The sequence below is a fragment of the Oncorhynchus gorbuscha genome, linkage group LG02 (genome assembly GCF_021184085.1).
Source record: "Oncorhynchus gorbuscha isolate QuinsamMale2020 ecotype Even-year linkage group LG02, OgorEven_v1.0, whole genome shotgun sequence".
In the NCBI taxonomy this organism is placed as follows: domain Eukaryota; kingdom Metazoa; phylum Chordata; class Actinopteri; order Salmoniformes; family Salmonidae; genus Oncorhynchus; species Oncorhynchus gorbuscha.
The window spans coordinates 25183236-25255324 of NC_060174.1; the positions used below are offsets into that span (position 1 = coordinate 25183236).

At 43.7% G+C, this 72089-nt stretch overlaps 3 protein-coding genes across 6 annotated transcripts in view; 1 reads left to right on the top strand and 2 right to left on the bottom strand.

Moving 5' to 3' along the window:
• Positions 1–1145: 1145 nt before the first annotated feature.
• LOC123999597 (carbonic anhydrase 5B, mitochondrial-like) lies at positions 1146–15265 on the bottom strand. Of its 4 annotated transcripts, XM_046305524.1 has the most exons (8): positions 15141–15265; positions 14693–15056; positions 10468–10665; positions 9883–10001; positions 8826–8921; positions 7057–7119; positions 4032–4190; positions 1146–3886 (listed from the first exon to the last, which is right to left on the bottom strand). In XM_046305524.1, the coding sequence occupies exons 2-8, from the start codon at positions 14832–14834 to the stop codon at positions 3716–3718; spliced, it is 948 nt and encodes a 315-aa protein (XP_046161480.1). In that variant the 5' UTR covers positions 14835–15056; positions 15141–15265; the 3' UTR covers positions 1146–3715. The 4 variants fall into 4 exon arrangements, with proteins under 4 accessions (XP_046161480.1, XP_046161471.1, XP_046161498.1 ...); XM_046305515.1 differs by having other exon boundaries at positions 14693–15248; XM_046305542.1 differs by lacking the exon at positions 14693–15056 and having other exon boundaries at positions 15123–15152.
• Positions 15266–16133: 868 nt separating this feature from the next.
• Positions 16134–46957, bottom strand: LOC123999589 (SUMO-activating enzyme subunit 2). The gene is made up of 17 exons (XM_046305503.1): positions 46717–46957; positions 46083–46166; positions 45378–45448; positions 45227–45291; positions 44995–45095; positions 44772–44893; positions 36101–36168; positions 35828–35949; positions 34566–34665; positions 32296–32444; positions 32073–32166; positions 31387–31499; positions 30975–31130; positions 30600–30696; positions 19984–20089; positions 19738–19877; positions 16134–16892 (listed from the first exon to the last, which is right to left on the bottom strand). The coding sequence occupies exons 1-17, from the start codon at positions 46855–46857 to the stop codon at positions 16690–16692; spliced, it is 1932 nt and encodes a 643-aa protein (XP_046161459.1). The 5' UTR covers positions 46858–46957; the 3' UTR covers positions 16134–16689.
• A 24381-nt stretch (positions 46958–71338) lies between these two features.
• Positions 71339–72089, top strand: part of LOC123999641 (phospholipase A2 group XV-like) — a 6489-nt gene continuing 5738 nt past the window's right edge. The window contains exon 1 of the mRNA XM_046305604.1: positions 71339–71640. Within this exon, the coding sequence (XP_046161560.1) occupies positions 71493–71640 (148 nt within the window). The 5' untranslated portion in view covers positions 71339–71492. The remainder of the gene's footprint in view (positions 71641–72089) is intronic.

The following is a 72089-nucleotide window of genomic DNA, read 5'->3' on the forward strand; positions in this document are numbered from 1 at the left end:
ATAAACATTCTGTCAGCAAAGGATGTAAGGTCCATCCCTGTGGTGTTTTAGGCCTGTGGGACATGATAGTAGCACCACTTCCTGGTTGCCCAGCTGGACTGGGCCAATCCGGCACCTGGTGCAATAACAGGCCTGTTGGAAGAGGGGCCCCAACTTATCCCTTGAACCACAGCTCCTCAAGGCCCATGGGGCAGGAATGTGGCTGCCCGACGATCAAACAAATACAACAGGTACTACAGCATACTCCTCTAGCCTCAGGAAAACACCTGCCAAGTAGCAAACAAAGAAAGGGGAAGTACTGCAAGTCGTATTTATGTAAAACATGTACACAGTGTACAAAACATTAAGAACACATGCTCTTTCCATGACAGAATGACCAGGTGAATGATAGGATCCCTAATTGATGTCACTTGACAAATCCACTTCAAATCAGTGTAGATGCAGGGGAGGAGACAGGTTAAAAAAATATTTTTAAGCCTTGACACATGGATTGTGTGTGTGTCAGAGGGTGAATGGGCTAGACAAAAGATTGAAGTGTCTTTGAACAGGGTATGGTAGTATGTGCCAGGCGCACCGGTTTGCATCAAGAACTGCAACGCTGCTGGGTTTTTCACAGTTTCCCTTGTATCAAGAATGGTCCACTACCCAAAGGACGTCCAGCCAACTTCGCACAACTGTGGGAAGCATTGGCGTCAACATCGGCCAGCAATATTAGGAAGGTGTTAATGTTTTGTACACATTGTATATCGATCGAGATCATTGTGCATACTAACTTTTACACGTTTAAAATAGGCATTGATGGCAGACACATTAAAATACAGCAGTTCACCAGAGGACATATTAACCAAGACTAATCATCCATTTTTAAAGTACATAGTCATTATAGTACAAGAACATTTGTGTCCGTTTAGTATTTATCATTTGAAAACTATAAAAATACAGTTAAACGAATGGAAACCTCCCACTGGAGAGTATCATTTCAAATATTTAAAAAGGCAGATAACTAAACAGACCAAGACAAATGGAAGCTTGAAAAATAGGCCCCGTACCAGTTACAACAGAAAATAAAATCTCTCTACTTACCATCAAACCAATCAGCACCCATAAAAATGCCCACATGAAATGTATAACCATTCAGAACTGTGTTCAAATCTTCCCTGTACCCCAACATTGTTCCCCTAAACTCTGGTGTAACAAAATGCCATCTTTAATTTCATAGGGAACGCAGTGAAACAGGCAAGTGTCATTTGGGTATAGAGGGCAAGAGTCTTACGGTTCCTGTGTTTGGACAGTGCTGTACAGTTTTCAAAACAGGTTAGTGTCAAGCTACTTCTTCTCTGCAATTGACCTAGTGGGGAGAGGGCCAGGTGGCTCTTTCAAGGGAGAGGCCCCAAAAGGGACAGTTTATACAGGAACATTGTTATCGAATGATCACAAAGACAACCATTCACTCACGTAATGCTTTATAGAACAAACAATACCAATGTTGCCTCAATGTCTGCTCCCTTTTCATTCCCTGTTTATAGAACAAACCAATCAATCCCTTTCTCCTCCAATCTTTTTAGCACCCATTTCACATTCTCTGAACACTGCAAACTTAAGACCCCCCCCCTCTCTTTATTCAATCACTCCCTTTCTTTGATGAAAATAGTGAAGCACTGGAAGGCACACCCAGAATACTGCAACTAGAAGTAGGCTAATGGAAAATAGGCAGCAAGGTATTACAATTGCTGTATCACGTTTCATGGTTTTGTGTCAACATGGGGAATAGCAGTGCTTATATTACAGTTAACCTTTTGGAACGCTATTAAAGCATAACATTAAGTGTAGTTATGTTTTAAAGTTGATGCATGTAGTTGGTTCTACTGTAATCCCTGTCCAGTTCTGCTGGGAACTTTAACATCTCAAATGTTATATATATAGAGAGAGATATAAAGTACAGAAAAAGCTTAAGTCTCAAGAAATGAAATACAAATATCAGGAGAATGATTCCTGTCTGTGTGCTTCTAAAAAGGCAAGTAAAAACCTACCGACCTCCACCAATAAATACAGAACCAACAAGATAAACAGGTTAATGATGCATGATGTGATACCCTCTCTTAACTCTCCCAGCGCCTAAACCAGAAACTGGCAAACATACAAATTGACCGACTGTTAAGCTTGGTAGGGGCAGAATATTATCGATATGCGTTAGACCAGCAAGCCCCAACAGAATAGACACACTGCCATGAGCAATTGATCTATGAGAACAGAGGTGACCGCCATGTGTCAGTATGATGCATGAAATAGAAGGCACTATGGTAGATTCCTGCTTAGTAGAACAGAACAATTTGATTACAAGAGGAAATATGCTTAGACACCCATGCTAAAATACAGATGTTTGCTATATCAACAAAATAGTTCAGCATATTAGTTGTAACAAATGTCCCTGTGCTTATAAGGCCTTATAAAAGATGTCGATCCTACACATATGATTTTTACCTCTAAGTTACAGATAGTGAGATGTACATTCTAGTCCACTCAATAGACTATGTAATAAAATCAATCACAAATGCATCTAAAACATCTTTCAAAGCAATGAGCAACACTCATTTGTGCAGTTTGGAGCCTTAGCTAGGCCCAAATACAATGAACCAAATCTCTTCGGCTGTGTGCAGTAAACAAGTTCAGAGCTTAAAACCTTCAAACTAAACCCCACATCCATATATGGAGCCCCTTCACCTCAAATACTTTGTCAAGGAAGGAGAACAATTACTGCAAGAGTACTACTCATACAAAAGGGTGATATTCTTATGCTTGAGATTATTAAATCGGTGATAGTATAAAAGTGCAGGTAACTGACAAAATAATGGAAACACTTGAGTAAATGAGGGAAACAAAGTATATTGAAAGCAGATGCTTCCACGGGTGCACTTCCTGAGATAATTAAGCAGGTAACAGCCCATCATGCTTACTTAGGGTGATGTATTATTTTGGCTACGCCCCCATAGGATGACAATAACCCCATCCACAGGGCACGAGTGGTCACTGAATGTTTTGAGCATAAAAACGATGTAAGCCATATGCCATAGCCATCTCAGTAACCAGATCTCAACTCAATTAAACACTTATGGGAGATCCTGGAGGAAAAGAAAAAAATTCTGGAATTTCTCATGGAAGAATGGTGTCGCATCCCCCCAAGACTTCCAGACACTTGTACATTAAAGCTGTGGTGGCCCAACACCCTCTTAAAGACAATACATGTTGGTGTTTTCCTTTATTTTGACAGTTACCTGTATTTCAGCATAATCCCTCATTGGTTTCTGGAAGCATTTCAAGTGGGACTGTTAAGGACTGAATAAAAAAACTTAAACATTCAGAGCATCTAGAAAAAAAATATTCACCTAAGAGACAGGGGTTTAAAAAAATCTGTTAGCATAGACTACAGCAATACACCAGCCCTGTGTTGATGATGCCTTTCACTTATTGACAGGACAGCAGACAGTGAGACAGCGGTCTAGTGCCAAGGATGGTCAACAAAACAGCTTTTAGATGGTGACATTGGAATGATAAAATCCCTGGCACTTAAGTGCTTTCTGAATGCATAAGCGTTTGGAAAGACGCCAGCAGTATGACTTCTGTAGAGTCAAATGTAAGACTTGTTAGCCAAAAATGTGCTTCCCATGGTATTGCATTATTTTAGTTTGAAGGGTCCATGTTAGTCTCTGAGTAAAGGTCAGTGGCCTGTGTGTGGACCCTTTGCCGGTTGCTCCTCCTTCAGGAAGGGGGTAAACGAAGAACGCACAGTACGGCCCTGCAGCGACTGCTGCACACGGAAGTTGTTGACCATGCTCTTCTGCACCTCCTCCTCTGCCGAGGTGAAGAGGAGGCTCCGAAACACAGCCAGCTGAGGAAGAGACCGGACAGGGAGAGAATGTGTTAGGCAGACATGGAACAGCCGAGTGAAGTGACTAACGTGTAGTCCACCAGTAGTTCTAACATTCCTTCCCTTTTTACCACACACATGCACACGCTCTCACTCACATACTAACCTGGTCATGGCTGACTTCGATGTGCTGCTTCATGATAATCCAGGTCACTGCTTCGGTCAGAGGAGGCGTGGTCAGTGACCCTGCATACGTCCAGTAATCATCAATGTTAGTGGGCAGTAGGCAAGCTGGGTCGAACCTAGTGAACTCAACAACACTGTCCTAAGGTGTAAAAAGGGAAAGAGGAAAGGGTTACACCGTGTCATAAGTCATATAATAATAATTGCCATTTCCCAACCTTAAATGTGTGATGTATTGTTGTTTACCTTCTTGACCATTGTGCTGTTGACTGTGCCCTGTTTTGTGCTGCTACAATGCTGTGTTGTCATGTGTTGCTGCCTTGCTATGTTGTCTTAGGTCTCTCTTTATGTAGTGTCGCTTGTGATCTGTGTTTTGTCCTAGATTTATATTGTATTTATTTATTTTAATCCCAGGCCCCCGTCCCTGCAGGAGGCCTTTTGGTAGGTCATTGTAAATAAGAATTTGTTCTTAACTGACTTGCCTAGTTAACTAAAGGTACAAACATTTTTTTTTGTAGAGGCATGTAATTTGACTCATGGTCACTAGACAGCAGTTAAAGTTGACAGTCTCCCCATCTCAGATCATACAGTAAGTTCCTTTGCAGTAATACTTCTGGAAGGTAACAAAGGGTGGGGGTGGGGCTCTAAATAATGCTAATTTAACCATTCTCCTATGTGTTTAAAATGCAGTGGTAAATATGAAACGTACACCCCCAACTCTGTCATGGTTAAAACCATTTATTTCTGTGGCGTGGTTGTCCATCCAGTAGGCTAGTGCTGAATTTCAGCTTCAGCCGAGGTCCTTTCAGCATAGATACTTTGTCATTTCTCGCCATTTGTTTGCCATGCAGCCTTGATAAAAATAGCCTGTCTTTATTCCAATGCATTAGATTTATCCATTGATTCATCATTGTTTGCTTTTGTCAGTCAGCTGCTTAAAGCACTCATTGCTGTTTTTTAGGTGTACGCAGGTACTGGTGTTCTCCCTGCCAACCGTGGCCAGAAGTACCAGACCATTTATTATTTTCTATCAATATTGGTTTTCTTTACTGGATCACCTGATGGTCGACAATATCACTAGACAACTAGCCTACAGCTGGACACCAATGCGCATCCAATCCAGCCAACAAGTTTACCTTAATAACAGTAGTTGACTCTTTCGGTTAAAAGCATTCGGTTTTGCAATAGCATAGGCCTACATTACTTTGGATTTGTGTGCCCATGAGAACTGTTTTCACTGCGAAACATCACATAATGAAATGTTAGACTTAGTGGACTTTCCCAGATCTCCAAGATCCATTATTTGTACAGGGTTTGAGTTCAATATTCTAATTCAATTGTTAAATACTTAATTAATAACAACACTGTCAAATGTCATTAACATAAGGAAAGAAAGGTACTGTTATGTCCCATTATCTGTGAAGACTCCAATCATTAACTCATGACAATTCATGACCTAGGGTGCAAAACATGTTTTGATTCAACTGTATTATATTGAATGTAAGCTGCCTATTCTGCGTGTGTTTGAAATGGCCTTGGCTGAGGGGGTAGGCTACCGGTAGGGGTGTAGGCCTAGTGAAGGATAAACGCAAGTCATTTTTTTTTTATGCATTGAAAGTGTTACTTTTTCCATTTTAAAACACTACATCACTGACTACTGGTAGGCCTATTTGAAAATCATGCTAATACACGTTACATTGTAGGCTAGTCTAGTAAGTTGACCATGTGTGTTAGGGTGACCATCCCGTTTTTTTCCCGGGACAGTTTCAGCCCCATTTCAAGTGTCCCAACTTTTCAGGCTACAAAAAAATATAAATTTGTCAGCAAGACGCATCAATTAATGTAAGAATAATCAATGGAAATCGCAGAATGACACTAGGAACAATTTTGGTGCTTTGTAACAAATATATTAACAGTCAAACAGCACAAGTATACATGCAGTTTGGATTAGAGGTCGACCGATTAAATCGGAACGGACGATTAATTTGGGCCGATTTCAAGTTATAACAATCGGAAATCGCTATTTTTGGACACCGATTATTATTATTATTATTTTTTACACCTTTAATCTTTATTTAACTAGGCAAGACAGTTAAGAACACTATTTTCAATGACGGCCTAGGCCATATGTTCTCATGTTCTGAGCAAGGAACTTAAACGTTAGCTTTCTTACATGGCACATATTGCACTTTTACTTTCTTCTCCAACACTTTGTTTTTGCATTATTTAAACCAAATTGAACATGTTTCATTATTTATTTGAGGCTAAATTTATGTATTAAGTTAAAATAAGTGTTTATTCAGTATTGTAGTAATTGTCATTATTACAAATACATAAAAAATAAAAATAATAATGTAAATTGTTTTTCTATTTAAAAAAAAAAATATATATAAAAAACAATATATATATTTTTAAATCAGCCGATTAATCGGTATCGGCTTTTTTTGGGGGGGGGGGGGGGGGGGTCCTCCAATAATCGGCACCGGAGTTGAAAAAAAATCATAATCGGTCGACCTCTAGTTTGGATGCTGGAATTATTTTGGAGTGGACCAACATTTACATTTACATTTAAGTTATTTAGCAGACGCTCTTATCCAGAGCGACTTACAAATTGGTGCATTCACCTTATGACATCCAGTGGATGCCTACTTTTTGAAGTGATTTGTGATTTGTTTGACAATCAGATGAAAATATGACTGGTTGGGTTCATGCCACATTAAAAGGTCATTAAAAGGTAATTTATTAGGCCGATAAATTTGAGAGAATCCCCCAAATAGCATTGTGTAATTCGCAGTCCAATAGTCACACAAATGTCATGTGTGCGCCACCGGAGAGAGGCTCGTCTAGAATACCAACCTGAGACGTACAGCACTGACTACTTATGTTCTTAAGCTTTGGGCGGCCTTCTCAGAAACTCAGTGACATATAACCCCTGCTTGAAACGTTCTCTCTGAAACCTTGGCAACAAAATCACCTGCATGGTTTAAGTGGTCAATCATTGAACTCACCTTGTGTCTGACAGCAGGTAGGACATCTACTAGTTTCTGCAGTCCCTCGTGTCTCTTCCCTATCTGAGGAGGAAAATAATCTGTGTCTGAGCACTGAGTCCTTCTGTCAGGCATGTGCTGTGTGTTTACATTCACTGCATGGGGTGTTTACATTTCAATGTCAGTAAATATTGAAATGGTGTGTATATGACGTGTACAGCTGAAGTCTGAAGTTTACATAAACCTTAGTCAAATACATTTAAACTCAGTTTTTCACAATTCCTGACATTTAATCATAGTAAAAATTCCCTGTCTTAGGTCAGTTATGATCACCACTTTATTTTAAGAATGTGAAATGTCAGAATAATAGTAGTGATTTATTTCAGCTTTTATTTCATTCCTCACATTTCCAGTGGGTCAGAAGATTACATACACTCAATTAGTATTTGGTAGCACAAACTTCTTCAGTTCTGCACACATATTTTCATTAGGATTGAGGTCAGGGCTTTGTGATTGACACTCCAATACCTTGACTTTGTTGTCCTTAAGCCATTTTGCCACAACTTTGGAAGTATGCTTGGGGTCATTGTCCATTTGGAAGACCTATTTGCAACCAAGCGTTAACTTCCTGTCTTGAAATGTTGCTTCAATATATAAACATAATTTTCCTACCTCATGAAGCCATCTATTTTGTGAAGTGCACCAGTCCCTCCTGCAGCAAAGCACCCCCACAAAATGATGCAACCACCCCGTGCTTCACGGTTGGGATGGTGTTCTTCGGCTTGCAAGCCTTCCCCTTTTTCCTCCAAACATAATGATGGTCATTATGGCCAAACAGTTCTATTTTTGTTACATCAGACCAGAGGACATTTCTCCAAAAAGTACAATCTTTGTCCCCATGTGCAGTTGCAAACCGTAGTCTGGCTTTTTAAATGCCGTTTTTTGAGCAGTGGCTTCTTCCTTGCTGAGCGGCCTTTCAGGTTATGTCGATATAGGACTCGTTTTACTGTGGATATAGATACTTTTTGTACCGGTTTCCTCCAGCATCTTAACAAGGTCCTTTGCAGTTTTTCTGGGATTGATTTGCACTTTTCGCACCAAAGTACGTTCATTACTAGGAGACAGAACATGTCCCCTTCCTGAGCGGTATGACGGCTGCGTGGTCCCATTGTGTTTATACTTGCGTACGATTGTTTGTACAGATGAACATGGTACCTTCAGGCATTTGGAAATTCCTACCAAGGATTAACCAGATTTGTGGAGGTCTACAATTTATTTTCCTGAGGTCTTGGCTGATGTCTTTTGATTTTCCCATGGTGTCAAGCAAAGAGGCATTGAGGTTGAAGGTAGGCCTTGAAATACATCCACAGGTACACCTCCAATTGACTCAAATTATGTCAATCAGCCTATCAGAAGCTTCTAAAGCCATTACATAATTTTCTAGAATTTTCCAAACTGTTTAAAGGCATAGTCAACTTTGTGTATGTAAACTTCTGACCCACTGGAATTGTGATACAGTGAATTATAAGTGAAATAATCTGTCTGTAAACAATTGTTGGAAAAATGACTTGTGTCGTCATGCACAAAGTAGATGTCCTAACCGACTTGCCAAAACTATAGTTTGTTGACAATAAATTTGTGGAGTGGTTGGAAAATGAGTTTTAATGACTCCAAACTAAGTGTGTGTAAACCTCCGACTTCAACTGTATATGGTCAAGTATGTATGACAGTGGTGGTGGGTTGCATGTGGTAGGGATGCTTCGCTATGTTAACAAGAAGCAATAAGTTACCTTGAGGAAAACCCCGATAACAGCCAGTCCATTCTCCTCCATCACCGCCTCCTCAAACCGGCTGTACTTATCAGAGTTCCAGTGGACCATGTGGAGCTATCAACACAAAAGGCAACGCCATACATTAATTAGAACCTATTTACCACACACCCAGAGAATTCAAATGCAATGTGTCACAGATTATATCTGCTGCTGGATAATTATGAATCTTTAATATCATTCTCAAGATAAACGGTTACCTTCGTGGTAGAACAATCAATTATCAAAACTGTAACAACAAAAAATTTGCAAATTCTGAATGAAAATCCACCCCAAAATCCTCTATCCTGAACAGACGGTTATCAGTAGCTATTAAATGCAGCTGCTCTTTGTTTTACTCCATCGGAGTGTCCAACCCAACCCTACCCATACTCACACCACAGATCCCTATTCACCCTGGGATCTGGGGAGATTTCTATAAAGAATGGTACAACCCAATAAGTAAACTGAGAAGGATCCATTATCTCGGTTACCCACTGTGGTGTGCTCCTATTAGGCACACAGAGCGAGTTGTGTGCTGTAATCGTAACTTGAGCCTCTGTACACACACTGCACCTGGGGAGTGTTGAGAACCCTGACATGGTCAGATTCTCACAGCCACTAACGCCAGCTTGGCCTGGCACCCTCCCCCAGACATACAGTAGTACTCCCTCTATTGCATAAGTATGCTTTAGGTGAGTGGAAAAATATAAAAATAGATCACACATTAAAAGGTGGGCCTTAAGGATAGAACAGAATGCATTCTGTTTCTATACATAGAGGTTTCCAACAGCACAATCCCCCTATCACAGAAATTGCATGCCAATGTCGTCATGGATTGGCTAGGGCATCAGCATTGACTTGATGACTAAGCAGTCCCTACTATCTACCGTTCCATACCACAGTCTCCTGTAGACAATGACTCTATTAGACTTGACAAGTTAGGAGGTTCTTCCTATAGCATAACTAGAGTCATTCAACAAAGTTAACATTTAAATACAGACACTCTCTGTTAAGTAAGAGGACGTGCAGTAGCTACCTCAGCAGGGAAGAGGCGGCGGTCCACTGTGTGCTCAGAGCCCCATGCGTTGCTCTCCCCCCAATGGAAGTGGAACTGACACAGCCGGAAGTTGTCCTCCAGAGGACCCCCTTTAAGTGCTGAGAGGGAGAGAGCGACGAGAAGAAATCGACCACTCATCAATGTTGTGTTAGAGACGCATACAATAATGAGAAGAAACCGTAATTAATAAACACAACAGCTGTGGCGAGTTAAACATTATTATATAAACATACTTGTTAAAACATATGTATCCTCTTCTTACACAAACACACATGAAAAGCAGAACTAAGAATTAAATTACAGAATAATTAGCCTACTGTTAAAAAAAATGTGCCTCTTGGTATAAATATTTATGTAAAGTCTAGCGGTTAATAAAAAATACATTTCTGAAATAATATTGGATTGAAAATTAAAATAATTAGACTGTCTAAACAATAAGTTAAGACATTGATGTTGAGAAATAAGCCAAGAGCAGGGATACCTAAATGTAAATCAAAATCATGTTCCACGTGGCAGGCATTGCAGTTTTAAATCAGGTCACGCAGCAGAACAGAAACTGCTTACTGGATTTGTCGGTGGTGTCATCGTACTCAACCAGGAATGAGTACCCGTTGTTCCATATCTGTGAACATGTCCTGGGGTCGTAATCCGGGGTCAGCGGCTTGAGATGCGGATCAAACACACTCTTGCGCACCCGAATATCGATCGGAGATTGTCTGTTGCCCCCAGGAGCAACAAGTGGTCCCTGCCACATCGGATGCACTGGAGTCAAAGCATGAGAGGGGATTTAAATCGAGTCTGATAGTAAAATGTAAAACAGCAGCTTGTCTTTAGTAAATCACATTAGGTCCTATTGCTTAGCCTACTGTAAGAAATGCTGACACTTACTTTTCATAGTGTACTCTCCAGCTTCCTGCATTCTAAAATAGGCAATAAGTCAAATTCCCAAATAACATAAGATCAAATGTCTCAAAGTAGACAAGCAATTCTGAAAACTTTGTGAGACCAGTAGTCAAAGCCTCCTCCGTTGATTCCGTTTAAGAAATTTAAAAAGCAGAAGGAAAAAGAGACACTTCCTTCAGTAACTCCTATTGAAAGGAAATTACAGGATAAGCAAAATGTGGGTAGGCTACAGAAACAGACTGGCGGAATGTATTGGCAGCCCACCAGGTCTACTCCGCAGCAGGAATGGGAGACACTAGTTCAGCTCTGAATGGAACGTTTCATAGATGTACATCTTCTGGCGTTAAAATAAATCTACTACGACTTCCTGGTTTTGCCATTGGGCTATAACTGCCTATGACGCAATTTACATCAGTCACTGACCGCTCTGCCAATGGGACTGTGAATGCTTAACCTATGTGAATACTTAACCTACAACAAAGGTTGTTTGGAAAAGGTATTTAATGGAAAAATGTATTAACAATTATCCATTTTGCTACTGTACCTGAAAGAAAAGGGCCTATTCTTACTAGCATTTTCTAAATTCGAACGAACCACCTGCAACTGAACACAGACCTATTAGAAGATATGTTTGACCGAATCGAGGACGAAGATAGTGTCGCCAAGTTAAAGTTGATCGAAAATTCTCTGTGATACGCCAAACCGTAGCTATCCTGCAATGACTAATAGATCACATTACTCGTTACAATCTGCTAGATATTCATGAAGTAAGTACAGTGCCTTGCGAAAGTATTCGGCCCCCTTGAACTTTGCCACCTTTTGCCACATTTCAGGCTTCACACATAAAACTGTATTTTTTTGTGAAGAATCAACAACAAGCGGGACACAATCATGAAGTGGAACGACATTTATTGGATATTTCAAAAAATTTGAACAAATCAAAAACTGAAAAATTGGGCGTGCAAAATTATTCAGCCCTTTTACTTTCAGTGCAGCAAACTCTCTCCAGAAGTTCAGTGAGGATCTCTGAATGATCCAATGTTGACCTAAATGACTAATGATGATAAATACAATCCACCTGTGTGTAATCAAGTCTCCGTATAAATGCACCTGCACTGTGATAGTCTCAAAGGTCCGTTAAAAGCGCAGAGAGCATCATGAAGAACAAGGAACACACCAGGCAGGTCCGAGATATTGTTGTGAAGATGTTTAAAGCCGGATTTGGATACAAAAATATTTCCCAAGCTTTAAACATCCCAAGGAGCACTGTGCAAGCGATAATATTGAAATGGAAGGAGTATCAGACCACTGCAAATCTACCAAGACCTGGCCGTCCCTCTAAACTTTCAGCTCATACAAGGAGAAGACTGATCAGAGATGCAGCCAAGAGGCCCATGATCACTCTGGATGAACTGCAGAGATCTACAGCTGAGGTGGGAGACTCTGTCCATAGGACAACAATCAGTTGTATATTGCACAAATCTGGCCTTTATGGAAGAGTGGCAAGAAAAAAGTAATTTCTTAAAGATATCCATAAAAAGTGTCATTTAAAGTTTGCCACAAGCCACCTGAGACACACCAAACATGTGGAAGAAGGTGCTCTGGTCAGATGAAACCAAAATTGAACTTTTTGGCAACAATGCAAAACGTTATGTTTGGCGTAAAAGCAACACAGCTCATCATCCTCCCCACTGTCAAACATGGTGGTGGCAGCATCATGGTTTGGGCCTGCTTTTCTTCAGCATGGACAGGGAAGATGGTTAAAATTGATGGGAAGATAGATGAAGCCAAATACAGGACCATTCTGGAAGAAAACCTGATGGAGTCTGCAAAAGACCTGAGACTGGGACGGAGATTTGTCTTCCAACAAGACAATGATCCAAAACATAAAGCAAAATCTACAATGGAATGTTTCAAAAATAAACATATCCAGGTGTTAGAATGGCCAAGTCAAAGTCCAGACCTGAATCCAATCGAGAATCTGTGGAAAGAACTGAAAACTGCTGTTCACAAATGCTCTCCATCCAACCTCACTGAGCTCGAGCTGTTTTGCAAGGAGGAATGGGAAAAAATGTCAGTCTCTCGATGTGCAAAACTGATAGAGACATACCCCAAGCGACTTACAGCTGTAATCACAGCAAAAGGTGGCGCTACAAAGTATTAACTTAAGGGGGCTGAATAATTTTGCACACCCAATTTTTCAGTTTTTGATTTGTTAAAAAAGTTTGAAATATCCAATAAATGTCGTTCCACTTCATGATTGTGTCCCACTTGTTGTTGATTTTTCACAAAAAAATAGTTATCTTTATGTTTGAAGCCTGAAATGTGGCAAAAGGTCGCAAAGTTCAAGGGGGCCGAATACTTTCGCAAGGCACTGTATGTAGACGGGTGTGGCTATTTCAGCCACACCCGTTGCTGACAGGTGTATAAAATTGAGCACACACCCATGCAATCTCCATAGACAAACATTGTGTAAAACTTGCCGCCATTGGATTCTGGAGCAGTGGAAACACTTTCTCGGGGGTAATGAGTCACGCTTCAGTGTTCACTCGGATTTCCTCTTAAAAAGCTAATTGTGCTGAAGTTGATCAAACTTTTAATTTTTCAGGATGAAAAAGGGGAGTAAATGTGAATATTTGTGTGTTTGATAAAAGTCAATAATCTGGCAGTTTGACAGACGAATCTGGGTTTGGTGAATGCCAAGAGAATATTACCTGTTCCAATGCATAGTGCCAACTGTAAAGTTTGGTGGAGGAGGAATAATGGTCTGGTGCTGTTTTTCATGGTTCGGGCTAGGCCCTTTTGTTCCAGTTGTGAAATCTTAACGCTACAGTATGCAATGACATTCTAGGCAATTCTGTGCATCCAACTTTGTGGCAATAGTTTAGGGAAGGCCTTTTCCTGTTTCAGCATGACAATGCCCCACTGCACAAAGCGAGGTTCATAAAGAAATGGTTTGTCAGGATCGTTGTGGAAGAAGCCCAGCGAACACCTTTGTTAATGCTTGTTTACGGAAGACAGAGGCGACCACCTGTGCTAAGCGTAACTGGGAAGAAGGTGTAGCGGAAGTGTAGTTTGTCAGCTGGATGCACACAGCCATATGGATCTGTGCAAATCTGCTACATTAAGTGAACATTTTTTAATATTATTTCTCACTTATACAGTATGAAATAAATTCCATATGTTTCAAAAACCGTAATGCAAGCAATGATTGATGGTTCTAAACATTAAAACAGAGCGCTGGGATTTTAGTTCACATGTTCCCACCGGTATGCAGTGTTTATATCTGAGAACCATTGGAATAATGCATAATCCCTTGGGTTCTGGAGTGAAAAGTCAGGCCTTCTGAATGTCTTGAGTAAAGACAAGACCATAAACCAAACATGCAGTGTAAAATAGGCCAAGTTAGAAAATAAAATACAAAAGATAAACAAATTGTGATCACAGTTATGATCAAATTGACATGTGTATATACACACCATAGTTACAATCAAAACCAGTACCCGGCCAGAAGTTTAGAATGAACTATTTCCCCCTGAAAATGTGACGCCAATTCACTCATGCAGAAATCCAGTCCTTGATTTCCATGTATTCTTTGTGCATCCGTTGCGATCAAAACAAGGCCATTAATGAACCCTTCAGTAATGTAGACATTGTGGATTTCGATTACAACTTTACAGCGTAGCCATTTATGTTACTATTGCTTGAGCGATTGAAACGGTTTTATTTCTCATGTAATCTCAGCGGCCAGCTGGACTGAACATTAATGTCATTGTTCTAGTCTTATGAAATGAAGAGCAAACAGCTAGCGAATTCAACTGCAGCTAATGATAATTCAGCTGTAATATGATGAAAGCTACCGTACTTTTAAAGTTTCGACACTTACACGCTGAAAGCACATATTTGCTTGAACATGCAGTGAGGTTGCATCTTCTCACAGGTATCAACCGTTGACCTTTAGTTTGCTTGATGACATGTCTCTGCAGATGCCGGGCAAGTGGGTTTACGATCGATGAGAGAGCCACCATGACCACGGTTCTTCGAATAGGCTACTCGAAGTTTGCGAGAGTCAATTGTGTTATCTTTTCAGGTAAGGCAAAACGTCGAATTAAAACTGCTCCCGTCTCGTTCGGTTTCATAAGTTTTCAGTCAGAAACAACAACGGGAGTTGCGCTATGGCCCCTCTTCTTCCACACTGACAGTTTCGGATGGCTGCCGGCTGGCTCTCTCCACACTATCGCTTGATTGATCTGGAAAATAGACAAGCTTTCACACGATTGAAACATTCACGTAAATTCCAAAGGTTTACACTTGACCTGTTGATGCGTGCTTACTTTAACACCGCGGCGATTTATATTGGCTACCTAGTGCTAACGCACGCTCCGAATCAATGAAGGTGAAAAAGTGTTTGCGATAATGTGGTTCCAAAAGGAAGAGATCGTTGAGTGGGGCTCGTGTAAGACTTTCGACCAATCGGCTTTATCCTCTGAGAGGCGTTTCAGACAACATGCGCTAGATCTAGACCCGTGACATAGATATTTGGTGTACTTTTTGCTTAGTTTTGTTGAAATGTCTGTGTGGTTCTTGTCATGTCATAACAGCACAATTCATCTGAGCCTCATGATCTTCAATACATTGTCAAATGTGCAGTGCTTTCTCTATAACAAAAACTCACTCATTGACTGTGTCGTTTCCAATTGTGGATGAACACACATGCATCTTTACAAACAGCCCAAGTGTTCTATTCTGATTTAATGTAAATTATTGGATAAGGTTATTTTGAATAACATGGAAGTCTTGCAAACATTGTGCTACTATGGGACTGAGAATATGTTCAGCTAAGGAATGTCCTTAGGAATGTCATGTTTATTGTAAACATGCTTATGTTATGGCTTTTATTGTGTACTCCATTTACTGACAGGGCTGAGATTACTATTTTGGACTTTAATCCCTACACACACCTTCAGTTAGAAATTTGCTCTGAAAAATGTTTTTCCTTCAGTCCAAGGACGTTGGAAGACAAACTTTAAATGGATGTTATGAGACTCATTTGCTCTTGTAATTGCTATAATGAGGCCTTTTCTCAGTCTGAACCCTTTAGAAGACAACTGTGGCAAAAACAGATCATTTATTGTCAAACCAAAACCAAGCAATGAAAGGGCTTCATAGTCATTGCCCCCCCCCCAAAAAGCACCACAAATAAGTTTGCAAATTGAAATTTGGTGGTGTGTCCAGTAAAAACAAGCCAAAGTACTGATGTTTCAAACAAATACTGTATACCAGTAATGATGTGTATGCTAAAGCTTAAGAAAACAATTTTGGGGTCATTAGATGTTTAAGTGTTTATTGTGTCGTTATCTATTTGGTCCAAAGGGAGGTTGAGGCCTGGATATGATGGCTCCAACTATAAACCACATGAAAGATTTATAAATAAAGTAACAAACTCCAGAACAATTTCTTTTTTAACCAGCTATGACAAAGCAACTCACCCTGCAAGTGGTCAATGGTTAACAATTACAAAGAAAAATTCAGTCAACGCTTGACTCAAAGAAATGATTGGGTTTGATAACTTTTTTTTTTACATTCCTTCAATGGAGGTGTAAGTTTACTGGATGAAATACACTGAAAAAACATTTGCTATTAAATGTTTCTTTCAGTCTCCCTACAAACCACACCCTGACTTGTGACATGACAAATACATTATAAAAAATACAAAAAGCTAAAAGTATTTTATCCATCTGTGATGGACCAAAATAAAAAAAACTGGCACACAACAGTTTTTGTACATTTATATTTACACATGTTTGGTAAGAGGAACAGCGTATGAAAACACAAACACAGAGTTTCATCCTTCTGAAGAGGAGAGGGGCCAGGAGAGACATACTAGTCTAGTGCAATGATGTCATCTTCCTCATCGGCAGCCAAAGGCTGATCCAGGCGTTGGCGCTTGGCTGAAGCCTCTCCTGTCTCAGCATCATGGAGCTTCCTCTTGTGGCCTCCTGACTCCATGCGGACATCCATAGTGCTGGAGGACGGCTCCTCCTCGTCCGAATCAACTATCAGAACATCGTCCTGCTCAGCAGGGGCTAAGAGAAGAAAGGAAATCGAGAGAAAGTCAGACGAGAGACGATCGACATGTACCATTTTAGAGTTTACGTTCAGCTACAAAATAAACATAGCTGCACATGATTCTCAGTACCATAAACAAAATGATTTAAAGGACAGGACCGGTGACTTCTGACGAGGATTTTGATTATTAGACCGTTTAAAACAGTCCATCTCTGTAGTCTACAGTCATTTATCGCCCTCCAGGTTCCCTCGGAGAGTTCATCAATGAGCTTGATGCCTTAATAAGCTCCTTTCCTGAGGACGGCTCACCTCTCACAGTTCTGGGCGACATTAACCTCCCCACGTCTACCTTTGACTCATTCCTCTCTGCCTCCTTTTTTCCACTCCTCCTCTTTTGACCTCACCCTCTCACCTTCCCCCCCTACTCACAAGGCAGGCAATACGCTCGACCTCATCTTTACTAGATGCTGTTCTTCCACTAACCTCATTGCAACTCCCCTCCAAGTCTCCGACCACTACCTTGTATCCTTTTCCTTCTCGCTCTCATCCAACACTTCCCACACTGCCCCTACTCGGATGGTATCGCGCCGTCCCAACCTTCGCTCTCTCTCCCCCGCTACTCTCTCCTCTTCCATCCTATCATCTCTTCCCTCTGCTCAAACCTTCTCCAACCTATCTCCTGATTCTGCCTCCTCAACCCTCCTCTCCTCCCTCTCTGCATCCCTTGACTCTCTATGCCCCCTATCCTCCAGGTCGGCTCGGTCCTCCCCTCCCGCTCCGTGGCTCGACGACTCATTGCGAGCTCACAGAACAGGGCTCCGGGCAGCCGAGCGGAAATGGAGGAAAACTCGCCTCCCTGCGGACCTGGCATCCTTTCACTCCCACCTCTCTACATTTTCCTCTTCTGTCTCTGCTGCTAAAGCGACTTTCTACCACTCTAAATTCCAAGCATCTGCCTCTAACCCTAGGAAGCTCTTTGCCACCTTCTCCTCCCTCCTGAATCCTACCCCCCCTCCTCCCTCTCTGCAGATGACTTAGTCAACCATTTTGAAAAGAAGGTCGACGACATCCGATCCTCGTTTGCTAAGTCAAACGACACCGCTGGTTCTGCTCACACTGCCCTACCCTGTGCTCTGACCTCTTTCTCCCCTCTCTCTCCAGATGAAATCTCGCGTCTTGTGACGGCCGGCCGCCCAACAACCTGCCCGCTTGACCCCATCCCCTCCTCTCTTCTCCAGACCATTTCCGGAGACCTTCTCCCTTACCTCACCTCGCTCATCAACTCATCCCTGACCGCTGGCTACGTCCCTTCCGTCTTCAAGAGAGCGAGAGTTGCACCCCTTCTGAAAAAACCTACACTCGATCCCTCCGATGTCAACAACTACAGACCAGTATCCCTTCTTTCTTTTCTCTCCAAAACTCTTGAACGTGCCGTCCTTGGCCAGCTCTCCCGCTATCTCTCTCAGAATGACCTTCTTGATCCAAATCAGTCAGGTTTCAAGACTAGTCATTCAACTGAGACTGCTCTTCTCTGTATCACGGAGGCGCTCCGCACTGCTAAAGCTAACTCTCTCTCCTCTGCTCTCATCCTTCTAGACCTATCGGCTGCCTTCGATACTGTGAACCATCAGATCCTCCTCTCCACCCTTTCCGAGCTGGGCATCTCCGGCGCGGCCCCCGCTTGGATCGCGTCCTACCTGACAGGTCGCTCCTACCAGGTGGCGTGGCGAGAATCTATCTGTCTCACCACTGGTGTCCCCCAGGGCTCTGTTCTAGGCCCTCTCCTATTCTCGCTATACACCAAGTCACTTGGCTCTGTCATAACCTCACATGGTCTCTCCTATCATTGCTATGCAGACGACACACAATTAATCTTCTCCTTTCCCCCTTCTGATGACCAGGTGGCGAATCGCATCTCTGCATGTCTGGCAGACATAATGTGGATGACGGATCACCACCTCAAGCTGAACCTCGGCAAGACGGAGCTGCTCTTCCTCCCGGGGAAGGACTGCCCGTTCCATGATCTCGCCATCACGGTTGACAACTCCATTGTGTCCTCCTCCCAGAGCGCTAAGAACCTTGGCGTGATCCTGGACAACACCCTGTCGTTCTCAACTAACATCAAGGCGGTGGCCCGTTCCGGTAGGTTCATGCTCTACAACATCCGCAGAGTACGACCCTGCCTCACACAGGAAGCGGCGCAGGTCCTAATCCAGGCACTTGTCATCTCCCGTCTGGATTACTGCAACTCGCTGTTGGCTGGGCTCCCTGCCTGTGCCATTAAACCCCTACAACTCATCCAGAACGCCGCAGCCCGTCTGGTGTTCAACCTTCCCAAGTTCTCTCACGTCACCCCGCTCCTCCACTCTCTCCACTGGCTTCCAGTTGAAGCTCGCATCCGCTACAAGACCATGGTGCTTGCCTACGGAGCTGTGAGGGGAACGGCACCTCAGTACCTCCAGGCTCTGATCAGGCCCTACACCCAAACAAGGGCACTGCGTTCATCCACCTCTGGCCTGCTCGCCTCCCTACCACTGAGGAAGTACAGTTCCCGCTCAGCCCAGTCAAAACTGTTCGCTGCTCTGGCCCCCCAATGGTGGAACAAACTCCCTCACGACGCCAGGACAGCGGAGTCAATCACCACCTTCCGGAGACACCTGAAACCCCACCTCTTTAAGGAATACCTAGGATAGGATAAAGTAATCCTTCTACCCCCCCCCCTAAAAGATTTAGATGCACTATTGTAAAGTGGCTGTTCCACTGGATGTCATTGGGTGAATGCACCAATTTGTAAGTCGCTCTGGATAAGAGCGTCTGCTAAATGACTTAAATGTAAATGTAGTCAATGTCAGTTTTGCTCACCTTTGGAAGAGGTGGACGGTTCTGCAGAGTCTTTGTTGCCGTTGGCCACATTCTTGTCCTCTTGTGCGCTGGGTGGGGTTGGGGCTTTGTCAGGGGCGTCACCCACCACCTCAAACTCCACATCCTTCTCCAAATCCTCACTTTTACAGACAAGCGCAGAAATACATTTACGTTAAGGAAACAAATTTGCATTAGTCATGCAAATGCAAAGGCCTATACAGCACAGATAAATACATCCTCTCTTACCAGTGAATCACGTTAACCAGAAGTGTGTAATCCTGCAGAAAGTCATCCACTTGCAGACGGCTACCATGTCGTATCCCAAAGTCAGACAGAAACTTGCTGTTGTTTGCTATAAGAAGAGAATGGTGCATGATCATAAATATGTATACCTGATAAGAGTATACCGTTGAGTACAATACAGGATTTAGCGATATTATGATAGACGATACTATCGACGATGATCGACAGCCATTGCCAATGGTGACAACATTAATGTGACAAACAACGTTTTTGCCCAGGGGTCTCAACCCTGTTTCTGGAGAGTTACCATCCTGTAAGGTTTTTAAACCAACCCTAATACTTGGTTGATAACCTGTACCAGGTTAGTTACAACTGGGGTTGGAGAGAAAGGGACAGTGGCTCTCCAGGGACAGGGTTGGAGAACCCTGGTTTAGCGTATTTGAACTTGACTAGCGCCGCGCAATAAATAACGGAGTCGGGCAGGGCAAGCTCGGTGACATTGAGTAATTTGTCTACTCCGATTTGCTATAATCTTGTTTTATGAAAGGCTTCATATTAATAAAGGCTGGCCTGTTTCAATAAATATGCTATACAGAATGCAAGAGGAATGTAGGCTAAACAGAGCAGAGTAGTACACCAAAGCAGCGCGCGAATTGGCCATTCAGAAAATATTGTCTCTCCCCCCTCTCGCTGTCGGATGCTTGGGCCTGTCGGCCTAAACCAATTTTTATTTTTATACAGTGCCTTCAGAAAGTATTCATGCCGCATGACTTATTCCACATTTTGTTGTTTGTATTTGATTTATTTAACCTTTATTTAACCAGGTAGTTCTCATTTACAACGTCGACCTGGCCAAAATAAAGCAAAGCAGTACGACAAATAACAACAGAGTTACACATGGAGTAAACAAATACAGTCAGTAATACAATAAAGTCTATATACAGTGTGTGCAAATGAGGTAGGATAAGGGGGGGGGGGGGGGTGAGGCAATAAATAGGCCATAGTAGCGAAATTACACTGGGGTGATAGATGTGCAGAAGATCAGTGTGCAAGTAGCGGTACTGGGGTACAATGGAGCAAAATAAATAAAATAAATAACAATATGGTGATGAGGTAGTTGGATGGGCTATTTACAGATTGGCTATGTACAGGTGCAGTGATCTGTGAGCTGCTCTGACAGCTGGTGCTTAAAGCTAGCGAGGGAGATACGAGTCTCCAGCTTCAGTGATAATTTGCAGTTCGTTGCAGTCATTGGCAGCAGAGAACTGTAAGGAAAGGCGGCTGAAGGAGGAATTAGTTTTGCGGGTGACCAGTGAAATATACCTGTTGGAGCGCGTGATGTGGGTGCTGCTATGGTGACCAGCGAGCTGAGATAAGGCGGGGCTTTACCTAGTAACGACTTACAGATGACCTGGGGCCAGTGGGTTTGGCGAGGGATATAAAGTGAGGGTTAGCCAACGAGAGCATACAGGTCGCAGTGGTGGGTATGATATGGGGCTTTGGTGACAAAACGGATGGTACTGTGATAGACTGCATCCAATTTGCTGAGTAGAGTGTTGGAGGCCATTTTGTAAATGACATCGCCGAAGTCAAGGATCGGTAGGATAGTCAGTTTTACGTGGTTATGTTTAGCAATTTGAGTGAAGGATGCATTGTTGCGAAATAGGAAGCCGATTCTAGATTTAATTTTGGATTGGAGATGCTTAATGTGAGTCTGGAAGAAGAGTTTAGTCTAACCAGACACCTAGAATATGTGGACAACTACAAATACCTAAGTCAGAACCGTCCAGGGTAGTGATGCTGGACGGGTGGGTAGGTGTGGGCAGCGATCAGTTGAAGAGCATGCATTTAGTTTGCATTTAAGAGCAGTTGGAGGCCACGGAAGGAGAGTTGTATGGCATTGAAGCTCGTTTGGAGGTTAATTAACTCAGTGTCCAAAGAAGGGCCAGAAGTATACAGAATGGTGTCGTCTGCGTATAGATGGATCAGACTATCACCAGCAGCAAGAGCGACATCATTGATGAATACAGAGGAAAGAGTGGGCCCAAGGATGGAACCCTGTGGCACCCCCATAGACTGCCAGAGGTCCGGACAACAGGCTCTCCAATTTGACACACTGAACTCGGTCAGGGAAGTAGTTGGTGAACCAGGCGAGGCAGTCATTTGAGAAACCAAGGCTGTTGCGTCTGTCGATAAGAATGTGGCGATTGAGAGTCGAAAGCCTTGGACAGGTCGGTGAATACAGCAGCACAGTACTGTCTTTAATAGATGGCGGTTATGTCGTTTAGGACCTTGAGCGTTGCTGAGGTGCACCCATGACCATCTCGGAAACCAGATTGCATAGCGGAGAAGGTACGGTGGGATTCGAAATGGTCGGTGATCTGTTTGTTTAACTTGGTTTTCAAAGACATTAGAAAGACAGGGGAGGATAGATATGTCTGTAGCAATTCCGGCAGATAATTTTAGGAAGAGAGGGTCCAGATTGTCCAGCCTTGCTGATTTGTAGGGGTCTAGATTTTGCAGCTCTTTCAGAACCTCTGCTATCTCTATTTGGGTGAAGGAGAATTGGGGGGGGGCAGGGCAAGTTGCAGTGAGGGGTGCAGGGCTGTTGACTGGGGTAGCCAGGTGGAAAGCATAGCCAGCCGTAGAAAAATGCTTATTGAAATTCTCCATAGCGGATTTATCGGTGGTGACAGGGTTTCCTAGCCTCAGTGCAGTGGGCAGCTGGGAAGTGCTGCTCTTATTCTCCATGGACTTTAGTGTCCCAGAACTTTTTGGACTTAGTGCTACAAGATGCAAATTTCTGTTTGAAAAAGCTAGCCTTAACTTTCCTAACTGACTGTGTATGTTGGTTCCTGACTTACCTGAAAAGTTGCATATCGCAGGGGCTATTCAATGCAGTACGTATGACAGGCCGAATTCAAAATGGATTAAAAATATTTTTTCCCTCTCACCCATCTATACATATTAACCCATAATGACAAGGTGAGAACATGTTTTTACAAATGTTAGCAAATGTATTGAAAATTAATTATCTCTAGTACATAAGTAGTCACACCCCCGAGTCTATATTTTGCAGAAGCAACTTTGTCGGTGATTACAGCCTTGAGCCGTCTTGGGTGTCTGTATCAGCTATGCACATCTGAATTTGGGGATTTTCTCCCATTCTTCCGGTGAACAGCATTATTAAACTCTTTCCACAGAAGTCTGGGTTTTGGTTGGACCACAAGTAATTTCACATTCGTGTTCTGATGCCATTCCAGCATTGCTTTGGCTGTATGCTTGGGCTCATTCGCCCAACCGAAGGTTGTTTGCACTCTGAAGCAGGTTCTCATCTAGGATTTGCCTGTATTTGGCTCCATTCATGTTCCTTCTATCCTTACCAGTCTCACAGTTCCTACCGCTGAAAAGCATCCCCATAGCATGATGCTGCAACCACCATGCTTCACGGTAGGGATTATATTCGACGGGTGATGAGCTGTGGCCTAGTTCTCCCCAGACAGCGCGTTGCATTCAGGCCAAATATATTTAAAGCTTATTTCTCTACAATGTTGTGCATAAGTTTGTTTACATCCCTGTTAGTGAGCATTTCTCCTTTGCCAAGATTATCCATCCACCTGACATAAAGAAGTCGATTAAACAGCATCTTGTGCTGGGGACAATAAAAGGCAACTCAAGTTGAGGGAGCGTGCAATGGGCATGCTGACTGCAGGAATGTCAAACTGTGTGACCTTATATAGACAGGTGTTTTTCTAAATCATGTCCACGCAATTGAATTGGCCACAGGTGGACTCCAATTTAGTTGTATTGGCATCTCAATGATGATCAACGGAAATCGGATGCCCTTGACCTCATTTGGAGTGACACATAGCAAAGGGGTGTGAATACCAATGTAAATAAGATTTCTGTATTTCATTTTCAATGTGTAGAAATGTCTAAAGACATGTTTACACTTAGTCACTATGGGGTATTGTGTGTAAATGGGTTAGATTTAAAAAACATTTAATAAATGTTGTATTCAAGCTGTAACACAAATGTAGAATAAGTCAAGGTGTATGAATACTTTCTGAAGGCACTGTAAATACGGACGGTCCTTAACCATCTTGTGGCTAGGCATTTAAAAAAAACGTAGGCTATATTCCCTTCTCTCTCTCCATTCGATATGCTATGAATATGACTTTGGGTTAGGCTATGCTTTCATCGTTTTATGCATGCATGCCGTTCTCCTGATCAAACAATGAATGCTAGCTGAGTTACATCACCAAGTAGTTTGAATAGCCTAAAAATGTAAGGTAGCCAGGGGACTAATGAGAGAACAAACATCATCAATAGCCTGTAGAAACATTGAATGACCTGTTTAAGCTTATTATGAAATAAATCCCTCCATGTGAATCTGAATGGCCAATAAGCTAAACTCAGCAAAAAAAGAAACATCCTCTCACTGTCAACTGTGTTTATTTTCAGCAAACTTGTATGAACATAAGATTCAACAACTGAGACAAACTGAACAAGTTCCACAGACACGTGACTAACAGAAATTGAATAATGTGTCCCTAAACAAAGGGGGAGGAGGGTCAAAAGTAACAGTCGGTATCTCGTGTGGCCACCAGCTGCATTAAGTACTGCAGTGCATCTCCTCCTCATGGACTGCACCAGATTTGCCAGTTCTTCCTGTGAGATGTTACCCCACTCTTCCACCAAGGCACCTGCAAGTTCCCGGACATTTCTGGGGGGGGGGGGGGGGGGGGGTGGTCCTAGCCTTCGCACTCCAATCCAACAGGTCCCAGACGTGCTCAATCGGATAGAGATCCGGGCTCTTCACTGGCCATGGCAGAACACTGGCATTCCTGTCTTGCAGGAAATTACGCATAGAACGAACAGTATGGCTGGTGGCATTGTCATGCTGGAGGGTCATGTCAGGATGAGCCTGAGGGAGGGAGGAACTTGCAGGTGAGAAGGAGGATGTCTTCCCTATAACGCACAGCGTTGAGATTGCCTGCAATGACAACAAGCTCAGTCCAATGATGCTGTGACACACCGCCCCAGACCATGACAGACCCTCCACCTCCAAATCGATCCCGCTCCAGAGGACAGGCCTCTGTGTAACGCTCATTCCTTCGACGATAATCGCAAATCCAACCAGCACCCCCAGTGAGACAAAACCGTGACTCGTCAGTTAAGAGCACTTTTGCCAGTTCTGTCTGGTCCAGCGATGGTGAGTTTGTGCCCATAGGCAACGTTGTTGCCGGTGATATCTGGTGAGGACCTGCCTTACAACAGGCCTACAAGCCCTCAGTCCAGCCTCTCTCAGCCTATTGCGGACAGTCTGAGAACTGATGGAGGGATTGTGAGTTCCTGGTGTAACTCAGGCCGTTGTTGCCATCACACCTGCGGGACAGGTACAGGATGTTCGGATGTCCCGATCCGGTGCAGGTGTTGTTACGTGGTCTGGCACTGCGAGGACGATCAGCTGTCCGTTCAGTCTCCCTGTAGTGCTGTCTTCGGCGTCTCACAGTACAGACGTTGCAATTTATTGCCCTGGCCACATCTGTAGTCCTCATGCCCCCTTGCAGCATGCCTAAGGCACGTTCACACAGATGAGCAGGGACCCTGGGCATCTTTCTTTTGGTGTTTTTCAGAGTCAGTAGAAAGGCCTCTTCAGTGTCCTAAGTTTTCATAACTGTGAACTTAATTGCCTACCGTCTGTAAGCTGTTAGTGTTATATCAAGACCATTTCAAGGACAGCTTTTTTCCATCTACGTAACATTGCAAAAATCAAACTTTCTGTCCAAAAATGATGCAGAAAAATTAATCCATGCTTTTGTCACTTCTAGGTTAGACTACCGCAATGCTCTACTTTCCGGCTACCCGGATAAAGCACTAAATAAACTTCAGTTGGTGCTAAATACGGCTGCTAGAATCCTGACTAGAACCCCAAAATTTGATCATATTACTCCAGTGCTGGCCTCTACACTGGCTTCCTGTCAAAGCAAGGGCTGATTTCAAGGTTTTACTGCTAACCTACACAGCATTACATGGGCTTGCTCCTACCCATCTCTCTGATTTGGTCCTGCCGTACATACCTACACGTACGCTACGGTCACAAGACGCAGGCCTCCTAATTGTCCCTAGAATTTCTAAGCAAACAGCTGGAGGCAGGGCTTTCTCCTATAGAGCTCCATTTTTATGGAACGGTCTGCCTACCCATATCAGAGACGCAAACTCGGTCTCAACCTTTAAGTCCATACTGAAGACTCATCTCTTCAGTGGGTCATATGATTGAGTGTAGTCTGGCCCAGGAGTGGGAAGGTGAACGGAAAGGCTCTGGAGCAACGAACCGCCCTTGCTGTCTCTGCCTGGCCGGTTCCCCTCTTTCCACTTGGATTCTCTGCCTCTAACCCTATTACAGGGGCTGAGTCACTGGCTTACTGGGGCTCTCTCATGCCGTCCCTGGAAAGGGTGCGTCACCTGAGTGGGTTGATTCACTGATGTGGTCATCCTGTCTGGGTTGGCGCCCCCCCTTGGGTTGTGCCATGGCGGAGATCTTTGTGGGCTATTCTCAGCCTTGTCTCAGGATGGTAAGTTGGTGGTTGAAGATGTCCCTCTAGTGGTGTGGGGGCTGTGCTTTGGCAAAGTGGGTGGGGTTATATCCTTCCTGTTTGGCCCTGTCCGGGGGTGTCCTCGGATGGGGCCATAGTGTCTCCTGACCCCTCCTGTCTCAGCCTCCAGTATTTATGCTGCAGTAGTTTGTGTGTCGGGGGGCTAGGGTCAGTTTGTTATATCTGGAGTACTTCTCCTGTCCTATTTAGGTTTCTGTACAGCACTTTGAGATATCAGCTGATGTACGAAGGGCTATATAAATAAATTTGATTTGATTTAATGACCGTTCCACAAATGCATGTTCATGAATGGTTTATGGTTCATTGAACAAGCATGGGAACATTGTTTAAACCTTTTACAATTAAGATCTGTGAATTTACTTGGATTTTTACGAATTATCTTTGAAAGACAGGGTCCTGAAAAAGTCTAACATTATCACTTTTATACAAACAGGTTACCAACATATTCAAATAATGATTGCCATATTTTAATTTAAAATGTTTTGATTTATTTATTAATACCATTTCATCCTTCGAAAAGATAATAGTCCCGACACAAATCTAGGGTTGCTACCCAACCGGCTGGTCGTTCGTTCTATTGGTTCGGTTGCTAGAGACACGATGCAAGTCATTTTGTTCTGTATCTATGGACACGACTCAGTCGTTCGTTATAAATGTTCCATTGCCATACTGGCTGGCAATCTTCTTATCCGCATTTGCATTCGTTTAAGCTGATTTCCAGTGACATTTATTTGGATACATTCATAACAATGAGCTAATGAGGCACGATTTCGTCTGGCATAGAAAATGTGCTCACTCGTTAGGACACTGTTGTTCAGAGGAGCTAATCAACAACACAGCTAACACAATCACTTCGAACGGAAGCTGGAAAGACTGCAAACTAGCTGCGTGTCGTTTCACCTTTTTTCAATTGACATTTCTTTGTATAAATACAAAAATGATGCCAGCTGATTCATGATTTCAACTGGCTGAGAAACGCTACCGGACTGTCTCGTCCCGACACGTTCATTACTATGGGAATGCTGAAGATTGAAATTCTATATTGAGACAATGTTGCAAATGTCAGTTAATACAAATCTCCTCTGTTGAAAACTAAAATGTTAGTCTAAAAGAAATGGGAGATAATGTCTAGATGCTTTTTATAGTAGATATCAAGTTTATAAATTGTCTGGCTGGGCTGATGAGACAGTGGATTGTGCAGTCAGATGGAACAGAGTAAATAGGCATTTTAACGTCATAGATTTAGCCGGTGGGAACTTGTAGACTAGACACCGGCTGGGAATTCTGTTTTCACCAATCAGCATTCAGGATTAGACCATTGCCATATATAGATCTGTGCCATTCACTTTGAACTGGAATTTTGCAGCATCAGCAGTCGAGAATAGATGCACTTGTTTTGAGATCAAAGCAAGAGCTTCATGTAAGGACGTGTACATTTGTTCATATCCTTTGCTAGTTAGTGAGTTATTAGCCCAGTTATAGATTATTTGTAGTTAGCAATGGGGAGTGACTGATTCCAAAAAGAGCACAAATGTGTGCATTTCAAGACCTCTTTCAAACGTCATTCAGGTAGAGCTTTTTTTTGTCTTAAGGGGGCAACGTACTTTGAGACAGCTTATTCAAGCCTAAGTGGCCAATAGGCAGAGGGTAGAATAATGTCTGATTCGCTGTAATAATGGTATGGGAATAATGATGCATTTTATATTGTAAAGTGGTTTCTTGCATCAAACAACAATTTTTTTAATTGAACCTTTAACTCTTGCACTGAGATGCAGTGCCGTAGACCGCTGCACTACTCGGGAGTGGCACCGCCCTGGTTAATGTTTTTTCTCTCCAAAAGTCTCAATGTAGGCCTACATCGAACACAACAGGCTGAACGATAGAACAGCTATTTCCATGTTAAAATGTTACTGGATGCATTTTCTTCATTGTTTTTGATGGTAGGCTACTCTGTTAGGACTACATTATGATCAAATAGCCACAGTAGCCTACTTGACTACTGTTAGTTTTAACTTAAAAGCGAGTGTTTTCCCGCTAATTGAATTTTGGAACATTTGTACATCGCCTACAGCCGTGAGCGCATTGTTGAGCTTATAATATGGACACTTTGGACACTGTTAACAACCCTCCAGACGAGCTTCAATGCCATACAACTCTCCTTCCGTGGCCTACAATTGCTCTTAAATACAAGTAAAACTAAATGCATGCTCTTCAACCAATCGCTGCCTGCATCTGCCCGCCCGTCCAACATCACTACTCTGGACGGTTTTGACTTAGGTAGTTGTCCACATATTCTAGGTGTCTAGTTAAACTGTAAACTCTCCTTCCAGACTCACATCAAACATCTCCAATCCAAAGTTAAATCTACAATTGGCCTATTTCGCCAGAAAGCATCCTTCACTCATGCTGCCAAACATACCCTTGTAAAACTGACCATCCTACAGATCCTCGACTTCGGCGATGTCATTTACCATATAGCCTCCAATACCCTACTCAATAAATTGGATGCAGTCTATCACAGTGCAATCCGTTTTGTCACCAAAGCCCCATATACTAACCACCACTGCGACCTGTACGCTCTCGCTGGCTGGCCCTCGCTTCATACTCGTCGCCAAACCCACTGGCTCCAGGCAATCTACAAGACCCTGCTAGGTAAAGTCCCCCCTTATCTCAGCTTGCTGGTCACCATAGCAGCACCCACCTGTAGCACGCGCTCCAGCAGGTATCTCTCTGGTCACACCCAAAACCAATTCTTTCTTTGGCCACCTCTCCTTCCAGTTCTCTGCTGCCAATGACTGGAACGAACTACAAAAATCTCTGAAACTGGAAACACTTATCTCCCTCACTAGCTTTAAGCACCAGCTGTCAGAGCAGCTCACGGATTACTGCACCTGTACATAGCCCATCTATAATTTAGCACAAACTACCTCTCCCCCTACTGTATTTATTTTGCTCCTTTGCACCCCATTATTCCTCTCTCTACTTTGCACATTCCTCCACTGAAAATCTACCATTCCAGTGTTTTACTTGCTATATTGTATCTACTTCGCCACCATGGCCTTTTTTTTGCCTTTACCTCCCTTAATCTCACCTCATTTGCTCACATTGTATATAGACTTATTTTTCTACTGTATTATTGACTGTATGTTTGTTTTACTCCATGTGTAACTCCATGTGTTGTTGTATGCGTCTAACTGCTTTGCTTTATCTTGGCCAGGTCGCAGTTGTAAATGAACTTGTTCTCAACTTGCCTACCTGGTTAAATAAAGGTGAAATGTTTTTTTTTTTTTACTTGATCAACATTGTAAGCTAAACGGTCTGATCTGTTGCACCGAACTCATTGCTTTTCAGATTTTGCTACTCCCGCAAGAACACCAGCTAAATAAGTGTATGTGACCAATAAAATGTGATTTTTTATTTTTATATGTGCAGTGGTTGTATTTTGAACCGTAGACATTGTTTATCGTCCCAGGGACAACGGGACACCCTTAATTTCAAGCCCCGGACGGAATTATTTTATAAACCAAAAACGTATGGTTTTACTTGTAATGTTGCATTAATAATAATAATAATAAATGCCATTTAGCAGACGCTTTTATCCAAAGCGACTTACAGTCATGTGTGCATACATTCTACGTATGGGTGGTCCCGGGGATCGAACCCACTACCCTGGCGTTACAAGCGCCATGCTCTACCAACTGAGCTACAGAAGGACCACATTATTTTATAGGCTACGAAGGGTGGCCAACCATTTTTCAGGAGAGCCATCCTACAGAGGCAGAGTGCAGGCTTGACTATGCAAAGAAGCCAACAAGCAGAGTGTAGCTAGCCTACCTTTTTGTCTGATTCTCGAGGGTAAAAAAAAGATAGTAATGCATTTTATTTGTAAAGAGGCTAAAAATGTTAATGTCAAGGCCTACAGTCACCATGGGAACAGGTTGGCATCCTCTACTGTTCTCCTTGGGAATAGTCTGATATTATTCTGTGATTGTCTTATACCTTCAGTTTCACCCTCCTCAGAGGAGATGAGGATTGTCCCTTTCCCATCCTCGATCTGCACATCTGGCGCCACCATCCCAAACTTTTCCTTTAATATCTAACAAAGAAACAAGAATATTTAGCGGAACACATAGATATGCTGATCACTTTTCACTGCGTTGTGGTGGTTGCAACAAACAAGCAAACCAGATTGGTGTTGTATAGATCAACATGCAACTCTCTAAGCAGTCAATATCCATCTGGCTTCATCTCTGCCTCTATGGTCAAAAATGTCTTCATCACTGGCCAACAACGTCCGTACCAGTCTGTGTGTTTGTCTTTATCTGATTGCAAGCATGGTCACATGCATACAGGAGCCAGAGAGGCATACATTACCTTGTCTTGAAGGGCCAGCACAAGAGTTTTGTGCACATTCAGTTTGACTGTAACCTCTGGCTTGCTGGCGCACACATAACAGTTGGCACTGGGTGGGTCCAAAGCACATGGAACAAGCAGCTTTTTCCTGGGGTTAGGCTGCTTGTTCAGGAAGATCTAAGAAGACCATACAGGAAGGAACATTGGAAAATGTTTCAGAGCACAGTAGGCATACACCAAACACTCAATCTATTAAATTATTTACAACCACCATGGCTACAATTAGTGAATGAAATGCTGGGCCAAGTAAGTGATATGCTGAATTTTGAAAATAGTTCCCCATTCATACGGTCAAAGCTTCCCCGAATGTGCAGATGATCAAAGGTAGAGTACCACCCTCTAAGAGTAGAAGGGATCACTCCTGATTTCTCACCGTGCGACACTGCTCCACATCTCCAGACAGGATCTTCAGAGCCTCCAGCACAATGAGGCCAGCGATGACTGCATTGGTTGTGGCGATTGCTGGGATGATGTTTCCTGCCATGGCTGCAAGGAACAATTTACAAAATCAAAACACCTTCATAGGTATCAGACTTACAAACATTTAAATGCCCAGTGCAGTCAAAAACATGATTTATATACATTTCCACAATATGAAGGTGGAATAATACTGTGAAATTATGAAAATGATCATGCTCTTTTTAGTGTAAGAGCTGTTTAAAAAGACTGCCTACAATTTCTGCCTGTTTTGGTGAGAGGGAGTTTTGGCCTGCCTTGTGACATCAAGTGGTACATTAGTTAACAGACCAATAACAAAGAGTTCCAAACCTCTCAGCCAATAACATCATTTTCAGTTTCCCCCTGCCCACTCAGACCACTCCCATACAGTCCTAGCCATATTCTTGCTTGAGAAATTGACCGTTTTAATTAAAAACAATCACAGTAAGGTACTTAATTGTTCTTAATTGTTAAGCAGAAATTATTTGATACCAAGATGAAAAAAAAGCAGCATTGGAACTTTAAAGCAAAAAAGTAAAATCAATTGTATGAATCTGTATCAATAATAAATTGTCACAATAAGAACTTAACAGCTCGACATCTTTCACCCAAAATACCCACACTTGATGTCAAAACGGCTCTTCATGTTCATGCTAAAGATATGCATGCGCAAGTTGGCGGCTGCTGTCACAAAGTCCATCGCTGGAGGGTCATCCTAGCAAAAGGAGGAAAATGTTACTCAAATGCAATGCCAAAAGAGCATAATCTTCCCAGGTCTCCACCAAAATATTTTGTTCCAGTGGGGCAGTGTTGATTCTGCAATGTCCCATCCTTAGGTCCTCACCTTGTCCCACACAAGTTCTGCTCCATCCCCTTTGTCAGCCAGCATGGAGCGCAGGGTTTCCACGCTGCGGGAGAAGAGCTGGGAGTAACCTGCCACACCCAACACCTGTTGGTCCTTCAGTCCCGTCCCAGTCACCTCCTGGGGACACGCTATCGCACAACCAGAAAGAGAGAGAGACAATGACAAAACTAAACTACCACAACAACATTTTCTAAATCAAATTGGTCCACTGCACTCTCCAGAAGCTTGGAGCAATATAATATATACTGAACAAAAATATAAACGCAACCATTTCAAAGATTTTACTGAGTTACAGTTCATATAAAGGAAATCAGTCATTTGAAATAAATAAATTAGGCCCTAATCTATGGATTTCACATGACTGGGAATACAGACATGCATTTGTTGGTCAGATACCTGTTAAAAACTTTTTAATGTAGGGGCATCGATCAGAAAACCAGTCAGTATCTAGTGTGATCCCCATTTGCCTCAAACAGTTCGACATCTCCTTCACAGAGTTGATCAAGCTGTTGATTGTGGCCTGTGGTCCCACTCCTCTGGATATTGGCGGGAACTGGAAAACGCTGTCGTACACGTCAATCCAGAGTATAATTCGACCGATTAATCGGCATGGCCGATTTCAAGTTCATGACAATCGGTAATCCGCATTTTTGGATGCTGAATATGGCCGATTACATTGCATTCCACGAGGAAACCGCGTGGCAGGCCGACCAACTGTTACGCGAGTGCAGCAAGGAGCCAATGTAAGCTGCTAGCATTAAACTTATCATATAAAAAAACAATCAATCTTAACATAATCACTAGTTAACTACACAGTTGATGATATTACAAGGCTAACTAGCTTGTCCTGCATTGCATATAATCAATGCAGTGCCTGTTAATTTATCATCGAATCACAGCCTACTTCACCAAACGGGTGATGATTAAACTAAAGCGCATTTATGAAAAAAAGCACAATCGTTGCACGAATATACCTAACTATCAATGCCTTTCTTAAAATCAATACACAAGTATATATATATATATATATATATATATATATATATTTTTTTTTTAAACCTGCATATTTAGTTAAAAGAAATTAATGTTAGCAGAAAATATTAAGTAGGGAAATTGTGTCACTTCTCTTGAGTTCATTCAGAGTCAGGTTAAATACAACAGTTTGGGCCGTCGGGCTCATTGCGAACTAATTTGCCAGAGTATTACATAATTATGACATAACATTGAAGGTTGTGAAATGTAACAGCAATATTTAGACTTAGGGTTGCTGCCCGTTTCATAAAATACGGAATGGTTCCGTATTTCATTGAGAGAATAAACGTTTTGTTTACGAAATTATAGTTTCCGGATTTGACCACAATGACCAACGGCTCGTATTTCTGTGTTTATTATAATTTATTTGATTATAATTAAGTCTATGATTTGATAGAGCAGTCTGACTGAGCGGTGGTAGGCGGCAGCAGGCTCGTAAGCATTCGTTCAAACTTTAATGTATTTGTCAGCAGCTCTTAGCAATGCTTGCATCACAGCGCTGTTAATGACTTCAAGCCGGTCAACTCCTGAGATTAGGCTGGAAATACTAAAGTGTCTATTAGAACATCCAATAGTCAAAGGTATATGAAATACAAACGGTATAGAGAGAAATAGTCCTATAATTCCTACAATAACTACAACCTAAAACTTCTTAACTGGGAATATTGATGAACTGTGAATATTGAACCACCAGCTTTCATATGTTCTCATGTTCTGAGCAAGGAACTTAAACGTTAGCTTTTTTACATGGCACGTAGAGCACCTGTAACATCTGGCAGTACATCAGATGGACGTACTGCCAAATTATCTAAAACGACGTTGGAGACGGCTTATGGTAGAGAAATGAACATAAAAATCTCTGGCAACAGAGCTGGTAGGCATTCCTTCAGTCAGTATGCCGATTGCATAATCCCTCAACTTGAGACTTCTGTGGCATTTGTGACAAAACTGCACATTCTAGAGAGGCCTTTTATTGTTCCTAGCACACGGTGTACCTGTGTAATGATCATGCTGTTTAATCAGCTTCTTGATATGCCACACCTGTCAGGTGGATGGGTTATCTTGGCAAAGGAGAAATTCTTACTAACAGATTTAAACAAATTTGTGCACAAAATTTGAGAGAAATAAGCTTTAATTTTATTTCTGCTCATGAAACATGGGACCAACATAATACACAATTTATATTTTTTGTTCAGTGTAGGATGCTAATTTCTTACCAAGTTTCTGAATCTCAAGCCAATCCAGAGGGAGTGGCGCTTTCCTCTTCTTCCACAGCTTGTCCATGGTCAGGAGGTACTGGATGTCATCTTTGAAAAGCTGGAGGACCACACAAAGCAAATGGCTATTAGCCAAAGTCAAGGGGCTAATAAGCTTGTTGACAACAAGACAAGGGGACACTTTCACTTAACCTCTTGCTCCTACCTGACACGCAGGCGTCTCATCTAGACATCTGGAAATGCAAATGCGCTAAGCTAAATGCTAATAGCACTCGTTAAAACTCAAACGTTCATTAAAATACACATGCAGGGTATTGAATTAAAGCTACACGTTGTGAATCCAGGCAACAAGTCAGATTTTTTAAATGCTTTTCGGCGAAAGCATGAGAAGCTATTATCTGATGGCATGTAACACCCCAAAAGACCCGCAGGGGACGTAAACAAAACAATTAGCATAGTCGGCGCTACACAAAACGCACAAATAAAATATAAAACATTCATTACCTTTGACTATCTTCTTTGTTGGCACTTCGAGATGTCGCATAAACATCACTATTGGGCCTTTTTTTATTAAATCGGTCCATATATAGCCTAGATATCGATCTATGAAGACTGATCAACGAAAAAAATAGCGTTTTATACCGTAATGTCATTTTTTTTAATTAAAAAAGTTGACGATAAACTTTCACAAAACACTTCGAAATACTTTTGTAATGTAACTTTAGGTATTAGTAAACGTTAATAAGCGATCAAATTGATCACGAGGCGATGTATATTCTATAGCTGTACGTCTGGAAATAATGTCCGGGTAAATCAACCAAAATATCCGGTCGGAGACCGGAAGAACTGTGCTGCCTTGTGTCTGTTTGACCAAGTAACAAATCGTAGGCAAATGACAAGACTGTTGACATCGTGTGGAAGCTGTAGGTATTGCAACCCCGGTCCCATTTAATGTGGTTCACGTTTAACAATTGGTTGAAGTGGCGCATGGATATATTTTCCCATTTTCAGTGATCAGATTTTCCTGCACTTTGATGAAACGCACGTTCTGTTATAGTCACAGCCGTGATTTAACCAGTTTTATAAACGTCTGGGTGTTTTCTATCCACACATATTAATCATATGCATATACTGTATTCCTGGCAGGAGTAGCAGGGCGCTGAAATGTTGCGCGATTTTTAACAGAATGTTCAAAAAAGTAGGGGGTAGGAGTAACAGGTTAAGCAGTCCTTTAGTGAATGCTTGTTCACACTAAAGCCTACCTTGTTGAAGAGTTTGACTGCGTCGTAGCCTGTGGATCGTGCCCAGTCCTTGGTGGACACCCGTTTGATGTCTCCATCCTGATCAGATGCTGTGGCCCGCGCTTCAGTGTCTGCAGGGTTCCCTGAGAAAAGGAGATAAGAGACCTCAATGAAAACCAGTGTACATACACAGCAGCCTTTTACTGCATACGTGTCAGTGCATCTCACCCCTCTGGTCTATGGAGGGCAGGGAGGTGGCAGTATTAGAATTCTCTAGTGTTGCGCTCTACTCACATGAAAGCTCTGGGTCAGCGGTGTCAGGGGACACCTCCTGATCTGCATCCTCCTCTCCAAAGAGCTGGCTGAGGTGGAGATTAAAATAAAACCGGATTGTCATTATCATGGGCTTAATCTCAACCTCCCAGCAATAAAACATATCTCTGCAAGCAACACCAACACTCACTTAGGATGAAGATAACAATCACAACCTATTCCTCATTGGTTTACAACTAGTGAGATACATAAAAGTTATCTTCCAAGATGGCGCAGCAGTAAGACGCGTTTGTTTTCAGCCCATGTAAATATTCAATATTTTTCTGGGGTTGTGTGCAATTCAAATCTCTTTTTTCCCCATTTCGAATTAAATATACCTTCATGCAACCCGCCTCACACAAGGTGGTACGGATCTGCTATTTTTTAGACCTTATAACTAGAACCATCATCAGCAGCTAGCCAGCTAATTAGCTACTAGCTATTTAGTCATTGTTAGCCACTGCTAGCGGTCTTAACCGCTCAGACTCCAGACGCTTTAGCCCGGATAGCCTGGATAATACCTGCCAGACTGCACAGCGCAATATCAGCCCTGAGCATATCGGACTGCTTTTCCCCCCACTACATCCCCGGATTCCCGACGCAAGCTCTGGACCATTACACCGGATCTTCGCAGCTAGCTAGTTGCTACCGAGTGGTCATCGCCCTTGTCCAGAAGCATGCACCAGTTAGCCTCAAGCTAGGCCCATCTCCCGGCTAGCAAACGAAGTACACCAACCACAATACCTCTCTTGCCAATTGGCCTGGACCATTTGTCAACATGGAGCCCCGCCGATCCATCACGACTGGTCTGCTGATGTAATTCGGCCCCTGCGCTCTCAACCCGGCCCCTGCGCTCACTATTTACCCATTGTTATTGTCCTAGCTGTTTACCCATTGTTGTCTCACCCTTTGTTGTCTTAGCTCTCCCAATCAACACCTGTGATTGCTTTATGCCTTTCTCTAATGTCAATATGCCTTGTATACTGTTGTTTAGGGCAGCTCTCATTGTTTTATTTTACTGCAGAGCCCCTAGTCCTGCTCAACATGCCCTCGGATAGCCCCCCCTGTCCCACCCCCCACACATGCGAAGACCACACCTAGCCTAACTGGCACCTCCAGAGATGCAACCTCTCTCATCCCCACTGTACTCGCACCCTACCATACCCTTGTCTGTACACTGTGCCCTGAATCTATCCTACCATGCCCAGAAATCTGCTCCTTTTATTCTCTGTTCCCAAAGCACTAGATGACCAGTTCTTATAGCCTTTAGCCGTACCCTCATCCTACTCCTCCTCTGGTGATGTAGAGGTTAACCAAGGCCCTGTGTGTCCCCAGGCGCTCTCATTTGCAGACTTCTGCAACAGTAAAAGCCTTGGGTTCATGCATGTTAACATCAGAAGCCTCTTCCCTAAGTTTGCTTTATTCACTGCTTTAGCACACGTCGCCAACCCTGATGTCCTAGCGGTGTCTGAAACTTGGCTTAGAAAGGCCACCAAAAATTCTGAAATTTCAATCCCCAATTACAACATTTTCCACCAAGACAGAACTGCTAAAGTGGGCGGAATTGCAATCTACTGTAGAGATAGCATGCATAGTTCGGTCATACTATCCAGGTCTATGCCCAAACAATGAGCTTCTACTTTTAAAGATCCATCTCTCCAGAAATAAGTGCCTCACTGTTGCCGCTTGTTATAGACCCCCCCCCTCAGCTCCCAGCTGTGCCCTGGACACCATATGTGATTTAAAAAAATATTTTTATTTAACCAGGTAGGCTAGTTGAGAACAAGTTCTCATTTGCAACTGCGACCTGGCCAAGATAAAGCATAGCAGTGTGAACAGACAACACAGAGTTACACATGGAGTAAACAATTAACAAGTCAATAACACAGTAGAAAAAAAAGGGGGAGTCTATATACAATGTGTGCAAAAGGCATGAGGAGGTAGGCGAATAATTACAATTTTGCAGATTAACACTGGAGTGATAAATGATCAGATGGTCATGTACAGGTAGAGATATTGGTGTGCAAAAGAGCAGAAAAGTAAATAAATAAAAACAGTATGGGGATGAGGTAGGTGAAAATGGGTGGGCTATTTACCAATAGACTATGTACAGCTGCAGCGATCGGTTAGCTGCTCAGATAGCTGATGTTTGAAGTTGGTGAGAGAGATAAAAGTCTCCAACTTCAGCGATTTTTGCAATTCGTTCCAGTCACAGGCAGCAGAGTACTGGAACAAAAGGCGGCCAAATGAGGTGTTGGCTTTAGGGATGATCAGTGAGATACACCTGCTGGAGCTTTACCTAGCATGGACTTGTAGATGACCTGGAGCCAGTGGGTCTGGCGACGAATATGTAGCGAGGGCCAGCCGACGAGAGCATACAAGTCGCAGTGGTGGGTGATGTAAGGTGCTTTAGTGACAAAACGGATGGCACTGTGAAACTGCATCCAGTTTGCTGAGTAGAGTGTTGGAAGCCATTTTGTAGATGACGTCGCCGAAGTCGAGGATCGGTAGGATAGTCAGTTTTACTAGGGTAAGCTTGGCGGCGTGAGTGAAGGAGGCTTTGTTGCGGAATAGAAAGACTCTTGATTTGATTTTCGATTGGAGATGTTTGATATGAGTCTGGAAGGAGAGTTTGCAGTCAAGCCAGACACCTAGGTACTTATAGATGTCCACATATTCAAGGCCGGAACCATCCAGGGTGGTGATGCTAGTCGGGCATGCGGGTGCAGGCAGCGATCGGTTGAAAAGCATGCATTTGGTTTTACTAGCGTTTAAGAGCAGTTGGAGGCCACGGAAGGAGTGTTGTATGGCATTGAAGCTCGTTTGGAGGTTAGATAGCACAGTGTCCAATGACGGGCCGAAAGTATATAGAATGGTGTCGTCTGCGTAGAGGTGGATCAGGGAATCGCCCGCAGCAAGAGCAACATCATTGATATATACAGAGAAAAGAGTCGGCCCGAGAATTGAACCCTGTGGCACCCCCATAGAGACTGCCAGAGGACCAGACAGCATGCCCTCTGATTTGACACACTGAACTCTGTCTGCAAAGTAATTGGTGAACCAGGCAAGGCAGTCATCCGAAAAACCGAGGCTACGGAGTCTGCCAATAAGAATATGGTGATTGACAGAGTCGAAAGCCTTGGCGTGGTCGATGAAGACGGCTGCACAGTACTGTCTTTTATCGATGGCGGTTATGATATCGTTTAGTGCCTTGAGTGTGGCTGAGGTGCACCCGTGACCGGCTCGGAAACCAGATTGCACAGCGGAGAAGGTACGGTGGGATTCGAGATGGTCAGTGACCCGTTTGTTGACTTGGCTTTCGAAGACATTAGATAGGCAGGGCAGAATGGATATAGGTCTGTAACAGTTTGGGTCCAGGGTGTCTCCCCCTTTGAAGAGGGGGATGACTGCGGCAGCTTTCCAATCCTTGGGGATCTCAGACCATATGAAAGAGAGGTTGAACAGGCTGGTAATAGGGGTTGCGACAATGGCGGCGGATAGTTTCAGAAATAGAGGGTCCAGATTGTCAAGCCCAGCTGATTTATACGGGTCCAGGTTTTGCAGCTCTTTAGGAACACCTGCTATTCTGGATTTGGGTAAAGGAGAACCTGGAGAGGCTTGGGCGAGGAGCTGCGGGGGGAGCGGAGCAGTTGGCAGAGGTTGGAGTAGCCAGGCGGAAGGCATGGCCAGCCGTTGAGAAATGCTTCTTGAAGTTTTCGATAATCATGGATTTATCAGTGGTGACCGTGTTACCTAGCCTCAGTGCAGTGGGCAGCTGAGAGGAGGTGCTCTTGTTCTCCATGGACTTCCCAGTGTCCCAGAACTTTTTGGAGTTGGAGCTACAGGATGCAAACTTCTGCCTGAAGAAGCTGGCCTTAGCTTTCCTGACTGACTGTGTGTATTGGTTCCTAACTTCCCTAAACAGTTGCATATCGCGGGGATTATTCGATGCCATTGCAGTCCGCCACAGGATGTTTTTGTGCTGGTCGAGGGCAGTCAGGTCTGGAGTGAACCAAGGGCGGTGGATGGGGCAGGGAAGCTGGACTGGCGAGTGTTATCCAGGTTAAAAAACTAACAATGACTAAATAGCTTGTAGCTAGTTGGCTGGTTAGCTTCTGGAGGTTCTTGAGTGTGTTCTAAAAATTTTAAATAATAGCGATTCCGTATCACATTGGGTGAGGCAGGTTTCCGGAAGGTATAAACAAATTAAAAATCGGAAAGAGATAGAAAGTAAATATGGGTCCAGTGAGTGTTTGGGACGCGGCGATGCAGACGGTTAGCAGGCCTGTGCTAACAAGCTAACAGTTAGCAGGCCTGGGGTAAACAAGGTAGCAGTTAGCGGACCAGGGCTAAACAAGCTAGCAGGCCGAATTAGCAAGCAAGGAGATAGCAAGGGCTAGAGAGTTAGCCTTTGGGGGACGTCGCGATGGGGTGAGTCTGTTTATTTTTTTATTTTATTTTATTTCACCTTTATTTAACCAGGTAGGCAAGTTGAGAACAAGTTCTCATTTACAATTGCGACCTGGCCAAGATAAAGCAAAGCAGTTCGACAGATACAACGACACAGAGTTACACATGGAGTAAAACAAACATACATTCAATAATACAGTATAAACAAGTCTATATACAATGTGAGCAAATGAGGTGAGAAGGGAGGTAAAGGCAAAAAAAGGCCATGGTGGCAGAGTAAATACAATATAGCAAGTAAAACACTGGAATGGTAGTTTTGCAATGGAAGAATGTGCAAAGTAGACATAAAAATAATGGGGTGCAAAGGAGCAAAATAAATAAATAAATTAAATACAGTTGGGAAAGAGGTAGTTGTTTGGGCTAAATTATAGGTGGGCTATGTACAGGTGCAGTAATCTGTAAGATGCTCTGACAGTTGGTGCTTAAAGCTAGTGAGGGAGATAAGTGTTTCCAGTTTCAGAGATTTTTGCAGTTCGTTCCAGTCACTGGCAGCAGAGAACTGGAAGGAGAGGCGGCCAAAGAAAGAATTGGTTTTGGGGGTGACCAGAGAGATATACCTGCTGGAGCGTGTGCTACAGGTGGGAGATGCTATGGTGACCAGCGAGCTGAGATAAGGGGGGACTTTACCTAGCAGGGTCTTGTAGATGACATGGAGCCAGTGGGTTTGGCGACGAGTATGAAGCGAGGGCCAGCCAACGAGAGCGTACAGGTCGCAATGGTGAGTAGTATATGGGGCTTTGGTGACAAAAATGATTGCACTGTGATAGACTGCATCCAATTTGTTGAGTAGGGTATTGGAGGCTATTTTGTAAATGACATCGCCAAAGTCGAGGATTGGTAGGATGGTCAGTTTTACAAGGGTATGTTTGGCAGCATGAGTGAAGGATGCTTTGTTGCGAAATAGGAAGCCAATTCTAGATTTAACTTTGGATTGGAGATGTTTGATATGGGTCTGGAAGGAGAGTTTACAGTCTAACCAGACACCTAAGTATTTGTAGTTGTCCACGTATTCTAAGTCAGAGCCGTCCAGAGTAGTGATGTTGGACAGGCGGGTAGGTGCAGGTAGCGATCGGTTGAAGAGCATGGATTTAGTTTTACTTGTATTTAAGAGCAATTGGAGGCCACGGAAGGAGAGTTGTATGGCATTGAAGCTTGCCTGGAGGGTTGTTAACACAGTGTCCAAAGAAGGGCCGGAAGTATACAGAATGGTGTCGTCTGCGTAGAGGTGGATCAGGGACTCACCAGCAGCAAGAGCGACCTCATTGATGTATACAGAGAAGAGAGTCGGTCCAAGAATTGAACCCTGTGGCACCCCCATAGAGACTGCCAGAGGTTCGGACAGCAGACCCTTCGATTTGACACACTGAACTCTATCAGAGAAGTAGTTGGTGAACCAGGCGAGGCATCATTTGAGAAACCAAGGCTGTCGAGTCTGCCGATGAGGATGTGGTGGTTGACAGAATCGAAAGCCTTGGCCAGATCAATGAATACGGCTGCACAGTAATGTTTCTTATCGATGGCGGTTAAGATATCGTTTAGAAACCTTGAGCGTGGCTGAGGTGCACCCATGACCAGAAGGAGAAATGGGGAAGGCTTGGGCGAGTTGCTGTTGAGGGGTGCAGTGCTGTTGATCGGGGTAGGAGTAGCCAGGTGGAAAGCATGGCCAGCCGTAGAAAAATGCTTATTGAAATTCTCAATTGTGGTGGATTTATCAGTGGTGACAGTGTTTCCTATCTTCAGTGCAGTGGGCAGCTGGGAGGAGGTGTTCTTATTCTCCATGGACTTTACAGTGTCCCAGAACTTTTTTGAGTTAGTGTTGCAGGAAGCAAATTTCTGCTTGAAAAAGCTAGCCTTGGCTTCTCTAACTGCCTGTGTTTGTAGCTTCCCTGAACAGCTGCATATCACGGGGGCTGTTCGATGCTAATGCAGAACGCCATAGGATGTTTTTGTGTTGGTTAAGGGCAGTCAGGTCTGGGGAGAACCAAGGGCTATATCTGTTCCTGGTTCTAAATTTCTTGAATGGGGCATGTTTATTTAAGATTGTTAGGAAGGCTTTTTTTTTTATATCCAGGCATCCTCTACTGACGGGATGAGATCAATATCCTTCCAGGATACCCCGGCCAGGTCGATTAGAAAGGCCTGCTCGCTGAAGTGTTTGAGGGAGCGTTTTACAGTGATGAGTGGAGGTCGTTTGACCGCTGACCAATTACGGATGCAGGCAATGAGGCAGTGATCGCTGAGATCTTGGTTGAAGACAGCAGAGGTGTATTTAGAGGGCAAGTTGGTTAGGATGATATCTATGAGGGTGCCCGTGTTTTAGGCTTTGGGGAGGTACCTGGTAGGTTCATTGATAATATGTGTGAGATTGAGGGAATCAAGTTTAGATTGTAGGATGACTGGGGTGTTAAGCATGTTCCAGTTTAGGTCGCCTAGCAGCACAAGCTCTGATGATAGATGGGGGGCAATCAGTTCACATATGGTGAAATATTTCTCTATGGCTAGCCATGCTTTCCACCTGGCTACCCCAACCCCGGCCAACAGCTCTGCACCCTCCGCAGAAACTGGCCCAAGTCTCCCCCTCGGCTTCTCCTTCACCCAAATTCAGACAGCTGATGTTCTGAAAGAGCTGCAAAATCTGGATCCCAACAAATCAGCTGGGCTAGACAATGTGGACCCTCTCTTCCTAAAATTATCTGCCACCACTAGTCTGTTCAACAACTCTTTCGTATCGTCTGAGATTCCTAAAGATTGGAAAGCGGCTGCAGTCATCCCCTCTTCAAAGGGGAAGACACTCCAGACCCAAACGGTTACATACCTATATCCATCCTGCCCTCCCTTTCTGAAGTCTTCGAAAGCCAAGTGAACAAACAGATCACCGACCATTTCAAATCCCACCGTACCTTCTCCGCTATGCAATCTGGTGTCCGAGCTGGCCACGGGTGCACCTCAGCCACACTCAAGGACCTAAACGATATCATAACCGCCATCGATAAAAGACAGTACTGTGCAGCAGTCTTCATCGACCTGGCCAATGCTTTCGACTCTGTCAATCACCACATTCTTATTGGCAGGCTCAACAGCCTTGGTAATGCTAGTAAAATGAAAGGCATGCTCTTCAACCAATCGCTGGCCGCACCCGCTCACCCAGCATCACTACTCTAGACGGTTCTGACTTAAGAGTATGTGGACAACTATAAATACCTAGGTGTCTGGCTAGACTGTAAACTCTCCTTCCAGACTCATATTAAGCATCTCCAATCCAAAATTAAAATATAGAATCGGCTTCCTATTTCGAAGAAAGCCTCCTTCACTCATCTCATGCTGCCACACATATCCCCATAAAACGGACTATCCTACCGATCCTCGACGATGTCATTTACAAAATAGCCTCCAACACTCTACTCAGCAAATTGGATGCAGTCTATCACAGTGCCATCCGTTTTGTCACCAAAGCCCCATATACTACCCACCACTGCGACCTGTATGCTCTCATCGGCTGGCCGTCACTACATATTCGTTGCCAAACCCACTGGCTCCAGGTCATCTATAAGTCTTTGCTAGGTAAAGTTCCACCTTATCTCAGCTCACTGGTCACCATAGCAACACCCACCCGTAGCACGTGCTCCAGCAGGTATATTTCACTGGTCATCCCCAAAGCCAACACCTCTTTGGCCGCCATTCCTTCCAGTTCTCTGCTGCCAATAACTGGAATTAATTGCAAAAATCACCGAAGCCGGAGATTCTTATCTTCCTCACTAACTGGAACGTCAGCTGTCAGAGCAGCTTACCGATCGCTGCAGCTGTACACAGCCCATCCAACCAACTACCTACCTCATCCCCATATTTGTTTTTCTGCTCTTTTGCACACCAGTATTTCTACATGCAAATCCTCATCTGCACATATATCACTCGTGTAAATTGCTAAATTGTAATTACTTCGCCACTATTGGCCTATTTATTGCCTTACCTTCTTACCTCATTTGCAGATACTGTATACATAATTTTCTATTGTGTTATTGACTGTACATTAGTTTATTCAATGTGTAACTTTGTCGCACTGCTTTGCTTTATCTTGGCCAGGTCGCAGTTGTAAATGAGAACTTGTTCTCAACTGGCCTTCCTGGTTAAATAAAGGTGATATAAATAAAAAATACATTTAAAAAAGCACTTCAACAACACTTACTTGAACAGGTACTTGGCCCACACAATGCAGTGTATAGGCTCAGAGGGGGTGTTGCGAATGGTACAACCAGGGAAGGTTTTCTGTGTGGGTTTGGGCTGGCACTCATAACACTCAGTAAGACCCTGTAGTGTGGGAAATCAAGGAGATTTAATTAATTTTCACTGCACTGAACATGACCATGCTTCTAATTGGCATCCACAGGTTGTTTTCATCCGTGTCTTACCTTCTTAATAACGGTCACCTGCCCAAGGTAGCCAGCTGTGCCACTCTCAATAAGGGGAATGTCAGCTGCAAGACACATCCTGTTCACATGGTTACGAGCCGCTGCAAGGAAGAAATTATTCAGCTGGCGCTAAGACCAGGACCACACAGGGAAAAGATACCAAACGTGCTCTATAGACATACTAGGGGTAGGGAAAGAGGGTGTAATTAGGGGGAAGTAGATATTACTATACCTCGATTGTCCAAAGCATTCATGACAAGCATGAAGTTCCTGAAGAATTCCACATTGTACTCTGGGCTGTGAAGGACAAACATACCAAACATTAAACAGGATCAAGGACTTTAAGTTCTCACACCGGCAACTCACAACACTAGTTGACTTACTTCATGATGCTGTCATGATAGGCTGTAATGTTGGCAGTGGGACAGAATTGGAGCACACTCTCTTTTGCCACCTGCAAGACAGACAGCCGTAAGTTCACAAATAGTATTTAGATTGTGTACAGCATACACTGAGTGTACAAAACATGAGGAACATCTACTCTTTCCAGGTGAAAGCTATGATCCCTTATTGATGTCACTTGTTTAATCCACTTCAAATCAGTGTAGATTAAGAGGAAGAGACAGGTGAATGAAGGATCTTTAAGCTTTGAGACATGAATTGTGTATGTGTGCCATTCAGAGAGTGAATGGGCAAGAAAACATATTTAAGTGCCTTTGAATTGGTTATGGTTGTAGGTGCCAGGCGCACCTGTTTGAGGGTGTCAAGAACTGCAACACTGCCGGGTTTTTCACATAACAGTTTCCAGTGTATATCAAGAATGGTCCACAATCCAAATGACATCCAGCCAACTTGACACAACTGTGGAAAGCATTGGAGTCAACAAGGTCCTGCATCCCTGTGGAACGCTTGACACCTTGTAGAGTCCATGCCCTGACGAATTGAGGCTGAACAGCCTCAGGGCAAAAGGGGGTGCAACTTAATATTAGGAAGGTGTTCCTAATGGTTTTGTAAACTCAGTGTATTATAGAATGCAAGACCAAGTGATCTCATGTTTGTGAAAGAACAACAAAGTATCTGTCCCCTACCTGCGCCTTGGACTTCCCCACATGTTTCTTCTGGAACAGGAACTGTCTGTTCAGGTTGCTCACATCAATAGTGTCCAGATCAATCTATAAAAGAGACACAGCAAATCGAAGTTAAAAACACAATTACTGATACAAAAAAAAGCAATTAATAAGATCAAGACAAGTTCACAAAAAAGTTGGACGTGGTATGAAAGACTTTGCTACAAACTGTATAACGTTAGTTACCTACCGTACGTTATTATATATCTAGCTAGCTGCATTGTAGTTTACATTGCTTATCACAAATCACCAGCATTGCTAGCAGCTAGCTAATTAGCCTTCAAGCAAACCAGTATGGACAGCTTAGCATTGTCTAGCTAACGTTAGCAGACCACAAAGAGGTCGGGACAACATGGCGCGCAATTGAAATTCTGGACGAAGTGACCTAAATGTTGTGTTTTTTTTATATACATGCATGTAACTAGCTAGCTATATAACTACATTGCTAACTCCACCACTTACATATAGCCAGACTCATGTGGAAATGTTCTAATATATACACTTATTTCAGACTAGCTAGCATGCCAGGCCTTTCACACTTCAGCCTGTAGGCTGCACAAAGACCCAGCAAATGTCCGCCCCCTGCACGACTTACCACTTCTATATTTTTGAAGCCGGTGAGTACAAGATTTTTCAAGAGCTCGCAACCAATTCCTCCAGCTCCGACCACCAGCACCCGGCAAGCGGATAAGGAATCAGCGAGCTCTTTTCGGAGAGACCCCACTAGTTGTACCATTGTTGATCTGAAAAATACAGAAACTGCAGTAGACCAGAAGAGAGAGGCGCTAGCTATGTGGCTAGCAGCAGGCACCACCTCCTCACTCCGATAAGGGGGCCCTTCGATATAAGCGCACAAAGACTGATCAAACACTCTGCCTATAGTGCCGCCTTCTGGAGAGGCGAGGTTTAGGCTTTTGAGTTGAGTTCGTTGAGTTTCCTTCTCTGACAGTACAGTGCTGAACTGCACACCAAAACCATGACCAAAATAGGCTTTGTTTCTGCCTTTCTCACTATGTGGGTGGGAAAATATTGTGGGATACCAGTTTTGATGATATAACTAGTTCAAGATAGTGCAGTGGCAAATGAATTCCATTCAGATTGACAAAAACATCCAGTCAAGCTAAAACAAGTAGTCATGATGAAAATGATTGAGAGCCAGAGTATCACTGACATAAAACTAGTTTATTGCTTTGAGTGGTGGTAAACATATATATTGAAGTCCACTTTTGCACTAACTCTCTTGCACTGACTATGCACACCCACTATACTCTACCCACATACTCACACTGACACCCCAACACACACACACTCACACACACAATTCACACTCACCATATATGCCGCTGCTACTGTCTATTATCTACCCTGTTTACTAGTCACTTTCATTGAATCAGATGGCTCATTCATCACAAAGCCCACTGATATTGCAAACTACTTTATTTACTTTTTCATTGGCAAGATAAACAAACTTAGGGATGACATGTCAGCAACAAATGCTGACACTACACATCCAAGTATATCGGACCAAATTATGAAAGACAAGAATTATACTTTTGAATTCTGTAAAGTCAGTGTGGAAGAGGTGAAAAAAGTATTGTTGTCTATCAACAATGACAAGCCACTGGGGTCTAACAATCTGGATGAAAAATTACTGAGGATAATAGCATACGATATTGCCACTCCTATTTGCCACATATTCAATTTAAGCCTACTCGAGAGTGTGCCCTCAAGCCTGGAAGGAAGCTAAAGTCATTCCACTAACCAGGAATAGTAAAGCCCCCTTTACTGGCTCAAATAGCCGAACAATAAGCCTGTTACCAACCCTTAGTAAACTTCTGGGGAAAAATGGTTTGACCAGATACAATGCTATTTCACAGTAAACAAATTGACAACAGACTTTCAGCATGCTTATAGGGATGGACACTCAACAAGCACAGCACTTACACAAATGACTAATGATTGGCTGAGAGAAATTGATGATAAAATGCTTGTGGGGGCTGTCATGTTAGACTTCAGTGCAGCTTTTGACATTATCGATCATAGTCTGCTCTGGAAAAACGTAAGTGTTATGGCTTTATGGCTTTAGTGGTGTGGGGGCTGTGCTTTGGCAAAGTGGGTGGGGTTATATCCTTCCTGTTTGGCCCTGTCCGGGGGTGTCCTCGGATGGGGCCACAGTGTCTCCTGACCCCTCCTGTCTCAGCCTCCAGTATTTATGCTGCAGTAGTTTATGTGTCGGGGGGCTAGGGTCAGTTTGTTTATCTGGAGTACTTCTCCTGTCCTATTCAGGTGTCCTGTGTGAATCTAAGTGTGCGTTCTCTAATTCTCTCCTTCTCTCTTTCTTTCTCTCTCTCGGAGGACCTGAGCCCTAGGACCATGCCCCAGGACTACCTGACATGATGACTCCTTGCTGTCCCCAGTCCACCTGGCCATGCTGCAGCTCCAGTTTCAACTGGCCTGGGCCCTAGGACCATGTCCCAGGACTACCTGACATGAGGACTCCTTGCTGTCCCCAGTCCACCTGGCCATGCTCCTGCTCCAGTTTCAACTGTTCTGCCTTACTATTATTCAACCATGCTGGTCATTTATGAACATTTGAACATCTTGGCCACGTTCTGTTATAATCTCCACCCGGCACAGCCAGAAGAGGACTGGCCACCCCACATATGCTCTCTCTAATTCTCTCTTTCTTTCTCTCTCTCGGAGGACCTGAGCCCTAGGACCGTGCCCCAGGACTACCTGACATGATGGCTCCTTGCTGTCCCCAGTCCACCTGACTGTGCTGCTGCTCCAGTTTCAACTGTTCTGCCTTATTATTATTTGACCATGCTGGTCATTTATGAACATTTGAACATCTTGGTCCTGTTCTGTTATAATCTCTACCCGGCACAGCCAGAAGAGGACTGGCCACCCCACATAGCCTGGTTCCTCTCTAGGTTTCTTACTAGGTTTTGGCCTTTCTAGGGAGTTTTTCCTAGCCACCGTGCTTTTACACCTGCATTGTTTGCTGTTTGGGGTTTTAGGCTGGGTTTCTGTACAGCACTTTGAGATATCAGCTGATGTACGAAGGGCTATATAAATACATTTGATTTGATTTGATTTGATTTACACCCCCTGCTATAATGTGGATAAAGAGTTACCTGTCTAACAGAACACCGAGGGTGTTCTTTAATGGAAGCCTGTCAAATATAATCCAGTTAGAATCAGTAATTCCCCAGGGTAGCTGTTCAGGCCCCTTGATTTTTTCCATTTTTACTAACTACATGCCACTGACTTTGAGTAAAGCCAGAGTGTCTATGTATGTGGATGACTCAACACTATACACGTCAGCTACTACAGCGACTGAAATGACTGTAACACTCAACAAAGAGCTGCAGTTAGTTTCAGAGTGGGTGGCAAGGAATAAGTTAGCCCTAAATATTTCCAAAACTTAAAGCATTGTATTTGGAACAAAACACTCACTAAACCCTAAACCTCAACTAAAGCTTGTAATAAATAATGTGGAAATTGAGCACGTTGACATGACTAAACTGCTTGGAGTAACCCTAGATTGTAAACTGTCATGGTCAAAACATATTGATGCAGTAATAGCTAAGATGGGGAGAAGTCTGTCTATAATAAAGCAATGCTCTGCCTTCTTAACAACACTATCAACAAGGCAGGTTCTACAGGCACAAGCTTTGTTGCACCTTGACTACTGTTCAGTCGTGTGGTCAGGTGTCACAAAAAAGGACTTAGGAAAATTGCAATTGGCTCAGAACAGGGCAGCACGGCTGGCCCTTGGATGTACACAGAGCTAATGTTAATAATATGCATGTCAATCTCTCCTGGCTGAAAGTGGAGGAGAGATGGACTTCATCACTACTTTTATTTATGATAGGTATTGACATGTTGAATGCACCGAGTTGTCTGTCTAAACTACTGGCACACAGCTCGGACACCCATGCATACCCCACAAGACATGCCACAAGAGGTCTCTTCACAGCCCCCAAGTCCAGAACAGACTATGGGAGGCACACAGTACTACATAGAGGCATGACAACATGGAACTTCTACACCTGCATTGCTTGCTGTTTAGGGTTTTAGGCTGGGTTTCTGTACAGCTGATGTAAGAAGGGCTTTATAAATAAATTTGATTTGAAATTTGATTTGAACCATTTTCCACATCAAGTAACTGACGTAAGCAGTCAAATTAGACTTAGACTGAATGGACAGATTTTTTAAAACACCTTATGGAACAGCGGGGACTGTGAAGCAACACAAACATTGGCACAGACACACGCGCACTCAACCTGGCCCCTGCGCACACACACACACACACACACACACACACGATAACATACATACATACACATGGATTTAATAATGTAGATATGTGGTAGTGGTGGAGTAGGGGCCTGAGGGCACACAGTGTGTTGTGAAATCTGTGAATGTATTGTAATGTTTTTAAAATGGTATAAACTACCTTAATTTTGCTGGACCTCAGGAAGAGTCGATGCTGTTTTGGCATACATCCAGTCACTACAAAGACAACTCAGTTGACGGAGAGGAAGTAAACCGCTTAGAGATTTCATCATGAGGTCAATGATGACTTTAAAACTGTTATAAAGTTTAATAGCTGTGATAAGAGAGAACTGAGGATGGATCAAAAACATTGTAGTTGCTCCACAATATTAACCTAATTGACAGAGTGAAAAGAAGGAAGCCTGTACAGAATAAAAATATTCCAAAACATGCATCCTGTTTGCAACAAGGCACTAAAGTAAAACTGCAAAAAAAATGGCCAAACAATTAACTTTTTGTCCTGAATACAAAGTGTGTTGTATTTGGGGCAAATCCAATACAACACATTACTGAGTAACACCATATTTTCAAGGATAATGCTGGCTGCATCATGTTATGTGTATGCTTATAATTGTTCAGGACTGGGGAGTTTTTCAGGGTAAAAAATTAACAACATGGAGCTAAGCGCTGGCAAAATCCTAGAGGAAAACCTGGTTCAGTCTGCTTTCCACCAGACACTGGGAGATGAATTCACCTCTCAGCAGGACAATAACCTAAAACACAAGGCCAAATCTACACTGTACTCTTAGAAAAAAAGATGCTATCTAGAACCTTAAAAGGTTCTTCATCTGTCCCCGTAGGAGAACCCTTTTTGGTTGCAGGTATAACCATTTTGGTTCCAGGTAGAACCCTTTTACAGAGGGCTCTACCTGGAACAAAAAAGGGTCATCCTATGGGGACATCCAAATAACCCTATTGGAACCCTTTTTACTAAGATTGTGGGGTGGCTGACCAAGAAGACAGTGAATGTTCCTGAGTGACCGAATTACAGTTTTGACTTAAATCTACTTGAAAATATATGGCAAGACCTGAAAATGGCTGTCTAGCAATGATCAACAACCAATTTGACAGCGCTTGTAGAATTTTTTAAAGAATAATTGGCAAATGTGGCACAATCCAGGTCTGGAAAGTTCTTAGAGACTTACCCAGAAAGACTCACAGCTGTAACCGCTGCCAAAGATGCTTCTACAAAGTATTGACTCAGGGGTGTAAATATTTATGTCAATTATGGGGGTATTGTGTGTAGATGGGTAAGAACATTTCATCCATTTTGAATTCAATCTGTAACACAACAAAATATGGAATAGGTCAAAGGCTATGAATACTTCTGAAGGCACTGTACATAGCTACCTCAATGACCTCTTACCCCTTGGGACTGGTACTCCCTGTATATAGCCATGTTATCTTTTTTATTGTTATTCGTTCACTCTGTATTTATTCCTCTTGTCACTATTTTGAAAAATTATTTAACTCTGCATTGTTGGAAAATGACCTGTAAGTAAGCATTTCACTGTTCGTCTACACCTGTTGTATACAAAGAATGTGACAAATACAGTTGTATTTGATTTCATGTGAAATCATTCTCTACCATTAATCAAGCCTTTTACAGTGCTTTACCTGCTCAAACACAGTTTGAGAATATGTATCGTGCACATGGCATCAGAGCAGTAAGCAAGGTATTCATCTTCATCCTCCTGGGCTGTTTTTTCTGCAGCACTGCTGTTTCTACTGAAGGTCCTGGGTCTCCTACATATATATTATGTATTACATTATACTGTATAACAAGCAATACAGACCAACATTAGAAAAAAACAGACATATCTATCAAAATTAAAACCATCTTTCATAAATGTATGAACTAAGTAATACTACATCTTTCTTTGTTTTTGTCAACGACACATTTTTATGACACAGTTATTGTCTGTAAAGAACCCTTTAGTTCTTTAGATATTATCCTATGTTCATCTGATTATGGTATGTTTTGAAGTACCCTCTCAAAACGAGCATGTATGAGGTTGGCCTTATCGACAAGCCACTTCTTCAGGTCAGCTGTATAGCAGCCTGTCTGGTCAGGTTCTCTGGGTCACCCAGCTGGGCCTGAAACGGTGCTAAGATGTCCAGCTTCTTCACCGTCTGTCGAAGACGCTCTTCTTTGGTCATCCTCTCCTGGACATGACATGAGGTAGAGAGGAAATACTGTAGGGTAAGAAGGCGGCACCGAGTGTCAGTCAGCCTTCTGTGATGAGAGGGTGAGTGTAATTCTTACTAGTGCCTCTTAGTGACAGCGTGCTCTCTCATTCCACACTGTGTTGTAGATGGAGATGTAAAGCTCAGTACTGCCCTCTTCTTGTTCTCTTACACCCAGTATTTCCCTCACCTGAGTAAAAATACTAAGTGTTTATTACTTTGATATTTCTCTAATTTTAAGAAATGTCGGAAAAGGTCTAGTAATTCTTGCCAAAGTACATACACAACACATGCACACCTCTTTCTCAGACTCCTTGGTTGTACCACATTCTCCTCCTCCATCATATGGACTAACATTTCATACAGATTCTTACTTGGCTTCTAAAATGGATCTTCTTGAAAGCACATACACAAAGACCATTGGACAAACACCATAGTTACTTAACCCACATAACGGAATAACATTTTATCTCAAATTGCTGGTGGCACCAAATAGATGATCTAAGCCAGGTGTAAATTCTGTAGATTGTTTAGCTACTGTTTATTGCCCCTGAAGATTACACCTGAAAGGTGTATGCCAGGTGGATAGGTGGGAGCCATCTGACGGGTGAAGGAGTGTGGGTTCTGGGAATCCCCTGAATCGCTGGGCTTGAAGTTTTTCCAAGCAGGAATAACCTGGTCATCCTCCCCTTGGTATGTCACTTGGATCCTGTCCTCAGACACCAGGAAGATCCATTCTGCTACATCCTCCCCAGCTGTCTTGGACCCGTCTCGATTGAACCACTCCACCACCCGCTGCTCATAACCTGTACAGCCTGAATTTAAAATCGATTCAATTGAGATTGTGTTACTGGCCTACACACAATACCTCATAATGTCAAAGTTTGAATATTTCTTTGTCATTTTTACATGGACTCACTCTGTGACCAATAATCGTGTTTAACATGATTTTTTGAATGACCACCTCATCTCTGTACCCCACACAATTATCTGTAATGTCCCTCATTCGAGAAGTGAATTTTAAACACAGCTTCAAACACAAAGAGCGTGTTGAGAGCGGGTCGAGAGCAGGTCAAGAGTTAAGTTCCTTGGTGTCCATATCACCAATAAACTATCATGGTCCAAACATACCAAGACAGTCGTGAAGAGGGCACGATAAAACCTTTTCCCCCTCAGGAGACTGAAAAGATTGTGCATGGGTCCCCAGATCCTCAAAAGGTTCTACAGCTGCACCATTGAGAGCATCCTGACCGGTTACATCACCGCCTGGTATGGCAACTGCTCGGCATCTGACCGTAAGGTGCTACAAAGGGTAGTGCAAACGGCCCAGTACATCACTGGGGCCAAGCTTCCTGCCATCCAGGCGGTTTCAGCCCATAAAATTGTCAGAGACTCCAGTCACCTAAGTTATCGCCAAGTCTAGGACCAACATGCTCCTCAACAGCTTCTACCCCCAAGCCATTAGACTGCTGAACAATTCATAAAAATCGCCACCGGACAATTTACATTTTCAATTGCTAGACTAATGGTCATGAGCACTAACCTCAATTTAGCTAACACTTCCCAGCCTAAATGTAATCAAGTATCCAAACGGAGATTCAGTGAAAACAATAATCTGACATTGATGGATTTTGTCAAGACCAGATCCCATGCTTTTCTCAAAGCAGGACAATGGTGCTGTCCCAATCAAAACGGTGCTAAAATTATAGTTGACACACACAGCGATTGCTTTACCTTTATTAGAGTGGTGGATTACTTTGGGAGTTTCACGTAATCACGGCTATGAACTAAGCTGCGCATTCGGTTGACTACAATGTTTTTGCACCAGCGCAAAAGATTTGAGTCTGACCCAAAATCATTTGATCAAGAATGGTTCACAGCTTCTGCCCCCAAGCCACTATCTCACAGTCATGTCCCAGCCACCATTCACGATCACACTGATCTTTGTCTAAGTTTGACCATCCTAAGAACTAACTTTTTCACGTCATTTCCGGTCACAACTTGCAGGCTTGTTTTCGAGTTGCTGTGTGTTTTGGTGCCAACCTATTTTGCTACCTGACAACTTTACTGTTTTCACTTTTTAATTACCGTTCATATATTTATTTATTTTTCATTTTTTCCTCAACTTTTTCACTCCGGACGCTTTAACTGGACACGATTCGTCAGGACCTCCAACAGCCGAAGCCAAGTAGTAACATTAACATGATGCCTTCTAATTGTAGTCGCTGTACTCGCCTTACGGCGAGGATAGCTGTGCTACAAGCCCAGCTTCAGACGCAATCGTTAGGCAAGGGTAATTTCAGTGTAGGAAAGGATGAAACCGTGTCTGTGCCACCAGTAAGTACAGATAGTAGTATAAATCCCCTGGCACAGTCCCTGCAACCGGTCAACTTTCTCACGGTTTCTGGAAGGAAATGCTGTAGGAAAGCTCAACCTGTGTCGCTCATTCAGCCGACAGAAACTTTCAACCAGTTTTCCCTATTAAGCAGCGGGTCGGAGTCAGAGGCCGAGTCTTCTCTGGTCTCTACTCCTCCCGTTACGGGGTCTGAGACGCCGAAGCTTCCCACCATTAGCTCTGACAAATTGAAAACTCTAGTCATTGGCGACTCCATTACCCGCAGTATTAGACTTAAAACGAATTATCCAGCGATCATACACTGTTTACCAGGTGGCAGGGCTACCGACGTTAAGGCTAATCTGAAGATGGTGCTGGCTAAAGCTAAAACTGGCGAGTGTAGAGAGTATAGAGATATTGTTATCCAAGTCGGCACCAACAATGTTAGGATAAAACAGTCAGAGATCACCAAGCGCAACATAGCTTCTGCGTGAATATCAGCTAGAAAGATGTGTCGGCATCGAGTAATTGTCTCTGGCCCCCTCCCAGTTAGGGGGAGTGATGAGCTCTTGAGTCTCACAATTCAATCGCTGGTTGAAAACTGTTTTCTGCCCCTCCCAAAAGATAGAATTTGTAGATAATTGGCCCTCTTTCTGGGACTCACCCACAAACAGGACCAAGCCTGGTCTGCTGAGGAGTGACGGACTCCATCCTAGCTGGAGGGGTGCTCTCATCTTATCAACCAACATAGACAGGGCTCTAACTCCTCTAGCTCCAGAATGAAATAGGGTGCACGCCAGGCAGCAGGCCGTTAGCCAGCCTGCCAGCATAGTGGAGTCTGCCACTAGCACAGTCAGTGTAGTCAGCTCAGCTATCACCATTGAGACCGTGTCTGTGCCTCGACCTAGGTTGGGCAAAACTAAACATGGCGGTGTTCGCCTTAGCAATCTCACTAGGATAAAGACCACCTCCATTCCAGTCATTACTGAAAGAGATCATGATACCTCACATCTCAAAATAGGGCTACTTAATGTTAGATCCCTCACTTCAAAGGCAATTATAGTCAATGAACTAATCACTGATCATAATCTTGATGTGATTGGCCTGACTGAAACATGGCTTAAGCCTGATGAATTTACTGTTTTAAATGAGGCCTCACCTCCTGGCTACACTAGTGACCATATCCCCGTGCATCCCGCAAAGGCGGAGGTGTTGCTAACATTTACGATAGCAAATTTCAATTTACAAAAAAAATATGACGTTTTCGTCTTTTGAGCTTCTAGTCATGAAATCTATGCAGCCTACTCAATCACTTTTTATAGCTACTGTTTACAGGCCTCCTGGGCCATATACAGCGTTTCTCACTGAGTTCCCTGAATTCCTATCGGACCTTGTAGTCATAGCAGATAATATTCTAATCTTTGGTGACTTTAATATTCACATGGAAAAGTCCACAGACCCACTCCAAAAGGCTTTCAGAGCCATCATCGACTCAGTGGGTTTTGTCCAACATGTCTCTGGACCCACTCACTGTCACAGTCATACGCTGGACCTAGTTTTGTCCCAAGGAATAAATGTTGTGGATCTTAATGTTTTTCCTCATAATCCTGGACTATCGGACCACCATTTTATTACGTTTGCAATTGCAACAAATAATCTGCTCAGACCCCAACCAAGGACCATCAAAAGTCATGCTATAAATTCACAGACAACACAAAGATTCCTTGATGCCCTTCCAGACTCCCTCTGCCTACCCAAGGACGCCAGAGGACAAAAATCAGTTAACCACCTAACTGAGGATCTCAATTTAATCTTGCGCAATACCCTAGATGCAGTTGCACCCCTAAAAACTAAAAACATTTCTCATAAGAAACTAGCTCCCTGGTACACAGAAAATACCAGAGCTCTGAAGCAAGCTTCCAGAAAATTGGAATGGAAATGGCGCCACGCCAAACTGGAAGTCTTCCGACTAGCTTGGAAAGACGGTACTGTGCAGTACCGAAGAGCCCTTACTGCTGCTCGATCATCCTATTTTTCTAACTTAATTGAGGAAAATAAGAACAATCCGAAATTCCTTTTTGATACTGTCGCAAAGCTAACTAAAAAGCAGCATTCCCCAAGAGAGGATGACTTTCACTTTAGCAGTGATAAATTACATTTACATTTACATTTAAGTCATTTAGCAGACGCTCTTATCCAGAGCGACTTACAAATTGGTGCATTCACCTTATGACATCCAGTGGAACAGTCACTTTACAATAGTGCATCTAAATCTTAAAGGGGGGGGGTGGGGTGAGAGGGATTACTTATCCTATCCTAGGTATTCCTTAAAGAGGTGGGGTTTCAGGTGTCTCCGGAAGGTGGTGATTGACTCCGCTGTCCTGGCGTCGTGAGGGAGTTTGTTCCACCATTGGGGGGGCCAGAGCAGCGAACAGTTTTGACTGGGCTGAGCGGGAGCTGTACTTCCTCAGTGGTAGGGAGGCGAGCAGGCCAGAGGTGGATGAACGCAGTGCCCTTGTTTGGGTGTAGGGCCTGATCAGAGCCTGGAGGTACTGAGGTGCCGTTCCCCTCACAGCTCCGTAGGCAAGCACCATGGTCTTGTAGCGGATGCGAGCTTCAACTGGAAGCCAGTGGAGAGAACGGAGGAGCGGGGTGACGTGAGAGAACTTGGGAAGGTTGAACACCAGACGGGCTGCGGCGAGGTGAGGTAAGGGAGAAGGTCTCCGGAAATGGTCTGGAGAAGAGAGGAGGGGATAGGGTCAAGCGGGCAGGTTGTTGGGCGGCCGGCCGTCACAAGACGCGAGATTTCATCTGGAGAGAGAGGGGAGAAAGAGGTCAGAGCACAGGGTAGGGCAGTGTGAGCAGAACCAGCGGTGCCGTTTGACTTAGCAAACGAGGATCGGATGTCGTCGACCTTCTTTTCAAAATGGTTGACGAAGTCATCTGCAGAGAGGGAGGAGGGGGGAGGGGGAGGAGGATTCAGGAGGGAGGAGAAGGTGGCAAAGAGCTTCCTAGGGTTAGAGGCAGATGCTTGGAATTTAGAGTGGTAGAAAGTGGCTTTAGCAGCAGAGACAGAGGAGGAAAATGTAGAGAGGAGGGAGTGAAAGGATGCCAGGTCCGCAGGGAGGCGAGTTTTCCTCCATTTCCGCACGGCTGCCCGGAGCCCTGTTCTGTGAGCTCGCAATGAGTCATCAAGCCACGGAGCGGGAGGGGAGGACCGAGCCGGCCTGGAGGATAGGGGACATAGAGAGTCAAAGGATGCAGAGAGGGAGGAGAGGAGGGTTGAGGAGGCAGAATCAGGAGATAGGTTGGAGAAGGTTTGAGCAGAGGGAAGAGATGATAGGATGGAAGAGGAGAGAGTAGCGGGGGAGAGAGAGCGAAGGTTGGGACGGCGCGATACCATCCGAGTAGGGGCAGTGTGGGAGGTGTTGGATGAGAGCGAGAGGGAAAAGGATACAAGGTAGTGGTCGGAGACTTGGAGGGGAGTTGCAATGAGGTTAGTGGAAGAACAGCATCTAGTAAAGATGAGGTCGAGCGTATTGCCTGCCTTGTGAGTAGGGGGAAGGTGAGAGGGTGAGGTCAAAAGAGGAGAGGAGTGGAAAGAAGGAGGCAGAGAGGAATGAGTCAAAGGTAGACGTGGGGAGGTTAAAGTCGCCCAGAACTGTGAGAGGTGAGCCGTCCTCAGGAAAGGAGCTTATCAAGGCATCAAGCTCATTGATGAACTCTCCGAGGGAACCTGGAGGGCGATAAATGATAAGGATGTTAAGCTTGAAAGGGCTGGTAACTGTGACAGCATGGAATTCAAAGGAGGCGATAGACAGATGGGTAAGGGGAGAAAGAGAGAATGACCACTTGGGAGAGATGAGGATCCCGGTGCCACCACCCCGCTGACCAGAAGCTCTCGGGGTGTGCGAGAACACGTGGGCGGACGAAGAGAGAGCAGTAGGAGTAGCAGTGTTGTCTGTGGTGATCCATGTTTCCGTCAGTGCCAAGAAGTCGAGGGACTGGAGGGAGGCATAGGCTGAGATGAACTCTGCCTTGTTGGCCGCAGATCGGCAGTTCCAGAGGCTACCGGAGACCTGGAACTCCACGTGGGTCGTGCGCGCTGGGACCACCAGATTAGGGTGGCCGCGGCCACGCGGTGTGGAGCGTTTGTATGGTCTGTGCAGAGAGGAGAGAACAGGGATAGACAGACACATAGTTGACAGGCTACAGAAGAGGCTAAGCTAATGCAAAGGAGATTGGAATGACAAGTGGACTACACGTCTCGAATGTTCAGAAAGTTAAGCTTACGTAGCAAGAATCTTATTGACTAAAATGATTAAAATGATACAGTACTGCTGAAGTAGGCTAGCTGACAGTGGGTGCGTTGTTGATACTACACTAATCAAGTCGTTCTGTTGAGTGTAATAGTTTTGACAGTGCTGCTATTCGGGGGCTAGCTGGCTAGCTAGCAGTGTTGTTTACGTTACGTTGCGTTAAAAGAACGACAATAGCTGGCTAGCTAACCTAGAAAATCGCTCTAGGCTACACAATTATCTTTGATACAAAGACGGCTATGTAGCTAGCTATGTAGCTAGCTACGATCAAACAAATCAAACCGTTGTACTGTAATGAGATGAAATGAAAATGTGATACTACCTGTGAATGCGACCGGGTTGTTGAGTTCTATTCAGAAGACGTTGGCTAGCTGTTGGCTAGCTAGCAGAGTCTCCTACGTTAAGGACGACAAATAGCTGGCTAGCTAACCTCTGTAAATTAAGATAATCACTCTAAGACTACACACTCTAAACTACACAATTATCTTGGATACGAAGACAGCAAAGACAGCTATGTAGCTAGCTAACACTACACTAATCAAGTCGTTCAGTTGAGTGTAATAGTTTCTCCAGTGCAGCTAATCAGTGGACGTTAGCTAGCTGGCTAGTGAAGACTACGTTAGGACGGCGAAATACGATAATTACGCAATTATCTTTGATACAAAGACGGCTATGTAGCTAGCTAAGAAGAAATTGCTAAGATTAGACAAATCAAACCGTTGTGCTATAATGAAATGTAATGAAAAAGTTATACTACCTGCGGAGCGAAGTGCCGATGCGACCGCTTCTTTGAGGAAAAGATTATGATTATAAGAAAGCAAATTACGGACTCCTCTTTAAACCTGCGTATTCCTCCAAACCTCAGTTGTCCTGAGTCTGCACAACTCTGCCAGGACCTAGGATCAAGAGAGACGCTCAAGTGTTTTAGTTCTATATCTCTTGACACAATGATGAAAATAATCATGGCCTCTAAACCTTCAAGCTGCATACTGGACCCTATTCCAACTAAATTACTGAAAGAGCTGCTTCCTGTGCTTGGCCCTCCTATGTTGAACATAATAAATGGCTCTCTATCCACTGGATGTGTACCAAACTCACTAAAAGTGGCAGTAATAAAGCCTCTCTTGAAAAAGCCAAACCTTGACCCAGAAAATATAAAAAACTATCGGCCTATATCGAATCTTCCATTCCTCTCAAAAATTTTAGAGAAGGCTGTTGCGTGTAACGGATGTGAAACGGCTAGCTTAGTTAGCGGTGCGCGCTAAATAGCGTTTCAATCGGTTACGTCACTTGTTCTGAGACCTTGAAGTAGTAGTTCCCCTTGCTCTGCAAGGGCCGCGGCTTTTGTGGCGCGATGGGTAACGATGCTTTGGGGGTGACTGTTGTTGATGTGTGCAGAAGGTCCCTGGTTCGCGCCCGGATATGGGCGAGGGGACGGTTTAAAATTATACTGTTACATGCGCAGCAACTCACTGCTTTCCTGAAGATAAACAATGTATACGAAATGCTTCAGTCTGGTTTTAGACCCCATCATAGCACTGAGACGGCACTTGTGAAGGTGGTAAATGACATTTAAATGGCATCGGACCGAGGCTCTGCATCTGTCCTCGTGCTCCTAGACCTTAGTGCTGCTTTTGATACCATCGATCACCACATTCTTTTGGAGAGATTGGAAACCCAAATTGGTCTACACAGACATGTTCTGGCCTGGTTTAGATCTTATCTGTCGGAAAGATATCAGTTTGTCTCTGTGAATGGTTTGTCCTCTGACAAATCAACTGTAAATTTCGGTGTTCCTCAAGGTTCCGTTTTAGGACCACTATTGTTTTCACTATACATTTTACCTCTTGGGGATGTTATTCGAAAACATAATGTTAACTTTCACTGCTATGCGGATGACACACAGCTGTACATTTCAATGAAACATGGTGAAGCCCCAAAATTGCCCTCGCTAGAAGCATGTGTTTCAGACATAAGGAAGTGGATGGCTGCAAACTTTCTATTATTAAACTCGGACAAAACAGAGATGCTTGTTCTAGGTCCCAAGAAACAAAGAGATCTTCTGTTGAATCTGACAATTCATCTTAATGGTTGTACAGTCGTCTCAAATAAAAATGTGAAGGACCTCGGCGTTACTCTGGACCCTGATCTCTCTTTTGAAGAACATATCAAGACCATTTCGAGGACAGCTTTTTTCCATCTACGTAATATTGCAAAAATCAGAAACTTTCTGTCCAAAAATCATGCAGAAAAATTAATCCATGCTTTTGTCACTTCTAGGTTAGACTACTGCAATGCTCTACTTTCCGGCTACCCGGATAAAGCACTAAATAAACTTCAGTTAGTGATAAATACGGCTGCTAGAATCCTGACTAGAACCAAAAAATTTGATCATATTACTCCAGTGCTAGCCTCTCTACACTGGCTTCCTGTCAAAGCAAGGGCTGATTTTAAGGTTTTACTGCTAACCTACAAAGCATTACATGGGCTTGCTCCCACCTATCTCTCTGATTTGGTCCTGCCGTACATACCTACACGTACGCTACGGTCACAAGACGCAGGCCTCCTAATTGTCCCTAGAATTTCTAAGCAAACAGCTGGAGGCAGGGCTTTCTCCTATAGAGCTCCATTTTTACGGAACGGTCTGCCTACCCATGTCAGAGAAGCAAACTTGGTCTCAACCTTTAAGTCTTTACTGAAGACTCATCTCTTCAGTGGGTCATATGATTGAGTGTAGTCTGGCCCAGGAGTGGGAAGGTGAACGGAAAGGCTCTGGAGCAACGAACCGCCCTTGCTGTCTCTGCCTGGCCGGTTCCACTCTTTCCACTGGGATTCTCTGCCTCTAACCCTATTACAGGGGCTGAGTCACTGGCTTACTGGGGCTCTCTCATGCCGTCCCTGCAGGGGGTGCGTCACCTGAGTGGGTTGATTCACTGTTGTGGTCATCCTGTCTGGGTTGGCGCCCCTCCCCCCCCCCCCTTGGGCTGTGCCGTGGTGGAGATCTTTGTGGGCTATACTCACCCTTGTCTCAGGATGGTAAGTTGGTGGTTGAAGATGTCCCTCTAGTGGTGTGGGGGCTGTGCTTTGGCAAAGTGGGTGGGGTTATATCCTTCCTGTTTAGCCCTGTCCGGGGGTGTCCTCGGATGGGGCCACAGTGTCTCCTGTCCCCTCCTGTCTCAGCCTCCAGTATTTATGCTGCAGTAGTTTGTGTCGGGGGCTAGGGTCAGTTTGTTATATCTGGAGTACTTCTCCTGTCCTATTCGGTGTCCTGTGTGAATCTAAGTGTGCGTTCTCTAATTCTCTCCTTCTTTCTTTCTCTCTCTCGGAGGACCTGAGCCCTAGGACCATGCCCCAGGACTACCTGACATGATGACTCCTTGCTGTCCCCAGTCCACCTGGCCATGCTGCTGCTCCAGTTTCAACTGACCTGAGCCCTAGGACCATGACCCAGGACTACCTTACATGATGACTCCTTGCTGTCCCCAGTCCACCTGGCCATGCTGCTGCTCCAGTTTCAACTGTTCTGCCTTAATATTATTCGACCATGCTGGTCATTTATGAACATTTGAACATCTTGGCCATGTTTTGTTATAATCTCCACCCGGCACAGCCAGAAGAGGACGGGCCACCCCACATATGCTCTCTCTAATTCTCTCTTTCTTTCTCTCTCTCGGAGGACCTGAGCCCTAGAACCGTGCCCCAGGACTACCTGACATGATGACTCCTTGCTGTCCCCGGTCCACCTGACTGTGCTGCTGCTCCAGTTTCAACTGTTCTGCCTTGTTATTATTCGACCATGCTGGTCATTTATGAACATTTGAACATCTTGGCCATGTTCTGTTATAATCTCCACCCGGCACAGCCAGAAGAGGACTGGCCACCCCACATAGCCTGGTTCCTCTCTAGGTTTCTTCCTAGGTTTTGGCCTTTCTAGGGAGTTTTTCCTAGCCACCGTGCTTCTACACCTGCATTGCTTGCTGTTTGGGGTTTTAGGCTGGGTTTCTGTACAGCACTTTGAGATATCAGCTGATGTACGAAGGGCTATATAAATAAATTTGATTTGATTTAAGGTGCCTCTTGTTTGATATACAATATATGGCATGTCCTTATAGGGAAATTGGGATTAAGGAACAGTTTGATGATAAGTAAGTGACATTATAGCCCAATTCTGTAGGCTAAGTTATATTCCAGTGGGGACAAGCTGTAAAACGAGGGAGCGGGTGTCCGAGTCCATGGTTGTATTCTCTTTCTTTGGAGCCTTATCGTTACCTCATTGACCCTCAAAGAAGCTTGTGAATTGAAATATTGGTGTTGCCATGCCAGGCAGTCTGCTGCCTTTTATATACACAGGCACAGGTGTTTGAGTAATTATGGTGGGCATATTGGATTCCCAACATACACTACATTTACATTTTACATTTAAGTCATTTAGCAGACGCTCTTATCCAGAGCGACTTACAAATTGGTGCATTCACCTTATGACTTGACCAAAAGTATGTGGACAACTGCTCGTCGAACATCTCATTCCAAAATTATGGGTGTTAATGTGGAGTTGGTCCCACCTTTGCTGCTATAAAAGCCTCCACTCTTCTGGGAAGGCTTTCCACTAGATGTTGGAACATTGCTGCAGCAACTTGCTTCCATTCAACCACAAGAGAACTAGTGAGGTCGGGCACTGATGTTGGGCGATTAGGCCTGGCCATCCCAAAGGTGTTCGATGGGGTTTAGGTCAGGGCTCCGTGCAGGCCAGTCAAGTTCTTCCACACCGATCTTGACAAAACATTTCTTTATAGACCTTGCTTTGTGCACTGTAGCATTTTCCCTGCACTGGAACTAAGGGGCCTAGCCCGAACCATGAAAAACAGCCCCAGACCATTATTCATCCTCCACTTAATTTTACAGTTGGCACTATGCCTTGGCATCTGCCAAACCCAGATTTGTCTGTTGGACTGCCACATGGTGAAGCGTGATTCATCATGCCAGAGAACGGGTTTACACTGCTCCACAGTAAAATGGCGGAGAGCTTTCCAGCCGACCCTTGACATTGCGCATGGTGATCTTAGGCTTTTGTATGGCTACTCGGCCATGGAAACCGGTTTCATGAAGCTCCCAACGAACAGTTGTGCTGATGTTGCTTCCAGAGGCAGTTTGGAACTCTGTAGTGAGTGTTGCAACCGAGGACAGACGATTTTTACACGCTATGTGCTTCAGTATTCGGCCGTCCGTTCTGTGAGCTTGTGTGGACTACCACTTCGTGGCTGAGCTGATGTTGCTCCTAGATGTTTCCACTTCACAATAACAGCACTTACAGTTGACCAGGGCAGCTCTAGCAGGTCAGACATTTAACGAACTGACTTGTTGGAAAGGTGGCATCCTATGACATTGCCACGTTGAAAGTCACTGAGCTCTTCAGTAAGGCTATTCTACTGCTAATGTTTGTTGATGGAGATTGCATGGCTGTGTGCTCGATTTTATACACTAGTCAGCAAAGGGAGTAGCTGAAGTAGCCAAATCCGCTATTTGGAAGGGGTGTCATACACTCATGTATATATAATGTACTTCCATTCATTTTTTAAAACCGGTACTGTTTACCTCAGACAAGTCCTGTGAGACTTGTGGGGGTCGTAGATCAAAATGGAGAACACCATCATGTCCTTGAGTATCTCCCCTTTCCACCATGGGGTTAGTTTGTAGCCCAAATGGTTTGGATGCTACAGATGTTTTCGGGATGTCTCATGGTCTGACAAACACCGCTCTAGCTCTAACACCTTTCACCGCATATGCGGAAGTGATAGGCAGATGTGGTGGATTGAGATGAATTCAATGGAAAAAACATATCTCCAACTTAACCTGACAGATTTCTACGAGGATTTTTCTTTACGTTACGACAAGCAACTCTAGGAGGTTAATCAGCTACCAGAAAGTAAAGCTCATCGTAAATATTCATAGTTGATATTTCCACCTATTATATCTCTGTCTATATTTCCAAGATGAATTAAGAGATCTTAATTATTTTTGTTTATGTAGGGCAGACAACTGAATATTTGTATTCCAAATGTTAGCAATATTCAAACTTGCAATATTTGGTTACATGAGCTTATGTGGGCCATCCCCACTCCATCCAGGCATTATTCTGCACTTTGAGTTTAGGGGGTGTGATGATGCACAGAAATACAATACTATCACGACTCAGGATATGACCCAGATGAAAACACGGAAGGCAGATAGTACAGTTCTCAGATGATTTATTAGAAACACAGGGCAGGTAGAGGTTCGTAATCAGGTCAGAGTCAGAAAGGTACAGGACAGCAGGAAGGCTCAGGGTCAGGGCAGGCAGAGGTTCATAATCAGGTCAGAGTCAGACAGGTACAGGACGGCAGGAAGGCTCAGGGTCAGGGCAGGTAGAGGTTCGTAATCAGGTCAGTCAGACAGGTACAGGACGGCAGGCAGGCAGAATGGTCAGAACTAGCGCAACAGGAAGGTGGGAAAGAACCCTGGTAAGACCTGACAAGACGAGACGAACTGGCAAAAGACAAACAGAAATACACAGGGGATAATGGGGAAGATGGGCAACACAAGCACAAAGACAGGTGAAACAGATCAGGGTGACACAATACATCACAAAACAACAATTCTGATCTGCATTTTTTAAAATGATTTTTCTTATTGTTTTATTATAAACATTTTAATATTTGTCTAGTGATTTAGCAATATCAGAACTTGCAATATTTGGTTACATGACCTTATGTGACCCCCCCCCAGGGAGGTTTTCCAATACCTCGTTAAAAAAGGGCACACATTTGTAAATGGGTAAAAAAATATTTTAAAAAGCAGACATTGAATATCCCTTTGAGCATGGTGAAGTTATTAATGACACTTTGGATGGTGTATCAATATACCCCGTCACTGTCCTTCCTAACTCCGTTGCCGGAGAGGAAGGAAACCGCTCAGTGATTTCACCATGAGGACAATGGGGACTTTAAAACAGTTACAGAAGTTAATGGCTGTAATAGGAGAAAACTGAAGATGGCTCAACATTGTGAGGTAATTCATTTTGAATTCAGGCTGTAAGGCAAAATGTGGAATCAAGGGGTATGAATCGTTTGACGGCACACTTGTTCTACAAACATTTCAAGAAAAATGTAGTAGTTAGTCCTGAGAAACTTCAATTAACAACCCTCCATGTTCCAACACAAACTCTGGACATCAAAGGGTCTGGTTAGTTTTATAAAGAGGAATGACAAACCACACACATGTAAAGAACTCTGAGCCCTGTGTTTAGTAAGTACCTTGTCATACTTGAGTAAAAGTAAAGATACCTTAATAGAAAAATAATTGTCACCCAGTAAAATACTACTTTAGTAAAAGTATTTGGTTTGAAATATACTTCAGTATCAAAAGTAAAAGTATAAATAATTTCAAGATCCTTATTTTAAGCAAACCAGATGGCACAATTTGTGTTTAAAAAAAATATTTACAGATAGTCAGGGGCACACGCCATCACTCAGACATAATTAACAGAGAATTTAGCCAGATCAGAGGCAGTAGGGATGTTCTATTGATAAGTGAGTGAATTGGGCCATTTTCTGTCATGCTTAGTGTCAGAGTATAACTTTAGACTGTCCCCTCGCCCATACCCGGGCACGAACCAGGGACCCTCTGCACACATCAACAGTCACCCACGAAGCATCAATACCCATCGCTCCACAAAAGCCACGGCCCTTGCAGAGCAAGGGGAACTACTACTTCAAGGTCTCAGTGCAAGTGACGTCACCAATTGAAACACTATTTAGCACGCACCACTGCTAACTAAGCTAGCTGTTTCACATCCGTTACATTAGCATTTAAAATGAAACAAGTACTTTTGTGTTTCAGGGAAAATGTAAGGAGTAAAATGTACATTATTTTTTGCTAATTGTCAAATAGAAAATGGTAACGTAAAGTACAGATACCCCAAAAAAACGTAAACATTTTTACTTCACACCACTGGTGGTGGCTGAAGAGGCGGGTGGCGACTGTCTTCCACTTGAGGTCTTGATTGTGCACAACAATTTTTTGGGCAATCCGGTTTTGACTTTGAGCTATATCTTGTTCTCAGCCTGTGGGTATCTTGTGTGTAGTGATCCAATATCCATGCCAATCAACAGTTATCACTGGCCCTTGCTCAGCCTTACTGACCATTTGGACTTTTGTTACGCATGCCTCTATGAAGAGGGAACCCAACACCCTGCTACAACTCAACACTCCGTGAAGTGAAAAAGGTAAGGACTGTAGGCGTAAGCAAGGATGACAACAGGCAGAATGTGGTACCGTTTACAAGGACTTTATTCCTTTACACGGTAATATGGGGGAAAAGGGGCTGGACGGAACCAAAGCAAAGAAAGTAAATCGCAAAGCCCCCTCTCCTATCTTACCTGCCTAACCAATACTTACCTAATTTAGCACCACCTGGTGCCCTAACCAAAATACAGGGGGTGGTCCGCCCAGGTCTTACCTAGTGTGCCTAGACAGTGACTATACTACGGGTATATGTATGCCCACGGGCCTCTTTCCTAAGCACTCCCTAGGTGCCTTCCCCTTCCCCCCTGGGTACAAATGAAACAGGAGAACAAATAAAATAAAATTTTATTTATATAGCCTTTCGTACATCAGCTGATATCTCAAAGTGCTGTACAGAAACCCAGCCTAAAACCCCAAACAGCAAGCAATGCAGGTGTAGAAGCACAGTGGCTAGGAAAAACTCCCTAGAAAGGCCAAAACCTAGGAAGAAACCTAGAGAGGAACCAGGCTATGTGGCGGGTGGAGATTATAACAGAACATGGCCAAGATGTTCAAATGTTCATAAATGACCAGCATGGTCAAATAATAGTAAGGCAGAACAGTTGAAACTGGAGCAGCAGCATGGCCAGGTGGACTGGGGATAGCAAGGAGTCATCATGTCAGGTAGTCCTGGGGCATGGTCCTAGGGCTCAGGTCAGTTGAAACTGGAGCAGCAGCATGGCCAGGTGGACTGGGGACAGCAAGGAGTCATCATGTCAGGTAGTCCTGGGGCATTGTCCTAGGGCTCAGGTCCTCCGAGAGAGAGAAAGAAGGAGAGAATTAGAGAACGCACACTTAGATTCACACAGGACACCGAATAGGACAGGAGAAGTACTCCAGATACAACAAGCTGACCCTAGCCCCCCGACACAAACTACTGCAGCATAAATACTGGAGGCTGAGACAGGAGGGGTCAGGAGACACTGTGGCCCCATCCTAGGACACCCCCGGACAGGGCCAAACATGAAGGATATAACCCCACCCACTTTGCAAAAGCACAGCCCCCACACCACTAGAAGGATATCTTCAACCACCAACTTACCATCCTGAGACAAGGCTGAGTATAGCCCACAAAGATCTCCGCCACGGCACAACCCAAGGGGGGGGGTGCCAACCCAGACAGGATGACCACAACAGTGAATCAACCCACTCAGGTGACGCACCCCCTGCAGGGACGGCATGAGAGAGCCCCAGTAAGCCAGTGACTCAGCCCCTGTAATAGGGTTAGAGGCAGAGAATCCCAGTGGAAAGAGGGGAACCGGCCAGGCAGAGACAGCAAGGGCGGTTCGTTGCTCCAGAGCCTTTCCGTTCACCTTCCCACTCCTGGGCCAGACTACACTCAATCATATGACCCACTGAAGAGATGAGTCTTCAGTAAAGACTTAAAGGTTGAGACCGAGTTTGCGTCTCTGACATGGGTAGGCAGACCGTTCCATAAAAATGGAGCTCTATAGGAGAAAGCCCTGCCTCCAGCTGTTTCCTTAGAAATTCTAGGGACAATTAGGAGGCCTGCGTCTTGTGACCGTAGCGTACGTGTAGGTATGTACGGCAGGACCAAATCAGAGAGATAGGTAGGAGCAAGCCCATGTAATGCTTTGTAGGTTAGCAGTAAAACCTTGAAATCAGCCCTTGCTTTGACAGGAAGCCAGTGTAGAGAGGCTAGCACTGGAATAATATGATCAAATTTTTTGGTTCTAGTCAGGATTCTAGCAGCCGTATTTAGCACTAACTAAAGTTTATTTAGCCGGAAAGTAGCCGGAAAGTAGAGCATTGCAGTAGTCTAACCTAGAAGTGACAAAAGCATGGATTAATTTTTCTGCATCATTTTTGGTCAGAAAGTTTCTGATTTTTGCAATATTACGTAGATGGAAAAAAGCTGTCCTCTAAATGGTCTTGATATGTTCTTCAAAAGAGAGATCAGGGTCCAGAGTAACGCAGAGGTCCTTCATAGTTTTATTTGAGACGACTGTAGAACCATTAAGATCAATTGTCAGATTCAACAATTCTCTTTGTTTCTTGGGACCTAGAACAAGCATCTCTGTTTTGTCCGAGTTCAATAGTAGAAAGTTTGCAGCCATCCACTTCCTTATGTCTGAAACACATGCTTCTAGCGAGGGCAATTTTGGGGCTTCACCATGTTTCATTGAAATGTACAGCTGTGTGTCATCCGCGTAGCAGTGAAAGTTAACATTATGTTATCAAATAACATCCCCAAGAGGTAAAATGTATAGTGAAAACAATAGTGGTCCTAAAACGGAACCTTGAGGAACACCAAAATTTACAGTTGATTTGTCAGAGGACAAACCATTCACAGAGACAAACTGATGTCTTTCCGACAAATAAGATCTAAACCAGGCCAGAACATGTCCGTGTAGACCAATTTGGGTTTCCAATCTCTCCAAAAGAATGTGGTGATCGATGGTATCAAAAGCAGCACTAAGGTCTAGGCGCACGAGGACAGATGCAGAGCCTCGGTCCGATGCCATTAAAATGTCATTTACCACCTTCACAAGTGCCGTCTCAGTGCTATGATGGGGTCTAAAACCAGACTGAAGCATTCCGTATACATTGGTTTGTCTTCAGGAAGGCAGTGAGTTGCTGCGCAACAGCCTTTTCTAAAATTTGAGAGAAATGGAAGATTCGATATAGGCCGATAGTTTTTTAAATATTTTCTGGGTCAAGGTTTGTATTTTTCAAGAGAGGCTTTATTACTGCCACTTTTAGTGAGTTTGGTACAAATCCAGTGGATAGAGAGCAGTTTATTATGTTCAACATAGGAGGGCCAAGCACAGGAAGCAGCTCTTTCAGTAGTTTAGTTGGAATAGGGTCCAGTATGCAGCTTGAAGGTTGAGGCCATGATTATTTTCATCATTGTGTCAAGAGGTACTAAAACACTTCAGCGTCTCTTGATCCTAGGTCCTGGCAGAGTTGTGCAGACTCAGGACAACTGAGGTTTGGAGAAATACACAGGTTTAAAGAGGAGTCCGTAATTTGCTTTCTTATAATCATAATCTTTTCCTCATAGAAGTTCTCAAACAAACTAAGAAACAAAGGACATCAAATAAGCTCTATCTGAGCAACAAACCCACTGAACATACCAACTGCTACCAACAACTAACATATGAAATTATCCACAGCCATCAGCCTCCTCTCCCAGCAATGACCTCCCAGCAATGACCTCCCAGCAATGACCTCCCAGCAATGACCTCCCAGCAATGACCTCCCAGCAATGACCTCCCAGCAATGACCTCCCAGCAATGACCTCCCAGCAATGACTCTCTCCTGAACAGAACACTGGCTTTATATATAGCTTCAGAAGGAATAGGTAATTGGAGACAGCTGTGTCTTGAGGTGGCGGGGTCAGCTCTCCAATTAGCCATGGAGTCGACCAATCAGCTGCTTGAGGGATTTCAGGAAGCCATTTCCTGAAATAAACATGCAAATACACAAACTACAACACATAAACTGGGGAAGGTAACACTTTACAGCCCAAGTGTTAGAGAATACTAAATGAAGAGGTTCCCGAGCCAGTGTAGTGATTTGAAAACACATTTGAATCTGACTGAAGGAGTATAATGGTTTACTTTTAAATATTAGAAGTACTGTATATTTTTTTTCACCTTTCCCCAATTGTGCGTTCAAGTTAAACCGTTTTCATCCCATCCAGTAGGTGGCGGCATGCACCTTTAGTGTTGTTTGCGGACCGTCATAATACCATAGAAGGTCAATAGATTGATAAATTATCTGTTGCACGCCTGCTTTCAACATCTGCGCAGTTTTGTTTTCATGTTATGAAATGTGTGTCAGCAAAGGGATTTATTCGTGTTGATAAACACCCACATTTCCTCATCAGGGGAAACAGCGTTATGAATGGGAGAAATGGTATCCTGTGGTTTGACTATCCCAGTGCTCTTTCAGCTGTGTTTGTTGTTTTTTGCACCATACATCAACGGCAGAACATTTGAGAATTGTCTCACGGGCAAGTCATGTCGATCGGAAAGACCTCCCGTAGTCCTAAGTAAGTGACAATTGTTTATATTTGTTGGAGCTAACGTTAGCTAGATAGCGCACCTATTTTATGTAGTCAATACTGTGCAACCGATTGTGTAACAGATTGCCTCGCCAGCTTCTTGGCTAACGTCAGACAGGTAACGTTAGGCTAGTTAGCAGAAACTCTTGACCTGTTACTCTGCATCAGATTTGTTTTGATGTCCCTCGAACAGCAAGGCGTAGTTTATTTGCTTGATTAGAGAGCGGGTAAAACTAGCTAATATACATACGTCGTTAACTTAGTCAATCTATCCCTGTGCACATTACATTTATTACTCCAATTTTACAATGCAGTTCGGTCTCCGATTGTTTACTCATGAGCAGTGTGATTCAGGCACGCTGGGTTCGAGCAACTGGTCATATGACGGTCATATGACTACCAAATGGAACAAAATGTGACCGACACTTTGTAGGCCA

Coding starts and splice junctions, on each gene's coding strand:
- LOC123999589 (XM_046305503.1), bottom strand. CDS start 46,857: ATGGTACAACTAGTGGGGTCTCTCCGAAAAGAGCTCGCTGATTCCTTA. Junction 45,292..45,377: donor TATCATGACAGCATCATGAA/GTAAGTCAACTA, acceptor TGTCCTTCACAG/CCCAGAGTACAATGTGGAAT. Junction 31,131..31,386: donor ATGTGGAGCAGTGTCGCACG/GTGAGAAATCAG, acceptor TGGTCTTCTTAG/ATCTTCCTGAACAAGCAGCC.
- LOC123999597 (XM_046305524.1), bottom strand. CDS start 14,834: ATGGTGGCTCTCTCATCGATCGTAAACCCACTTGCCCGGCATCTGCAG. Junction 10,002..10,467: donor TGACACCACCGACAAATCCA/GTAAGCAGTTTC, acceptor TCTCCCTCTCAG/CACTTAAAGGGGGTCCTCTG. Junction 7,120..8,825: donor TTATCGGGGTTTTCCTCAAG/GTAACTTATTGC, acceptor TTTCCTCCTCAG/ATAGGGAAGAGACACGAGGG.